We start from the raw sequence: 63,959 nt of genomic DNA, 5'->3' as shown, positions 1-63,959 counted from the left end.
AAACCCTTAGACAAGGAAAGATTTTGGACACTTAGGAGAGAATTAGGTTTGACCAACCTATCTTCACTTAGTGTTTAAAATAATTTTAGCACTTTTAATAAATCTTGAAAAATGCTTATAATAATATTTTTTGATTGCATTCTTGCTATTAGTTAGGGGGAGTTTGTGATTCTTAGTGAAAATTAATTTTATGTTCAAAAATCGATTAAAGATTAATTTAATTGTTTGAACATAATTAATTTTTGATATATGAGTTGCCAATACCACTAGAAAAGATTAATTTAGCATTTTGTACTTAAAAAATCGGATTTTAGCATTTTGGTGCAGAGGGAATCGATCCCCCCCTGAGGGAACCGATTCCCCCTTTGAAGGGGAACTGATTCCCCCCACAGGGGAATCGATACCCCCCTGGGGTTCTGTTAAAATCGACAGAACACACCCAAAATCCCAAACCCTCATTTTCCTCTCTCTTCCGCCGTTTTTCACCTCCTACACCCTCAAATCTCCATTTTTGTCTCAAATCGACGATATTAATCGGAATTTACTTCATATATCATCTTCTAAACCTGTTGAAATCATTAAAGTCGTGCAAACAACATCTAAATCCCCTCAATCTTCATCTTTCAAGGTAATTTTTCTAAACTCTTTATTTCATTATTTTTGAACATAGGATTAGTTTTAATTAGTTCTAGGTTGAAATAGTGATCGGGCATTGATTATTTAGTGATTAGAAACTAGATGTTACAACTAATTTCATCAAAAACACAAGAATTTTTCAAATTTTTTTAATTTTCGAAATAAAAAAAATTGTTATTTTTCAAATTATTGTGTTTTGATTAAATTATGTTGTTATTATGAAAACTATACATATATTGTTTCTCAAAACCATATTTTTCAAAAGTTTCTCAAAAACTTTGCCCATTAGGATTGATTTAGAGAACCTTGAAATATTGAGGACTCAATTGAGTTTTGGGATTAATTGAGTTGCATACATTTGTTTTAAAATTGCAGGTTATTCTATCTATTCCGATTTCCTTCACCATGTCAAATCCTAAACGTCCTAGGTCTTCATCTAGTCGTTCTAGTCGTCAACCAAATCCACCTCCAAATCCTCCTTCTATTCCAATTTCTAATCCCAATCCCACTGATCCTAACTTGACTATTCAAAATTCGTGTTTTAATCATCCTGGGTCTAGAAATCACCGATTTTGGTATTATCAATATTTCGATTCTTACAAAATCCGGGAAGAACGTATTCCTTCTCGTCAAGCTATGTTAGCTATCGATTTTAAATATCTTCCCATTTTACAAGAATGGAAATTTGATAAACTATTTGATCTTGAACCCATCGTTTACCATCAACTTGTTCGTATATTCTACTCTAATGCCGTATGTGTTAAAAACCAAGCTGAAACCGAAACCATAGGAATTCGTTCCTACCTCCTAGGACAATTCTTATATATTGACCCGGCATATATAGCCAATACATTTGGATTAGATAATGATGGTATTTCGAATGAAAAACAAATTTTAGGTTCTCGTTATAAAAGAAGAGATAGTGCGAGTGTCTTAGACCTACATGAGCGTTTTCTTCATCTAATGATTTCTTGGTGGTTTCGACCATCCGGAGGTCGTTATTCTACTCTTAGAGCTTTGGATCTTTGGTGGTTACATTGTTTCGAAAACCGTATTAAAATTAACCTACCTCAGATTATTTTTGCTGAAATTGTTGAAACCGTAAATCTTGTTCCTAACAAGAAACACTGTTCATCTCTAGTTTACGGTTGCTTTTTGAGTAATCTGTTTTCCAAAGCTGGGCTTAGAGTCGGTCTAGATGCCGTTTTTCCTCTTAAGAAACAAATAAATCTTCTTTCCTTAACGAGAGCGGGATGGGTAAAGGACAAAGAAACCGGTGAATGGGTTCGATCTTCTACTCCGGGAGCTAGTTCTTCACAAGCTCCACCCGAAGCTGACGAAGATCCCGAGCTTGAGCAATTAATGCAAGATATCGATGAAGCCGAAGATGAGCCTGATCAGCCCGAAGAACAGCCCGAGGAGCAAGCACAACAAACGCATCAAATGCCTCCATATTTTCAATCCTTTATGGAGACATTCGATTTCCGATACGCTACCATGGACTCGCGCTTTTCCTCTATAGAGTCTCATTTATCCACAATGGGAGCTCAACAATTAGAGATTCTTCGGGAGATGCGTGCAAACAATGAATCAACCAACGCTCGTATCAATGAACTCACACACGAGATGGCCGCTATGCGAGCCCGTTTTCCTCCTACCGATCCGGATGCTTGATTTTATGTTTATCTTTAAAACTTTGAACAAAATGAATATTGTTTCAACATTTTGAATTGTTTGATTTTGTGGATTGTTGGATTTTGGATTTATGAATGGTGTGAACTTATATGTTTGGTGTTTTATTCATTTTTGCATCATTTACATTATCATTAGCAATATGACCAATTTTGCCATATCACATTATTTATGAATATTGATTTATGAAACTAATGGCTAACCTCTCTTTTGATTGTGATCTTAGCAGCTTAAGCTTATAATCAATAAATCAATTGGCTAAATGATTTTCAAAACCTTGTTTTACAATGTCTTTTTGATTTAACAAAAAAGGGGAGAAGAATAGTGTTAAATGTTTTACATGATAAATTGTAGAAGTGTTAAAGTAAGGGGGAGTAATTTCAAAACTTGATTTCAAAAATCTTAAAATTACTAAAATGTTTTGTTATATCAAAAAGGGGGAGATTGTTGAAACATTTTAATATTTCGATATAACAAATTAAGTTAAATGGATTTTAAGATTTTCCAAATGATTTTCTAAGTATATTCGATATAACTATTCGAATATCAAAACATTACTCCAAATATTTCAAAAATCATTTTTGATCCTTACTTAAGTGTAAAATTAAGTTTTAATCATAAAACAATTTCAAAATAATTTTACAAAGTATTTCGAACCAATTCAAAGCCAAAAATTCCAGATTGCTCAGAGGGAACCGATTCCCCCCATAGGAGGAACCGATTCCCCCCTGAATGGTTTGACTCCGAGATTTCCAGAATGCTCGGAGGGAACCGATTCCCCCCAAGGGGGTACCGATTCCCCCTGTTCAACGGTCGAAATATTTGAATTTTACACTTAGGGAACCGATTCCCTATGAGAGGGAACCGATTCCCCCCACGCTCCAAGCTGTTTTATTAAATGTTTTCACACTAAAACGGCTATAATATCTTCTCTAATTATTCCCAACGTTTAGAAGTGATCCAAGGTGTATTTAAGCAAGCTTAGAAGCCATTGATCAATAACAAGAAACATCAAGCAACTAGAATCAAGAGAGAATCAAAGAGAAAGCATCAAACCTCAAGTTTGAGCATTTCAAGCCTATTTTCATTCAATATTCATTTTGCTTTCAAGAACACTTTTTGTGCTCAATTGTATTCATATTTGAGTGTTCTTTTCTTTGTTCTAGAATTGTGCAAACATCTTACCTTGTGAGGTTTTCTTGTAAGTTTGCAAATTTGTAATCTTCTCTTTGAGAAAAGAGTGTTCTCAAGAGTTGGGGTATACTCTTGAGGGAATTGTAAGGTTATCTCTTTGGCCTCAAAAGAAAGAACAAATTAGTGAATTTGTTGGAAAATCCTTAGTGTGGATAGCTAAGGTAGTGGACGTAGACTTTGTTTGAGAAAGTCGAACCACTGTAAATCGCTGTGCAATTACTTTCAATTTTCTGCAAAAGCTTCCACAAAATTTTTATTGCCAATTCACCCCCCTCTTGGCCAATTTCGTCATTCGATTAACTCAACATGCTCCCTAAATGGATAGGTCGTTCGATGAATTATTTGTACAATATTATTTATGCTCGTTTATTAAGTTAAATAAGTGATTGTTAATAAAAATTTTATGTTCAAGAATAAATAAAAGTATGTCTAGCTTGTTTATATTCACGAACAAATTCGTTTATGAGCATGTTTATCGACTTGTTCGTTTATGTTCACAAACAAACTCGTTTATTAATTTGTTCGTTTATGTTCACAAACAAGGTCGCTTATATTAGTGAACATAGGGGCTAAATTGAACACATGTTGAAATTTGGAGTTTAAACTATAATGCTTAAGAAGTTTTACACTAATTGCATAATTTTAACATTTTTCAGCTTGCAAATGAACATGAATTGCGTTAAATGAATATATTCGAGAATGCTAACCAATGAACATAAATGATACAACTAATATTCAAGACTTACAAATTAAAACATTAAAAAGAATCAAGGAAACTAAGAATGTTATGTTTCAGCTACAAATGAAAAAAAGAAGAAAGAAAGAAAAACCAACATAAAGAGCAAAAATTACTACTGATGATCTGATCAACCAGTCTGATTTGGTTTTAAGTTTCACGCCTCCTACGTCGAGGAGCAGCAGTTGTTTCATCTTCCTCTTCCTTTCGTTCACTGCTTGTTGCTTCATCATGTTTTGTCTCAACCACCACTGCTTTCTGATCTTCTTTTGGGCTTGTCTGCAGGCACCCCCACATGATTGCAATATACCTGTTTCACCGAATCTTTTCTTTCTAAATAAAAAAATGGGTTGAATTGAAAAAACTTACTTGATTCTTGCCACCAAAAATGAGCTTCAAGAGAATGGTGAGCATAATCACTGCAATGGAGACTAGGATACCCATGGCGAGATTAGGTTGTTTCTCAGCCTTCTCGATATGATCCTATATGAACAACACAATGTTCGAATGACAAATCCAACAATAAAAAGCAGTAAAGAGCAAACAACTTTAAACTTACTAGGATTTGAGTCCTGTAGTTGCTTAACAAAGGCATATCAGCAACCTCGTATAGGAAATCGAACACCTTCCTCTGCAGATTAACAAAATTACCAACTTCATGTTTTATATGTAATAAGATTGGACCGAAAAACAAATAAGCTTTCAAATGCTTGACCTTAATGGCAGCAAGGAAATCAGAACCAGAAGCGTCATCTTCAGCCTTTTGTCTTTCTTTCTCCACCTCAAACTTTGGTTTCCACTTGGTCTCCCTATATGACTTTGCAACTTTCTCGTTTTTGGCTATCAAGATGTTATCAAACAATATACCATCTTGCATTGTCCAAATCTCGATACCGATACCAGAAATAGGCTCAAAGTTAGGCTTTTCGAGTTCGAAGTAGTTCGGGTTCGGAATCTCCCTGGCCTTCCAAATACCCTTATAGTTGGGGTTATCAATCAGTGAGGGAGACCATTTGCCTTTGTAGGCAGGGTTATTCTTCATAGGCCTCTTCCACTCACCACAACCGGGAGCCGTTGCACATTTTGGGTTAAACGTCTTAGGGGGTTCCCACACACCGTCCTCATCATCATCCCAATCCTCTGGCTTGGTTGCCTCAGGGTCATCGATCTCCTCGGGCTCATCGTCTAACCATCCTTCGGGTTTTACCGCCTCCTCGTCCTCTATTTCCATCGGTGCATCCTGGTCCCAATCGTCGGGTTTCACCGCATTCGGATCGGGAATTCTTGCTCCATCGTCCCAGCCCTCGGGTTTCATATCATCCGGATCAGGGATTGTCTTGGGAGGGATAAGTGGAGGGTCGAAATCGTCGGTTGCTAAGAAATTCGCCTTCTTCTTCTCCTTTCCATCGATCATGATTCGAACCTCTTTGTCACGTTTCAATGTCACAGTGTACACATGAGTGAGCTTATCGGACGGGGCAGACGGTGCGTGTTTAAGATGGTGTTCGACATATTCACCGTTTTTAGGATTCTTATGCTTCAAGATGAAATGAACCTTGTTTGTCGTCCCGCATTTGTCAGGTCCGAACATGATGGAGTAAGGGGACTCATTGTCGAATTCCTTAGGCTTACATTGTGCCTCTTGAGGACCAAGGTATTTCAGATAAGCGCCGCCGCATTCGGGTCCGCTCTGGAACCGAGTCTCGAACTGAAGCGCCGTGGTTCCGTCTTTGAGACTCACCGGGGCATTGAGCTCCGTCACTATTGCATACTTCCTTGCCTTTTCGCTCACCAGAAGACCATAGTCATCATGCCCCTCGCTCTTCGAATGCTTCCATACACCTATATGAGTACGGACACATGATTTTATATCAAGAACGAACTTATAAAATTTTAATACAAAGACAAATAGATTTTCAATAATAACGACGCAAGATAAACTCAAAGAAAAGGATCCCATAAATGTTCGATTATGAACCTATGGGGTTCTATGCATATCCCATTGAAGATTTCCATGAATAGAAAGTGAAGGAAATAAATTAAAACTCTCACCTTTATAATCATCTTTATTAGAGACGATCCATCGATCCTCAAATGACTCGTCGAAAGATTCATAAAAAACCTAAGAACAAAACCCAGAAAAGAAATCATAATTTCAAATTTCCAATATCAAAACACTCTTTACCAATTCGAGACATTAAACAAATAAAAAAAAACAATTGAATCACCACATCATCGTTTTTGTCATTGTCATTATCACTGTCATTATCATCAGCCGCGAAGCAGAAGAACTGCAGTGAAGCGAAAGCTAAGAGAAGAAGAAGAGCAAAACGCCCCATCATAACCAAGAACCCTAATTCCAACGACGACAGAAAATTTCCTTTTTTTCAACAATCAAAATCAAAGCTTCAGCTGTTTATCGTTTCTTATAGATCTTAACGAATTATTTTTATGGGCTGCATGAAATCAAACAACCATTTTTAACCACGTAAGCATATCATGCAACTTCTTATGTTAATTTCTAATATATGATTTTACTTTTTTCTCTTCAATTTACTTTGGAAATGGAAACTTTTTTTTTCTATTATCATTTTTTCTTCGGAGTTGGATCCATTCTCAAGGAGGAAAAGGTTCGGGTCATGACCCATTTGGCGGGTTTTGATTGGAGCCGTTTGCAGATTCTTCGCCGGTTGGTAGGGAAGACCTGAAAATTCGGTTTTAGGGTTCTATAATCCACACCACAACTCCCTCCACTTTAGGAAGAATATAATCCATAAAGTAGTTTATATGTTTTAATTCAATTTGTAAAACCTCCCACTAATTTTGGATTTGTGCCAATTGACATAGATTCTCAGATCTCACCATTGTCCATTATGGGGTAAGACTTAAACTAATAAGTGGACGGTCCAAAGCAAAAGGGCATATCAATCTAAGATTCTTTCCCCCTTTAGACATATATATTCATTTCTTACTTTGCTTTAACTACCTTTCCATTTGTTTATGGTTTTGGAGAGAGAACCTTTTCTTTTAATTAATTTTTAAAATCATATTTAATGTTATGTTTTGATTCTATTTTAATCATCACTCGTTAAAAGAATAACGATAATACTGATATGTCATCGTAAGGTGATGTCACATCACCATTGATTTTTTAAGAATAGAGTATCAAAATAAGACCAAAATGTAATATTAGAGATAATTTAAAAAAAAATAGTTAAGTGATCAAAATAAAAACTATTAGACGGTGTCCAAATAGGTAGTTTACCGCCAAACTTAGTATGCTAGACAAGAAATATACTGTTTTCTGAATTTGTACTGAAAATATTAAACAAAGAAAAGTAAATATTCTTAGTGGAAGATAAGATGACCCGACGAAGGAATTATACGTCGGGGACCATTACAAGTTTGACACCTTGATTTGATCCGTTTCCTTCGTCGTTTTTCCTTAAAAAAGGGGGAAAAAAAGAAAAGAAAGAAAGAAAACCCTGAAAGTGTTTACATATATGCAGGGTTTTGCAGGGACAGAGACAATGCGATGTGATAATTTGTTCTTGTTTCATTTGTCAAGAGGTGTGAGCTATAGATTTTCAGACAAAGAGCATGTGGAGAAGGAAGAGGAAGAAGAAGAAGAAGAAGAAGAAGAAGACAGCAGCCATTGATAACTATACCTCTTCAGGTTGTTCCTCGTAGAGGGATTTGGAGGAGGTTAAAGGCAAGTCATTTGAGGCAAAGGGAAGGTTACGCCTTTCTTTCTGATTTTTCTTTTTATGTTTCATTTTCATTTCTGCATCTTTGTCTTGGATTCTGAGTTGAGGGATTCAGATCAAAATGCATCAACCAAGTCCAGATTTCTAGCTGTTTGATGAACAAAAATGGGGTATTGTAATCTTACCTTTCCGCTGTTTCAGATTATGAATAATTGTTATATTTTTGCACATACTTAATGTTCAACACAAAATCTCTACTTTCTTCCATCTCAAAAGAACAGATCTAGGTATCATACCTATCAATTTCAGAGTCCGACATAATTATGCCGTATAAATATGATTCTCAACGTTTCGTTTAGATAAGCCTGTTCTGAAAAAATGTTTACTACAAAACTATGCACCCCATTCGCTGAAGGGAGGATTACCACCTAACTAGAAATAATCAGCTTACTCGTTTATCATCTTATTACCGTTGTTTTCGTCGTCAACTCTAATTCCCGTTAGGCAATAAATAGAAGGCGACTAGGTCCGGCTGCAGAATTCAAGTTCTAGAGTTCTAGACTCTTTTTCATAGCCTCATAAACCAAATATGTAATGCTTGCAGCTGGGACAACCTTCAGAAGATTAGGAAAAAGTCCTTTGTAGAAACCTCTATAACCTTCATTCCGAAGGGTTTTCCAAAACACATCAGACATTCCATTATATGCAGCATCCGTGGTAGAATACTGAGCTTGCATTCTGGGTAAACAAGCAAAATAAATACGATGATACGGGTAAACCCGATTACCAGAAAAAGGATTTCTAAACATTATAATTGTACCTAGTTCGAATAACCTGTAAAGGATAAACACAGGTTGCTCCCAAAGCTCCAGAAATTGTTCCACAGCCTAATTGCACAATAGGACCGGGTTCTATAGAAACATGAAAGAGTCCTCAGAAAGCTTTTGAGTAACAAATTCAGAAGAAACTCCAAGGTTAATGAAAAATACGAAACCGAAATATATAACGAAAATATGTATAGATGAAAGCAGATAGAAAAGTACCACTATCTTGAAGAATATATGACCTTGAAATATCCTTCAAGGATTCATAGACGGTAAGGTCGATGCCAGCGTATGGGATGATCCCAAGAAGAGATGGCACGAGACCTTTATAGAATGCTCGAGGTCCCTCCTGAACCCATATATCCTTTGTTAATTTCGCCAACTTTGGTGGCTTTCCACCTTCAAAAGCACAAGTCTGTAATCGAGTTTTTACAAGATCCATTGGGTAGATAACACATTGTGCCACAGCACCGGCTAAACCACCAGCAAGAAGTCTCCCGCTGGTACCTACATCACCACTCTTATCTCCTGTACTGTCTCCTATTACATTCTTTAACATTTCATATGCATAGAACTTTATAGCACTTTCAGGAGCTACCTTGACAACATTTAACCCATTGCCTCGGAAAAACCCCAAAACACCGTCTTCCTTCAATATCTTATTTACAGCTGACAGAATATCAGCGTTTGTAGTTTGCACTTGTAAAACAACCTTGAGGCGATCGAGAGGAGCAGTTGCAGTGCGGGAAGCTGCTCCGGCTATTCCTCCTGCAATAAAATACTTGCTTCTCTTAACATGTGTACTGATGCCTTGAGGAATAACAGCTGTTTCTCCGATATCTACAAGGCAAACCTTTTCCCAATGATGATAGATGTTCTCCATGGTAGCTTCATGAGGATAGAGTAAAAGGAAATCCCTCCATTCTTCAAATATTATAATCCCATTATTGTCCTTATCAACATGCTCCACAAATCGTGAAAGCTCCTCATCATCGATATGAATCCCTGCAAATAAAAACTGCCAGGGCTTATAAGATGAAAACAACTGTTAAATTGCAAGCATGGAAACTACCATACACACAACATCCAGCAGAACAAACCGACACATAATCTTTATACTGACAAGAAATTGTCTCTTGATAGGGCATTATGAGTACATTAACGAGACACTGTCTCAGATATCAAGCCCGGCAAACCTTTCCTTCAATGGTGACAAACTCCCCTGAAACCTGACATAGATCCTTAGTTGCCAAACCGTAGGATTAGTTGAGACACCTCAACAGATGCGGATATGTTCATAAAAGAAATATAAAAAATCACATATTCTCGTTTCACGATGATTTTAGAGGAAAGAAACACTTGTAAGAAGCTCCTTAAAATAGAATGAACTTACAGTTCAGATTTCAGCTCAGCAAAACTTTGGTTTCGGAATATTTGTAACATCAAAATAAAAAAAAATCCCAATTCCCTTCTGTTGATTTAAGAACTAAAACACAAAGTTTAATATATCTGCACCACGGGACACGCATCTGGTGTGTGAAACTTTATACCCTCTCATTAACTCACATTGAGATTATTTCAAACAAAGGCTTTGCATAACAAAATGATAAAGGCAGCTTTCTAACACCTAACCATAACCTCTTCCGGATTCCGTTCAGAAATTAGAACAAGACAAGGCATTCCCACAACTCGCAATGCAATCTACTCTGAACAACATACACTGGCAGAATTCAAGTTGCCAACCAAAGGAATGCTTTCGGATTCAATACTTCTAATGCTATCTACTTTCCTTAATGTACCTACCATATGTTCCAATTATGAGCACATCAAAAGCGATTTTGCAATGTTACAAGTTTTCTGAGCCAAAAGGGTATTAAAAAGATGGAAAACAACATACAACCTCTCAATATATAAGCAAACAACCACAAATTGTTCAAACTTTATAATGATTTCACTATCGACCCGAATCAAAGCAACAACCTCACCGGACCAATCAAACATATCAAAGTTAAGAAAGTCCAACTATTATAAATAATACAAAAACAAAGAGCATAGCATACCGGCCTTAACAAGCGCATCCCAAAGCTCCTCAGGCAAAATGCAGCCATTGTGTTCCACGTCAATAGCTTGGAAAATCCTATAAAGTTCAAGCTCTTTATCATCCATATACCTTTTGAATTCCTGATAATCCACGCGCCCATCTCTGTTGGCATCACAAACTTTCAACAGATCGTTGGCGTACTTGTACTCGGCCGGAATCTGCAGCGCCGACAGACCCATTTCGATCTGAGCATAATCCAAGAATCCCACATTGGCCGCATCGAAAAAATTGAACAGACTCCGAATCCTCAAATCCCTTTCTTCCTTCGTCTCGCGTAATGCCAGGAGGACATGAGCCATAGTTACGGGTCCCGGTTTTTTGACCAGATTGCTACATTCGGGTTCGGGTTTCGCCTCCATTTTAAAACGACAACGTTTCTAATCACCTTAAGCCGAATTTCACCTATTTTTCAGCGAATGTCGTCTCTTGGGACTGTTCTTCTCCGCAATCATGAGGTTCGAGAAGAAAGAGATCTGCTCGGTAATCGATTAAGGAAAGGATCCAAAAAATTGAGTCGAATTAGTTGGGGGGGGGGAATGATAGAGACTTTTCTATTGGTAAAGGCGGTCAAAAAAAGAAGGGAAATTAGAGTGTCGAAATTCCAAAGGAACAACAACAGGTTTACAAAATCAAATGAAAATGGGATGAATTCCAACTATTTTTTTTCTTATTTTACAAAGATAAAAAATCAATCGAAGAAACAATAACAGAGCCGGATTGAATGAAGCAAATGTAAGGTGGGGGAGGGGGAGAGAGAGAGAGAGAATTTACAACAAAGAAATTGAGGAAAATACACGTGCAAGATTATTGAAGGTTGAAGAAAAAGTATTGTTCCAATCTCAAACTTCCAAACCCAAGATAACACGTATTGCCCCCCCCCCCCAAAACCCCCCAAAAAAGCTCTCTGAAGAATCAAATTTCCAAATTTATGGAGTTTGAGAGCCCATGTCAGAATCGTAAACTGAGACGCAATGGTAAATATCTGTCAGAATCGTAAACTGAGACGCAATGGTAAATATCTGTAAACCGATTACCCGAACTGAGTTATCCGATTTAAAACTCGATATTAACTTGAACATAATGATCAAATTTGATCTGAAATTCAAATCATATTCGATTTAAATTATACCCGATCTAAAATTTAGTTAACCTAATATGGACTCATATCTAATTTAACACGAATCTAAATTAATTTAAATCGAAAGCAACTTGATCTGAAATTAATCTGAACTTAAAACAATCCAAAGCAAAAATAACTAGAGTCGAAAGCAACCTGAATCGAATTTAACCCGAACCGAATTTAATTCGATCCGAGAGTAACCTAAACCAAAATTAATCCAAACCGAAAATTTATATATACTTAATTAGACTTATAATCAAATTAAGCTTGAATGATAAGATTAACAAACAATAATACATGTTTTTTTACAATAATATATCAATAATTTTATATATACTTGATTAGACTCATAACAAATTCAATCCGAATTGACTTAATTCAAAAATTAACCCAAATCGAAAAATCAACCGATCCGGTATTGACCCGATTTGAAAATCAACCAACCTAATATTGACCGACCCGAAATCTAACTGATTTGATATTAACCCTACCCAAAAGTCAACCGATCTGATATTGATCTAAACCAAAAAGCAATTGATCTGATAATCACCGACCCGAAAATAGACCCAATCGAAAATTGACCCGACCCGATTTATCATAAACCTGAACTAAATCCAAACCAGATCTTACCTTACTCGAATAAAATTAAACCAAATATAATCTAGACCCAAAATAACCTGACCTAAACCCTATCTGAATGACTCATTCCCCACCTCTACCTAAGAGCAACACTTTGTATGAAAATCAAATTATCACATTTATATATAGGAGCGTTAAAAAAAACTCGACTCGTCCCATCGACCCACTGACCTGAACCTAAAAAATCGGGTAATTCTCTAAAAAAAATTACCTAACCCGTGATTTTGTCAGGGTAGTTGGGCTAGGTCTGGGTCGAAATTTTTTTTATATTCGGGTACCGACCAGACATGATAATATTAATATATATATATATATATATATATATATAATTTAAATTATATTTTTATTTTAAGTTCCTTAATATGTTTACCTTAAAATTATATGAGTACGTATATAACTTAAGTGCGTTACAGGAAATGAGTATCATATCTAGGAGATGGATGACCTTACCCAAATTAATGGAATTCGGTCTTTCAATTCTTCAAAGGTATAATTACATAATCGGTCTTTCTTCGTGTACTTTTTAACTCAAACCCCTCTTTTTCATGATTATTTGGACCCAATTCATAATCAATTAGGCTCAAACTTGGTCTAACGATTCTAATTACGCCACCACATCAATTTATAGTCCTTTCGGATCTACATATTGTTGAAAATTGGCACACCAAATTGCATCAATTGTCAATATTATGGGTGTCAATTTGGTGGCATTAATGAGGTGGCAAAATTGGTCAAATTTGGCCACCAAATTGTTGAAAATTTTGGATGGTAAAACTATGCAATTAGTCATTGTAATTTAGGGTATTTACAAATTAGTCCTTAAAGCTTCAACTATAAATACCCTAGCTCATTTAGCTTCAAAACCATCCCAAAGCATTCTAGCTTTCTTCCAATACTAGAGAGATTTTAGAGAGTTTCTTGAGAGTTGTTTTCTCCTTTTTATCTAGAGAGAATTATCATTGTTTTCTCCTTGGTAGATCGAGAGAGGTTGTAATTCCTATTTTCTCATAGTGAAATTCTTCTACCGTTGCCCGTGGTTTTTACCCTATATTATTCAGGGGTTTTCCACGTAAATTTTGTGTCTCTTTTATCTTCATTTTTATTTTCTCAAATTATCAGTTGCGATTTTGCTCTATCCGATAGCCGTCTTCCGCAACAATTGGTATCCGAGCCAAATTTGAGTGTGTAATATCTGTTTATTGTCTTTGTGGTTGCCACCAAAAGGTGGATCCTTCAACATAAGAAAATAAGAAGGTATTACCCATTCTTTGAGGTTCTAGAGAACTATTCACGATAGTGAAATAGTGAGAGCTATCAATAATAGAAGCTATGGAAATAAAATTTGATATTGAAAAATTCAATGGGAGAAATTTCTCACTGTGAAAATTGAAGATGAAGGTCATCCTGAGGAAAGACGGGTGTCTAGCGGCTATCAATGAAAGGCTGATGGATTTCGCAGATGACAACAAATGGAACGAGATGGACAGAAATGCTATGGCAAACTTTCATCTAGCATTAGCAGATGAAGTATTGTCAAGCATCGAGGAGAAGAAGACAGCTAAGGAGATATGGGATCATCTCACCAAATTGTACGAGGCCACATCATTGCACAATAAAATTTTCCTTAAGAGGAAATTGTACACTCTTCGGATGTCAGAATCTACTTCAGTGACGGAACACTTAAACACACTGAACACTTTATTTTCTCAGCTTACATCCTTAAGCTGTAAAATAGTAGAACAAGAACGTGCTGAACTTCTACTTCAAAGTCTACCGGATTCGTATGATCAACTCATCATCAACTTGACAAACAATAATGTCACCATTCTAGTCTTCGATGACGTTGCAGCTGTTGTTCTATAAGAAGAAAATCGGTGCAAGAACAAGGAAGACAGACAAGTAAATCTGCAACAAGCAGAAGCGTTGACAACGACGAGAGGGAGATCAACAGAACGTGGCCAAAGCAGCAGTCACAAACATGGTAGATAAAAGTTGAGGAGAAAGAAGAATTTAAAGTGCTACAACTGTGGAAAGAAGGGTCACTTGAAGAAGGATTGTTGGATTCTAAATAAAAACTCCAATCCACAAGGCAATATCGCAAACACTTCAGATGATGGAGATGCACTATGCTGTGAAGCATCAACCACCGTGGAAGGAAGAAAAAGATTTGCAGATATATGGCTCATTGATTCAGGAGCAACATATCACATGACCTCAAGAAGAGAATGGTTCCATCAGTATGAACCTGTCTCAGGAGGATCTGTGTATAGTTGCAATGATCATGCCTTAAAGATCGTTGGCGTGGGAACCATCAAATTGAAGATGTATGATGGAACAATTAAAGTTGTTCGAGATGTGCGATACGTGAAAGGTCTGAAGAAAAATTTATTATTCTACGGATTGTTGGATAATAATGCTAGCAAGATTGAAACACGGAAAGGAATCATGAAGGTGTTCCGTGGAGCGCTTGTGGTGCTGAAAGGTGAAAAGATAGCTGCAAACTTGTACATGCTGAAGGGAGAGACATTGCTAGAAGCAGAAGCCTCTGTTGCCTCATGTAGTTCAGATTCTGCAATGTTATGGCATAAGAAACTTGGACACATGTCAGAACAAGGAATGAAAGTCCTTATGGAGCAAAAGCTACTTCTAGGCTTAATAAAGGTATCACTTACTTTATGTGAGCATTGTATAACAAGTAAGAAGCACCGGTTGAAATTCAACACATCAAATTCTAGAGGCAAAAGTGTTCTAGAACTGGTTCACTCTGACGTATGGCAAGCACCAGTTACATCCCTAGGCGGAGCAAAATATTTTGTCTCATTTATTGATGACTACTCCAGGAGATGTTGGGTGTACCCTATTAAGAAGAAGTCCGATGTGTTTTCAACTTTCAAAAACTTCAAAGCGCGGGTGGAACTTGATTCTGGAAATAAAATCAAGTGTTTCAGAACAAATAATGGAGGAGAATACACAAGTGAAGAATTTGATGACTTTTGCAGGAAATAATGCATCAAAAGACAGTTCACAGTGACGAACACTCCTCAACAAAATGGAGTGGAAGAGCGGATGAACAGAACCTTGTTAGAAAGAACAAGAGCAATGTTGAGGGATGCAGGCCTAGAAAAATCATTCTGGGCAGAAGCAGTCAATACCGATTGTTATTTGGTGAATCGAGCTCCATCAACTACAATAGAGCTAAAGACACCAATGGAGATGTGGACTGCTAAACCAGTTGATTATTCAAACCTCCATGTATTTGGAAGTATTGCGTACGTGATGTACAACGCCCAAGAAATTTCAAAGCTGGATCCAAAATCCAGGAAATACAAATTCTTGGGGTATGCTGATGGAGTAAAGGGGTATCGCTTGTGGGAACCTACTGCCCACAAAGTGATCATTAGCAGGGATGTTATCTTTGTAGAAGATAAGTTACAAAGAAAAGAAGATGATGATAGCGCTGAAAAGTCAGAGACTACACAGATACATATGGAAAATGAGGTTGAACAAGGAGATTCTTCTGAAGCAGAACCAGCACATGATGAATAAGAACCAGGGAGTTCTGAAGCTCCAACAACTCATCAATCAGATCGTGTGAGAAGACGTCCCAATTGGCACTCAGATTATTTTATAGAAGATAATATTGCATATTGCCTTTTAACAGAGGACGGTGAGCCATCAAAATACCAGGAGGCAATACACAGCTCAGATGTTTCACTGTGGATGATGGCGATGCAAGAAGAAATCGAAGCCCTTCATAAAAATAATACATGGGACCTTGTGCCACTACCACAAGGAAGGAAGCTAATTGGTAACAAATGGGTTTTCAAAATCAAGCGAAATGGTGACGATCAAGTGGAGAGGTATCATGCAAGACTGGTGGTCAAAGGATATGCTCAAAAAGAAGGTATTGATTTCAATGAAATATTTTCTCCTATGGTTCGACTAACAACAGTTCGAGTAGTTTTGGCAATGTGTGCTACATTGGACTTACATCTAGAGCAGCTAGATGTTAAAACAGCTTTTCTTCATGGAAATCTTGAAGAAGAAATTTATATGCTCCAGCCTGAAGGTTTTGAAGAAAAAGAAAAGAAGAACTTGGTTTGCAGGTTCAACAAATCTCTGTATGGTCTAAAGCAGGCGCCGAGGTGTTGGTATAAGAGATTTGATTCCTTCATTATGTGCCTTGGATACAACAGACTTAATGCAGACCCTTGTGCTTATTTCAAGAGGTCTGGTGATAACGATTTTGTTATATTGCTGTTATATGTGGATGACATGTTGGTTGCAGGACCCAACAAAGATCATATTGAAGAATTGAAGGCACAACTGGCTAGGAAATTTGAAATGAAGGACTTGGGATCAGCAAACAAGATTCTAGGGATGCAAATTCACCGAGACAGAAGTAATAGGAAGATTTGGCTTTCACAAAAGAATTACTTGAAGAAAATCTTGTCACGATTTAGCATGCAAGATTGTAAGCCAATTTCTACCCCTCTTCTTATTAACTTCAAATTATCCTCTAATATGAGGCCTAGCAGTGAAAAAGAGAGGATGGAGATGTCTCGAGTACCGTATGCATCAGCAGTGGGAAGTTTAATGTTCGCTATGATATGCACAAGCAGTGAGAGTGGTTAGTCGGTACATGGTGAATCCAAGCAAAAAGTATTGGAATATTGTAAAGAGGATCCTAAGATACATCAAAGGGACCTCAAATGTTGCATTATGTTACGGAGGATCAAACTTACTAATCAATGGGTATGTAGATTCTGACTATGCAGGGGATTTGGATAAAAGCAAATCTACTACAGGATATGTGTTCAAAGTTGCTGGTGGAGCTGTAAGCTGGGTTTCAAAATTGCAGTCAGTTGTGGCTATGTCCACAATAGAGGCAGAATATGTAGCAGCTACACAAGCCAGTAAAGAAGCAATTTGGTTGAAGATGCTATTGGAGGAGCTTGGGCACAATCAAGAGTATGTCTCTCTGTTTTGTGACAGTCAAAGCACCTTGCATCTAGAAAGGAATCCAATATTTCATTCAAGGACTAAGCACATACGAGTTCAGTACCATTTCATTCGTGAAAAGGTGGAAGAAGGAACGGTAGATATACAGAAGATCCATACCAAAGACAACATAGGAGATTTCATGACGAAGGCAATCAATGCTGATAAATTTACCTGGTGTCGATCCTCCTGTGGCCTGTCAGAAACGTAAGCAACATGAAAGGTACAAGGTAGAAAGAATGGTGTGAATATATGATTGTTCCAATCAAATCTTCAAGTGGGAGATTGTTGAAAATTGGCACACCAAATTGCATCAATTGTCAACGTTATGGGTGGCAATTTGGTGGCATTAATGGGGTGGCAAAATTGGTCAAATTTGGCCACCAAATTGTTGAAAATTTTGGATGGTAAAACTATGCAATTAGTCATTGTAATTTAGGGTATTTACAAATTAGTCCTTAAAGCTTCAACTATAAATACTCTAGCTCATTTAGCTTCAAAACCATCCTAAAGCATTCTAGCTTTCTTCCAATACTAGAGAGATTTTAGAGAGTTTCTTGAGAGTTGTTTTCTCCTTTTTATCTAGAGAGAATTATCATTGTTTTCTCCTTGGTAGATCGAGAGAGGTTGTAATTCCTATTTTCTCATAGTGAAATTCTTCTACCGTTGCCCGTGGTTTTTACCCTATATTATTTAGGGGTTTTCCACGTAAATTTTGTGTCTCTTTTATCTTCATTTTTATTTTCTCAAATTATCAGTTACGATTTTGCTCTATCCGATAGCCGTCTTCCGCAACACATATACGTTTCGACTCAGAAACTTTATGCATTACAGAACCTTAGTCTTCTTAACAATAAAGAAAAATTAACACAAACAAAATGATAATTTAATGTTCAAATCCAACACAAGCAATATGCCTAACCAATAAGGTTGAAATCTCAAATTTAACAAAAATAATAATAATTTATTTTATGGTAGTAATTTAGTATAAAATAAATATAAATTTTAGTAAAACCAATGCAGGCAACATGCCCAATCCAATGGCTAGGTGAGGACTAGGGTTTAATTCCCTCCGTCACCAACATCAGAAAATTTCTTTGATTTTATTTTCATGAAAAAGAAAATTACATGGAAATTAAAAATAATAATAAATATCGCATTAACATCATTATTATTTTATTAACGACGAATTATCAAAATAAAAATAAGATGTAACATTAACTATAATTTTAAAAAAATGACCAAAATAGAAACACGAAAATTTGTGAGTAGCCAAATATACAGTTTACCCTAATCATTAATAATTTTTTGAAATAATATATGTTCAGAATATTTCTTAATCATTGACAACTCGTACACCATAAAAACACAACTACTCGAACTCAAGACCTATAGAAAAAACAACATTTCCCTTAACCACTAAGGTCACTCAACGGATTCTTATTAATAGTAAGTTATCTTATGTATAACAAAATATAATTGAATACTGATAAAATAATAAAACCTTTTTTTTTATTTTATAAGAATAATTTTAAAAATTAACTCTAATAAAGTATTTAATGGACTAAATATGTCAATTTATATTTATTGAGATTTTAGTAAACACTTCCCAATCTATAGAGAATGCTAAGCAATGTTTTTAAAACTGGACCGGACCTTGAACCGGTGAAGATACTGGTTCACTGATTCAATCGGGTTCAACCGCGGTTCAACCGGATTTTATATAAAATAATATTTTTTTTAAATTTTACATAATATTCAAAGCAATATTAATATATATATAACATTTTTTAAGTTTACAATATTAAAAGGTATAAAAACATCACAAGTTATAACATAAAAAAGTTAAAAAATATAAAATCAAGTGAAACAAAATTATTCAAATAAACTACAACATAATATTTAAGGTAAAACATATTAAATAATAAATATAATTATATAACTATAATCAAAAAATAAATTTGGGGCTGAAAAAAACCATAACAAATGATGTCGTTTGGTTTAATTTTTTTTTAAAAAACAATCCCAAATGGCTAAGAAGCATATAAGAGTATCATAACTAACTTCTATAAATACTAGATGTAATTTGACATTCAAAATCATTGAGTATTTTGGTGAGCACAAAGCGAACTATTTGTTAAACGAGCTGAGTCGAACTCGAGTACTGCTGAGCTCGACTCGAACTCGAAAACTTTAAAAGTAAGCTCAACTCGACTCAAAAACTCACGAGCTAAAAATTATTAAGTTCAACTCGAACTCGAAATATAATATTGAAACTTGAATTCGAAAAGACTCGAACTCAAAAAAAAATTAGAAGCTCAAATTTCAGGCTTCAATTGAGCTTCTAATTTTTTTTTTGAGTTCAAGTCTTTTCGAATTCAAGTTTCAATATTATATTTCGAGTTCGAGTTGAACTTGATAATTTTTAGCTCGTGAGTTTTTGAGTTGAGTTGAGCTTACTTTTAAAGTTTTCGAGTTCGAGTCGAGCTCAGCAGTACTCAAGTTCGACTCAGCTCGTTTAACAAATGACGTCGTTTGGTTTAATTTTTTTTAAAGAAAAAAAGAGAACCGACGGTTCACACCGATTTTGCCGGTTTTCAGCCAGTTCTCCAGTTCTCTGCTCATCCGGTTTTGGAAGTTAACCGGACCGGACAAGCCACCGGTTCACGGTTCAACCGGTTGAACCGGCCGATCCAGTCCGATTTTAATAACATTGATGCTAAGGGTGCGTTTGGTTCACGGAATGTAAGATTACCTTTGGGAATAACATTATTGGAATGTAACATTACCTAAAATATTATTGGAATGTAACATTACCTAATACATTATTGGGAATGTTACATTACTGTGTTTGGTTTGTTTAACAGGAATGTAAGATTACAGTGTTTGGTTGATGGTATAAAAGATGTTTGGAACGTATATTTTACCAAATTATCCTTGTTCTATATGTTTTAACAAGTGAAATTCTATAAATATTTAAATGAAAATATTTATATAAAAAATCATCGAAAATATTTATATAAAAAATCATCGAAAATATATTACTTTATTATTTTAAATTTATATATTTTTTTAATAAAATTTATATATAATTTTTTATAATTTTAAAAGATAAATGAGTAGAATAAAAGAGTAAATATATCATGTATTATTTTAATTAAAAATAATATTATTTTTTACACTATTTATCTAAAAATATATTAAAATTTTACATCAATATTTCGGTATTTTGGGAGAAGTGGGTATTGGGGGATCCTATGAGATAATGATGGAAGATCCCTAAAAAATTCTCAAAATCAATTGGGTTGTTAGATCCTATATGTGTGTTGCTTCCTTGCATTTCTTGGTTTCCTTCAAATCAACATATTATAGAATCGGATAGTAATATGGTTGTTTCATGGATTAATTCACCTTCTTTTGTTCTTTCATGATTCAAGTTGGACATTCTTTTATGCCACCATCTTTGTACTAAGTTCTCGTGGAATATCCAAGCAATTCCTAGAGATGTTAATGGCGAAGCAGATGTTCTAGCCAAAAATGGAATAGGGTCGCTGATCAGTGGTCGTTTTTGGGTGTCCTAATGTTGTTACTTGTTATTCATGTTTCATCTGGTGGACATTACTATCTGGTACGATCTATGCTGGTTGTTGTAGGGGTAGCATATTTTAATCTTTTAGCTGGTTTGGTTGTCCGTGTGAATTCATCGCTAGTGGAGTGTTGCTGCTTTGTTTTTCCTATTCGTTGCTCCATGGTTTGTGTACCTGTTATGTTCAAGTAAGGTTGTCTGCTATTTGTTTTTGGGGTTTTTAATCGATTGTATTATGACCATGATCTGTGGCTTGCTCCTCTTTTATATTTACAAAATCTGTGGTATTCTTGATACCCAGTAAAATAAATTAGGATGCAACATTTATGATGAACACTGGGAATCAATAAATTTAGCCTTCAGATAGCAATCTCAAATGAGACAGACTGACAGAGAACACTAGTAGGCAACATGTTCAAGTAGAATGAAAAGTAAAAGTGAAAACTGAAAGATAAGAGAAAAGCTTACATTCTTTGTTTAGCTTACAGAACAAAACTAAGTATAACATTAACCATCAAAAGAAACAACAATGTTCAAACTTACAAAAGATAATAGCCATGCCACTCTAAACTTAAGCATATATGTTGGTTATATTATATACACAAAAAATTCTCCAAGTCAAAAGGTAGACATATACCTGGTGAAGCTAGACAAAAAAATTGGGACCATATTCTAAAGTCAAAATCAAAAAGAGATCGACATATTTCTAGAAGGACCAAAGTCAAAAGGATGGTCTAAAGTGATGGCATTCAAGTAATTGCTTAATCACAATATTTTTTGAATTCTTTTGGCAAATAAAAGAAGAAATCTACCTTGTGCTCATCTTTGCTAATATACTCTCTTGCATTAAGCATTTCATCATTGGAGAGGCCTTCAATTTTCATGATTTCTGTGAAAATTGACATTCTTCGATCATTTCCTTCTGTCTCCTTTTTGAATAATGCAGTAATATCCTTAATTTCTTGGGCAGTTTCTCGGTATGCAGCACCAAACTTACTTATCTCCTGTACAAGCTCGGATAACCCATCATCACTTCGAGACCTTTTCTTGCTAGCTACTTTTTTCATTGCAGGGGTAGAGGCAATATCATCAGATGTTTGGCAAGTTGAAGCACCTACATCCTCTCTTGATTCAGAATATAAAGTGGTCTTAAACTGGTCAAATATAAAGTGGAGGTCCTTATAAAACTTGAGGTTAAGTTTTATTGCTTGACATTTTTGGGAGTTGTATCATTTTTTCGTTCTTGTCTATAAGAAAATCTTCTAACACTACAATTTCATTAATTTCTATAAGAAAATAATTTCTCCCATTTTTCCTTTTCTTCTCTACAATCTCCATGTGCTCCTTTTGACCAGAGGCCAACCAACACCACTAGGTGGGGTCGATTATAGAACCTCGAATGCCTATGTCAGCAATTAGAGTCAATGCAACTCCTAGGATAGTTGGAACACAGGGAAGCCAATCAACCCTCTATCCCGATGGCTGGCCCATTTCAGTGCCACTCTGGCAATGAGGAAGTAAAATGATCCCCTCTGCCACCCAAAACGCTGAAATCCAAAAATCTAAAATCTCTCTCTATATGAAACACCTCTCAGGAAAATTCTTAAAATATAATTCTCAAAAAATAGTCCTAAATTCCAATTTATAATCCCAAAAGTAATCCCAAAATCAATCCAAAACTCATCACTATCCAACACATATTAGTAAATACCCTTCACATCCAAAGCAAAATTGGGTTTTCGTTTCAACCTAAGCATTGTTTTTATTCATGTCAACTTATAATTTGTCACCCATTGACAATTAACAATTTAGTTGACAAAACTCTGACAGAAAAACCTCTTAATTATAAGGATGGAAGTGAATATGTAACATTTTGAAACACTGAATCAACACTAAATGCAACCAAAACTTAGGGAACTGTAACTGCAGTCTGTTCTATTTTATGCATAATGTATACGAACTTTATTTGATTAGCAATTTGGTTCATATGAAAGTATAATTTCTGCATGAATCAAGTGTAGGATGAGATAAGATCATACACAATATCACAAGTTTAACATGCATAATGAGCAAACTTAGGTAATTGAAAATTCATGATCATGTAATTCAGTAAGGCTAAGTATAATGTAGGAGTTGGAAGGTTGTGAGATATTTAGTGCTTAATTGTCATCACTATGCAGAAGGCCATTCAATCTACTCTGCACCAATAGACAACCATAATATAAGATGAGAAAGCACAAAATGTATGTGTTTGTCTGTGAGTATGTATGTATACTGAAGCAATGTGGGTTTTTTGTCTAAGGCACTGCTAAAACAAGAACAAACTGAGTTGAGAATTTTACATATAATCACGTAAGCATAATCATAGATGAATTTATCTTAGACAATGTGTACATGGAAATGAAAATCCTAGCATGATGTATATAGTTGAGGCATCAGTAAATGAGAAGACTTGCAGTTATTGTGAACTGTACCAAAGACTCCTAGTCTACCCAAAAAAGTTCGCTCGTCATTTTCCTTATAAACTGAATGAAGGGTTGATTTCAGGAAACAAACAAATTTAACCTTAGTTCATATTTTAATGAGTAATCCAAACATAATTGTATCAAATTAAAAAAAACTTCAAAATTCATTTACTCGTTTTCTAACAAACTAGATCTATTCAACTTCTACCTTATTATCCTTTTCTATGATACAACAGCTGCGAGAACAATCTTCCGTTGTACTGAAGAGAATAACATAAACGAAGAAATTAAGGAGTATAGACATACCGCAGATATTGCTTCAGGGTATTGCTGTAGAAGATCGCTCAGAACAAACTCCAAAACCTTAAAAAACGGATGAAATTTTCACAGAGGAAAATAAAAAACAAACAAATAAATAAATAACGGATGGAATTTTCACAGAGAAAAAGATTCAAGAGGTTTTCGTTAACAGAAACAAAAGCACAAAATATAGAAACCAAGTAACATTACTAGGAAAATAAAAGAAAGGGAGTGGAGAAGAAATCTTACCAGGAGAAATCATATTGGGAAAAAAACTGATTTTTTTTGCTTGGACAAAAGAGAGGTCACGGGAAGAATAAGAGAAAGATTATTTTAGCCCAAACGACCGGGAATTAATAGAAACCTATGGAATATGTGGGAATGACATTCCCAGTAATGAAGTTAAAAAAATTACTGTTGACAATGAGATAATATCCTCAAGTGGGAATCTTTCCCATCCAAACGTGGGTATTACAATCTGGAAAAAAATATTCCTACCAGTAATCCTCTAATCCATGATCCAAACTTTCCCTTAAGATTTGTTATATACCCATATCCCATTGATTTCTACATCTTCTGAGGCTATTCTCCGAGTCTTTGTTAATAATAATAAATAAATCTACATTTAAATTAAATTATACAATTTTAAATTACAAAAAAATCCAGTTTTTTTATTTAAAAAAACGAGCTAAATAAATTATCAAAATAACTTGAACACAACCTACTTCAAACCGCTGCACTCTCCTACGATTCGCAAAATGGTCGTTATTCCGACATTATCCAAAACTTTATCATTGATCTACAAAATTGGCTTCCATATAATCCATAGCATACAAAGCTACTGGAGTTATTAGATGCAGTACGGATTCATATCCGAATTGCTTCATAGCCGTCGTCTCTCTTGCGCTTAGACCGATAGTTAATGGCGACGGCGATAGCAGCCACCAGACCGACCAAAGCTACCACGGCCCAAAGGATCGTTAACAGTGTTGTAGTATCATGCGCCTGCATCGGATGATTGTACCATTGAGAACATCATAGGTTTAATCGAAATTGTTGATGTTAAGAGGCCTCGTTGCGACATAGTCATGCAATAAGATGTCGATGAAATGTTTGCGTAACGTTTGTGAACGGTATATTTGAGAATAATGAATGACAAATTTGGTTAGAGTAATGGAATTTTTTGCTTCAACTTTTACCATTTGGGAGTTGGAAACTTACTCCAACAACACTGTGCCGGTTGTGCATCGGGTTGGGCAATTTGTCGACGACCATGACGTAGAACAGCCCCATGACTCCGCTATGGCGTGTGATACTACTGTAATTCGACTCGAAAATCAAGGTCTCCCCTTTAGATATCTCGATGGTTCCTGGTGGAAAATGACAGGTTGACATTTCAACAATGGAACCGGCTTCGTCTCCCGGTTCTTCTCCCTTCCCGTATCTCGGTATTGAAGAACACAAAAGTTGGCCATCCTGGAAATGCACACCGGCAGAGCTCATTACCATCAATTGGATACGTACATGTATATATATTGACATAAATACCTCTCTATAGAGAGCAGAACCAATGGCCCCTGGATGTTGGTGTGCCACAGCATATATGATATAACCACTAAATGGCTCAAGGCTTATCCTTTTGTTGTCGATGCATCCATCGTTAGCCAATCCGGTGGTATCGCAAGGTTCGATTTCATATTCCATCTGCATCAATGATAATGAAGTTATTTGAGAAGAATTTCCAGTTGATAAAAAGGGAATTGTGTTGCACTACGTCATAAACGGTTCATCTACCTTGCACTGATGATCAGCGTTAATCCCAGTTGAATTGTCTGTCCTTTTCCAAGTATCGGTAATATCGAGTAGATAAACTTTAACCGGCAAGATGGAGCTATCCATATCGACCCACTTTACCGTATATTGAAGGTAAAAAGCTCTTTTAGCATTCTGGAACCCCTGTCTCACCTTGCATCGCGTGCCATTGTAGCAACATGACACACCCCCTCTGTAGTCTGGCCTCAGAGGCTTTCCGTCTTCATCGACCGTAACATTATACAGATCGCAACGGCATTCGGCACATCCCAACTTATCTTCCACACCTCTTGTGTTGATAGCGTGAATGTTAAGCATCCATTGCTCCTCAAACCCAGAAGGGATCTCAGCAGGATTACCGATTGGTATTCCGTATGGATCGGGAATATGCACCACGGTGTGCCTCGATTCGGACCCGAGGCCAAAGTACTGGGGAAGCAGGGTACCCTGGCAAACCCCGCTGTTTCTCCCGGAAACATAATTGGACTTGTTAACTTCTGCACGGTCAGAAAACGCTGATATGTTAATGCCTTTGCGTACATGATACCTAACAACCACCCAATGGTGCAGATAAATATCGAGCAACGGAACACGGTTCCCGGCCTCATCGATCACATCGGCATTGAAATTTTTCAAGCCGACATGACCTTTCGGAAAGTCGATGTTATAATAGAATTTATTTTCGACCTCTCCCGGACCAAGCACGAACTTAGGCGACCGGAAAACAGCACTTTTTATCTTCATTTCGTTTCCCCGGAAGGCTTGTGAATATGGTAAACTTAGCGTCACCAAAATCACCACCAAAAGTAACCATCCTTGACCGTAACTCTCCATTTCCCTGTCATTTCAACATCTTGAATCAAAACAAAACCATATTATATATTCTAAACTAACTAATAATTTCATGGGGGGAAAATCAATCCAAACAAAAAAAAAACCATAGAGCTTGTAAGGAAAGAACAAACGTACGTAAAAGTTCTGAGATTAATGGCCGATCGCCTGTAATGCTACAATCTGTTGATTGGCAGAAGTTTCATACGGTTTTATAGTTGAGTTGAATATCTATGTATGTATTGCATGTTATGTCGGAGACAAAAAACCGAGAACGCATTAGGTTTTACCACGTGTGTTTTGATGATAATAATAGATTTTACTTCTTTGTGAATATCAATGGACGGGAAAGGAAATTTGACTGTGATTGTCAAAGATCGTTTGGTACCTAGCATGAAGAATCTCAAACACTATAACTGGAAGATGCAATATTAATATTAAACACGTTTAAGAGATCAATAATATTATTTCGTTTAAACAATTTAAAATAATTACAAGATAACATCTATTCATAATCTTTATAATTAATATACGAATCAAGTGACCTTTAAGGTTAATGAATTTATCGTTATTCCTTAAAGCCCCTAGTCTGATCATCCCATATGTAGGGTATAAATGTTTATTATTAAATAACTGAAAATCTTTAAACAAATACTACCTTGTACTAATCCCAAATTTATCGAAAAAAAGAAAGGTAATTTTTTTTAATCATTGACAACATACACACACTGTAGATACAGTTGCTCGAACTTAAGACCTAAAACAATACTTTTTTAACTACTGAGATCGTTCGATGGGTAGCTAATAAATATATTTTTTGATTTAAAGTGAAAAAGAATTTAAATATTTTTATATAAAATAAACAAAATAAGTTACATTTCGTTAATAATAAAAATATTTTTCATTAAAAAGTATTAAAATAACAAAATTCTTAGTAAAATATTTAATTAACTAAGCATATCCCTATAACTCTCAAAATCTTAGTAAGCACTTTTGTCCATACATATTAATATGTAATATATCAACACCAAGAAGCCGACACCATCAACATGGCCTCGTCAGTTCCGTTCCTTGTCTCCGTAAACGGAGTAGCTTGAAAGGGGCAACGCCAATTCGTTTATCTACACACTGGATTTTAACAATAAACACACAGTCTTTCACTTTGACGTCATTAATTTCACAACAATGTTTTGCTGGAATTCACGGATGCAATATAGACCAGGGATAGAGCTTATTACAGCACATTCACATCCATATTGCTTCATATCCATCCTCTTCGTCACGCTTAAATCGATAACGAACGGCGACAGCGGTAAGAGCTACCGTACCAATCATAGCTACCACCACGCAAAGGAATGTTAACGGAGTAATACTATCCTGCGTCTGCATTGGATGATTGTTTCATTAAAAACATCCTAAGTTTGCCTAACATTTGTAACAAAACGTTTCTGTGAATTATGATTCGAGAGTTGGAATCTTACCTGAATAACAGTGTGCAAGGTGTGCATTGGCTTAGGCAATTGGTCCACAACCAAAATGTAGAACAGCCCCATTACTCCCGTATGATGTCTGATACTACTGTAATTCGACTCCAAAATCAAGGTCTCCCCTTTAGATATCTCGGTCGCTCCTGGTTGAGGATAACAGGTGGTCATTCCTACAATGTAACCAGCATCGTTTCCCGGTTCTTCTCCATCCCCGTAAATCGGTAATGAAGAACACATAACTTGGCCATCCTGAATTCACCAAAATGCAAACATGCACAGGTCACCATATCGTCTTATTGCATACATACATACATTGACATAAATACCTCTCTGTAGAGAGCAGAACCATAGCCTCCTGAATGTTGGTGTGCAACACCATATATGAGATAACCACCAAATGGCATGTCAAGGCTTATCCTTCTGTTGTCAATGCATTCATCATCAGCCAATTCGGTTGCATGGCAAGATTCGATATCACATTCCACCTGCAGCGAAGATATTAAATGGTGATATTTCGGAAGAAATTCTGTTGCAGCACATAAACGATTCATATACCTTGCACCGGTGCTCCGAGATACTCCCAGATGAGTTAAGAGTTCTTTTCCAAGTATCGGTAATGTCGAATATATAACTTTTAACAGGCAAGACGGAGCTATCCATATCGACCCACTTCACAGTGTATCGTAGGTAAAGTGTTCTTCTAACATTCTCGAATCCTTGTTTCACCTTGCGTTGCGTGTGATAGTAGCAGCAAAATAATCCGCCTTTGTAGTCTGGCCTCAGAGGTCTTCCAAATGTATCGACTGTAACATTATATAGATCACAACAGCATTCGGTACACACCAACTTGTCTTCCACACCCCTTGTATCAATTGCATGAACATTAAGCAACCATTGCTCCTCAAACCCGGAAGGAATCTCATCAGGATTACCAAATTCTAGTCCATATGGATCGGGAATATGAGTTGCAGTTTTCCGTGTCTCAGACCCGAGACCAAAGAACTGGACAAGACTAGGACAAACCCCACTGTTCCTCCCAGGAATATATAATTCGTCCTGTTAAGTTTCGCACGGTCATCAAACTCTGATACCTCGGTGCCTTTACATAGTATCTAACAACAACCCCATGATGCAGATACGTCTCGTGCAATGGAACAGGATTCCCGGCCTCATCGATCACTTCTGAAATGAAACTTTTCACGGCAATATGGCCTTTTGGAAATTCGACATGGTAATAGAACCTATCTTCCACCGATCCGAGTCCGAGAACGAACTTAGGTGATAGGAAAACAGATGTTTGTATCTTATTTTGAGCTCCCCAAAAGGCTTGTGAACATGATAAACTTAGTGTCACTAAAAGCCCAATGAAAAGTAACCATCCTCGACCGTAACTCTTCATTTCCCTGTGATTTCAACATCTTGAATCAAACCAAATCCTATAATATCTTCTAAGCTAATTATAAACTTCATAGATTAGAACTCAAAAAGAATATAGAATAAGAAAACAGCCTAGTCTTATGGGGAAGTAATAAGTTATCATTAAGTAATAAGATTGTGCATAAAACAGCAAACTTTTGCCAGTGAGAAGTGATTTCTTATTGGCTACGCTGTTTTTTACTCTCTCTCTCTCTTTTCTCAAAATATCATTCATTGTTCAATACATTCCAAACATATATATATATATATATACGAGCTTCCAATTATCTTATTACTGGGTGCAGGGATGCTTGAAGATATAAATAACCATTCAATCTTGATTAGAAAAAAGAAACCCAAGATTGAATTGAACGCCCCAAACATAATACTGGAGATTTTAAGCCGGGATTTGGGCAAACAACGAGTAAGTGCAATCTGGGGAACAAATACAGAGTCTGGCAACAATCAAATCCATCGAGGAAAGCAATCCAACGGAAAAGAAAATTAACCAAAACAAAAATATAGAGTTTCTAATATTCAGGAAAGAAAAAGGAGGAACAAACAAGAAGAAAAAGAACCCAGAGCGTACCTAGTAAAGTTCGTTCTCTCTTCCAACTGCCTCTTAATTAGGACACATCTTGTCGATTCGATGACGAAAATGCAAGTTTATTTTATAATCGAGTGATCCAGGTGTACATTTAACGACTAAAATGTTTAAAGATATTGAGTGACTTTAACGGTGATTAAGAAGAATATTATTCTTTCTAAATCTTGAGTTTAAATAACTCATAAACAACAGTTGATTACTTTGCACGGTATCCATTGTTGTGCTTTTTATACGAACTATATGTTTTCATTCAAAATAATGTCAACAATTGCAGTTCCAAGTTTCATCTCTCGAGATCCAAGAAAGTATAACAAAAGTGGATTGAATTGAATTGAAAATATAACAAAAATCACAATATATGTTCCTGCAAATTGACAGAATTCCCCTCGCATGATTTCATTCAGCCGACAAAGGTATTGTTGAGATAAAAGTATAGACCGGCAAGTGCAGCAATTCCAATCACAATCGCAATAGGCAGTGCCTTCCTGCATCAGTTTCAACATGAAACCACAAAAAGGCGGCAAATCGACAAGCACAGGTGAAGGATTAACGAAAGGTGTTTGAAGGGTTTTACCCAACAGCTTTATCTCTTTTCATTTCTGCTTTTCGAGCCTTTCTAACATCTTTATCGTTAGCGTTTTTCGCCACAGCTGGCTGGTATGGCTTGAATCTCCTCTTTGGAGCACCACAGACTGCAAAATCCCATTCAAAAAACAATGGTATGAATTCATATAGAGCATGTTGATTTTCATTTGCTCGTCACCTTACCAGGACAAAAATAACTGTCGGGAACTTTCTCAAAGGGCGTCCTCTCGTTATATATATACCTGAAACAATCGTAATATGGATAAATTCAACAACACTTGATCTCAACTGTAAGAAAACAGGCAAATAGAATTTAAAAAAACAGCGAGGTATACGGTGTACCCGCAGTCACGGCAAATATAGGCTTGCTTGGAGGCCACACGCATGGAAAACTTCGGTGCAGTTGAAGCAGCGGGAAGACGAGAAGGGAGCAAGAGATGGAGCGATGGAGAAAAGAAAGGCGATTTCAGAGCAAAACGATGGGAGGGTTGCCGGAGGCCGGCATTGGGTGGAACAGTGAGTGGAGAAGTGGCTGGTTTAGAGGGTAGCGTGGGAGCCTGAAGCGCCATTTGCATATTCGCTCTACTTTTTTGTTTACCTGCTTTGGCTTGTGAAAGGAATGGAGAAGAAGAGGTGAGAAGATAAGAGAGATGAATTGGTGTAGGACTAGGTTGGAGAAAGTATGTGGAAGCGTGGCTTTCATGCTCCCCACACAAGCGCTCACTTCATGATTTTGTTTTGGGGTTAACTACTTGAATAGTCACTTGACTATGGGGATAGTTCTAATTTGGTTGTTGATTTATTAATTTTATCAATCATGTGACTTAGTTATTTAAATGAAATCAATTATGCCACATGTTGTTGATGATTAAGGTAGATACTTTATATAATTACACATTTTATTCTCATTACTTACATTTTTATCAATTAAGTTTTATTTTTAATTTAATTCAGTAAATTTAATCTTGAAATAAATGGTGAAATTATAAGTAATTGAATCGATATTATTTAAATGGTGAAGTGACTCAATTGATAAAATTAATAGATCAATGATTAAATCAGAACATCCTATAATTCAAATGACTATTCAAGTAATTTACCCTTTGGTTTATGGGGTTTTCTTTTTAATACATTTTTTTGTAAACTATACCTTAACCACCTAACTATCTATTTAATCATTTTACTTTTGTCATAGATCTTTTAATTTTGTCAAAATTAGTCATTTAATCAAATTTAATTTGTGTCTGGGCAGATTAGTCTTTTTATTTTTGTCACATCTATTTTATTCTTGTCAAAATTAGTCATTCAATCAAGATATGACGCGTTGATATAAAATTAATCATTCAATCAAGATCTGACATATGTCAACACATGATGGGAGAATGAAATTGCAAGGTTCATGAGTGATTTCTTGTTTGACAAAACTCACCCACACAAATACTATAATCAACCTATAATGATGCAGTTCATTGAATGAATCCTCAATTCTGAGATAACATACAAAGAACAATCTCATTGCATTGCTCAAGCTGCAAAAAAAAAAAAACACATCAATATTCTAATTCATTTCGATAGAATTATGTTCTACATTTTTTGTATCTCTGGCTCGGTTTCACAGATAAACACCGATAACATTCTGAGGTAGGTCGACTGAGCAGAATGCTGGGAACTGTTACCAAGGTTTCAGGTCACCGACAGGGCCAGCGGTCCAATTCAAGACCCTTTCACCGGGTTTCATGTACACGCTCCTGTCATGCGGCAACTTACGTGCAAGTCCATTCAAAACTTGATGGAAAGCATCTCCTGGTTGAGCGGGCTGGGGGAATAACATTGCCTGCTTCATTGAAGGGTTGGCAAGCAATCTCTGTTTTCTTAATATTACTTCAGGCGGGATCGATGTGAGTAACGTGTCCAAGTTGGGGACATCCTTCTCATCAACGAAAACACCGATTTCTTCCCATGGAATCGCATCGGCAAAGGGTAGAACAATGTCATCTGCTATAATAACAGGAATGCATCCAAATATCACTGCTTCAACCAATCTAGGGCTCCAAGGTGCCCACCCAAGCGGACACAAACAAAATACGGCTCGCTGCATATCCTCATAGTATGTAGTTGGGTGCTCGGTTGAAATGTCAAAGAGTGGGTTGTCCTTGAAGTTCTCCCATACTGCCGCTCTAGCTCCCCTGGAATATTTTTGAACAAGTTTAACTCTAGGATCACAATCTTAGGGCAAGCACCCATAATAACTCGAATAACATAAAAAAGGATTCATTTGATGATTCTAATTAGATATTTGGCAATTTCTGCATCATTCTGTAAACATTTCCAGCAACACGAAGGCAGGCCCTCAATTCCAATATCATAATTTCCATAACAAAACATCTCTGATTAAACCATCGCAATGATTTTTTTTCTATTTACACCTCATAAGAAAAATAAAGACCCTTTTTTGGTCAAAAATCTGTCAATTAACAAGTCAGCTTAGAGAGACATACCTTGCATAATAACCACCTTCCGGGTCATTTCCAACATCATAAAAGAGTCCGCGGAAGTAAACAAAATTGACCTAGGAGTTTTTTCAGGAATCAGGTGTGTTTGCATTTTCTGGGGTGGAGCATATGGTGGAATTGTAATTGATCCCTCTTTTAGGCAAACATGGTTCCGTTGTCCAAAAGTCTGAACCAGTGTGGCTCGTTGGAGTAAGGAAAGAATCCCTCTTTCAATAGCTTTCTCCTCCTGCGACAACATATGCACATAGGTAATGATCAATTCTAAATCAATGATTGGGGGTTCATTTTCCAGAAAACAAGAGCCAAATAACATTCAGATAAATGCTAAAGACTAAAATCAAGCCAAACAGTTGAAAAATGTGTTGATTGTCAAGGAGGGTAGTGCAGAAAAGGGAGAACAATGGGAATACTTGATAATGGAAGCATGCTCCAAAGTCATGTGGCGTGAGGAAGAAGTGATCAGCCCCTTCTGTCCGGTTCCAATAAGGCCAATTCGAAGAAATAAGCTGTATTGCGCTTCTCATCATTCGTGGTGACTTAAATGGCAAAGGGAGGCCATTTGGTGTTAGGTCACATGTAGTGTATACGGGAGTGTAAAACCAATCAGCTTCTTCAGGGTTGAGGGTCCGAACAGGGCTGGATAAAAGAAACCTATGCATGTAAATCTCAGCTGCAAACATGTGGTTGAGGCATCTTTGGTCCTTCTGCAATATCTTCTTGTTGTATTTGCTAGGAAGCTCATAAACAAAAACTTTCAACCTTCCAACTGGATCATCTTCCAAGACATCACCAGCACTGCCTGCAAACATGAAAACCACTCATCGAATTTGTAATTCCCCACTTCAAATTTATTGTATAACAACTTCTACCGTTATTGATGCACTAGAGAATCACCAGTGAACCGTAAAAAAGAATGTCATAGTGGCAAAGGTGCTCGACATCAATGCAAGTGAGCAAGGAGGAAACTTTTACTGCTCCTCAATCTCTTTTAAGTTCATTTCCCATTTCACTCTGAATCCAATTAATGAAATAAGGAAAATAACAAAGTTCGTACATCCTTCTAAAGGGAAGTATGTGATTGAATCTCCAAACTTCATACAATGTTGATATAATCAATATGTCCTAAATCAGTTTCCTTAGAAAGAATCCCTAAATAATTGCACCTAAAACAGCCCCATGTAATCCTCTAAATACAATCTTGATAATCCTATTTCAGATTATTTTTCTCGCGGGAATTATCGCACATATGCAAAACTAAATCTTAAACCTAAGCTCATAAAGCATCAGATATCAGACTACCTCAGTATTTTTTTGTTCTACTTATTGTAAGATTTTATTCAGCTCGGCGGTAAATTCACTCGAATAACATCGAAAACATAGTATAGGTATGCTAACAAAAGATTAATATCCCAAAAAAAGTTCACCAATACCATTTCTTTTGTTCTAACGTTACAAATAGGCAGTTCGGTTTATCGTTGAGACTAAATAATTTTTCGACCTTAGGAAATATATAACCTTACACGAAAATCGGAACTTTTTGTTGAGAAATGAGAACTAAAGTAGGTAATTGTTAAGCATAAAACATTGAAATTGAATGAATAAAAAAGAATAATCAATTTGAAGTCATAAACAATCTAGCAAATATCTAATCAGCGTCAACTTAAGCAGATCGAAATCAGTTCTTAAAGAGTAAAGAAACCCCAAAAAGGAATCATCAAAATTAATTCCTAAAACTCAGCTAAATGAACACAGATAAATATGGGGGGAAAGGGGTAAATCTTACCAGAGATTCTCTCGGTAGGTTGACTACGACCCAGCTTGAAAGGCTCAATCTTGACAACAAAATCGGCAAGAAAAAGAATTCCAATAAAAACCCATCTCCAAATCTCCATTTCAAAACAAACTTGTTGGAATCTAAGCAAAGAAAAGCAGCTCGGAAGAAGAAAACCCCCAAGATTCAGCTGCAAACTTCAGCCCCCCACACAAAGAGAAAATAAAAGGGAAAAGAAGAAGCAGCAGTTGTGAAGTCACAAAAACAAGTAGTTAAGAAAGAAATTTTCTTAATAATTTCCGGGTTTTTAAGGGTGGGTTGTCTTCTTTTTGACAAAGAAAGGCCAATATATAATGACAGAGAAGGACAAGCAGAAGTTTGATTCAATTTTCCTTTTTGTTTTGTTTAATTTTATATTTTTATATAAATAAGAGTTTACTATATGATTTGATGGGAAGTCCATCTCATTTGTACCAGAACCCTACCATTGTCATCAATCTTCAAAGTGCCTTCCTAATATATATATATATATATATATATATATATATATATATATATATATATAATAAAACTTTCGAGATAATGTTCTGGAAAAAATTAATTCACGAGATAAAATACTCTCAAGATTAATTGTTTAAATAAGGTGAAATCCACAGTGTTGGCCGTAGGTCGCCATGCCTTCCGGGCGACCTACTAGGTCGTCATGTCTTCCCTGCGAGCTACAAGAGATAGCATGTGCCATGCACGTCCCAACACGCTGGGCATCCGAGACCATCCGACCGAGGCTATCCGAGAGCATCAGATGCCATCCGAGAGCATCCGAGGCCATCCGAACGAGCTATGTCAGGGCATCCGAGGGCAGCCGAACGAGCTATGCGAGAGAATCCTAGGGCAGCTGAGCGAGGGTAGGTCGCCCGGAGTGCATGACGACCTATGTGTTGGGACGTGAGGGTAGGTCGCCCGGAGTGCATGGTGACCTACAAGGTCGCCCGGAGTGCATGGCGACCTACAAGGTCGCCCGGAAGGCATGACGACCTACGGCCAACATTGTGATTTCACTCTATTTGAGCAATTAATCTTGGGAGTGCATTAGCTCGTGAATTAATTTCTTTCAGAACATTATCTCGAAAATTTTGCTATGTATATATATATATATATATATATATATATGTGTGTGTGTGTGTGAATTTTCTTAGTTGTTTAATCAGTTTTTAAATGTTTTAGACAAATACAATGATATGCTGCCGACACAAATGATTCTACCAATATATTATCCATCTTCTATAGATTATACGTTTGTGTATACATATACATATATGTATACATATACGTATATATATACGTATATATATACGTATATATATACGTATACATATATAATCAAATGTAATTTCTTGGTATTTTAATGAAATAAATAAGAATAATAATCAAATAATCTCAATAATTAAAGAAATATTATTTTCTCTAAAATTTCTTAATTTATTGGAAAAATTATAAATATATATTATTTTATAATTATTTTGATAATTTAAAAATAAGAGAGAAAAAATCTTTGAGGGTATTTGGCAAACAACTGATAGTTGATATCTGGTAGCTGGTTCAGTAATTGGTTTGACAAACTGATTTGATTAGTTGATTTGAGAAATTAATTTGACTAATTGTTTATATAGAAATGTTTGGTAAAATTTAACTGATATAGGTAAAATGATAAATAAGAGTATGGTACATTTAGTTGTTATATATATATATATATATATACTTTAATCCTTATTGGGGTGAAATTATTCGGATAAAATACTTTCGATAAAGAATTAAAAATTCTTTAGAAAATTAGTGAATATTTTTTAAAATTTTGAATATATTTTTTAAATTTAATATTTATAAATATTCACCTTGTGAGATTAATACATACTATTAAATTTGTATAAAATATTAACACTAATTTTTTTACTTTTATGTTTTACTATATTTTATTAATTAAAATATTTTTGAGAATCTACCCCTAAAAAATAGAATAATAAAATAAAATTTCAGCTTAAATATATTAGGACGAATGTTATTTCATTATGTTAGGTTTTATGGTAAGAATGTAATTATGAAAAAATAAGGTCAAATATGTCATTTAATATCTTATTTTGCAATCAGTTCTTCCAAACTACTAAATTTTCCAACATTTTTATTTTCAGTTTATTTTGCACAATAAAATATTTCAAAAATATGTTTACCAAACATTAAAAATGAAGAGTTTAATTATCAATAAGTTATTTATGTTCAAATAAACTAAAAGCTCTTCAAAAAATTATTTGTCAAACACCACGTTTATCTTCTAGAAAAAAAATGGAAATGACGATCTTATTTATATTTTCAATGCAATTATTTATATTTTCAATGCAAGGAAAATGGAGGGTTTGGGTGTTGATAAATTATTTATGCATTTTTTATGTGTGATGTTTATAAGTAAAAGATACAAAAAGTTATTTTATTGCACCAACCAATTTACTTTAGTAATTAAAAGAATCGTTGTTGTTTTTAGAGGGTCACGATTTCGAACATTAGCCACTGTAGCAAGGTGATTTAGTGTTCATTATCAAATGGTTGGAAGTATTTAGAACATATACTACTTTGTAATCATCTTAACTTAATAAAAAAAGTTAGTTTATTATATCAATTACTAATTAATTTAAAGTATAAACATTTTACTAGATCTTAAGTTCTTAACATCATAAAGAAATAATTTAAGTTCAAATAGAATTTTGTAATATTTAATTTAAATTAATTTATCACAAATTAATTATTAATAGTTACATTAAAAAATAACTTATAATAATTTATTAATTTTTTAAGTTATTAATAATAAAATCTATAGACGTAAATGTTTGAATTCGAGACTTCTAAAAACGAATAACATTATATTAACTAGTGAGATTGATTAATGGTTTTTTTTTAAAAAAGTTTTAATACCAAAATAAGTGCCCAAACTATACTTAAATTCTCGAATAGGTGTTTAAACTATTTTTTGACTCATTTAGGTGTTTAAACTATTTTTTGACCCATTTAGGTGTCTAACATTACAAAAATTACCCATTTAAGTGTCCAGAACGTCAAGGACATTAATTTCCTAGTTAAGTGACACATGTTATAATCTAATGATTTTAAAAATTTTATTTAAAATTAAAAAAATTAAAATTATATATATGTTTAAAGAAAAACAAGCATTTTGAAATAACCCAAAAACTTTAAAACCTTCATTTTAACCCTTAAACCCACACCGACCATCACCCTTTGCCGTCAACGAAGCTCCACCCGAGCTCATCTCCCCCGGTGACCAAAACCCCAATGAAATAGTGATCGGTCAACACCGAATCGACGTTTTATACCCCACAAATCCTAGGATAAAAATCGTGATCTCGACGGGCAATCGAGGACAATTACGACGGCGTATAACTAGGAGGATGGCAAGGGCTACGTCGACAACGCGTTAAAGATAGGATTTGGGGATTTTAGGTATTTTGGGTTTTTTTTTTATAATTTAAGAGAAATTAAGTTCACTTAACGGGGGAAAATTAACATCGTTGACTACCCGTACACCTAAATGGATAACATTTACAACGTTACATACCTATTCGAGAATTTAAGTATAATTTGGGAACTTATTTTGATATTAAGCCTTAAAAAATTTTAGTTAGCGTGTACTTAGAAAGAATTTAAACAATCATTATTGTAATAAATTCAATCAATGGTTAAAAAATAATAATTTTAAAGAACTTCATTGTTTATTATTATTAACCTTGAAAATTATTGAAGGCATTTATTAGGGAGACCTTTACACATTGGCAGTTAATTTAATGTTATTAGTAAAATAAAATAAAGTATCTAAATTGATAAATATTTGTGATAATTAGTAATTCATGAGTCCCAGCTATATAAATTGGACATCCCAATAATTAACCATATCGGATATTAACTATAAGGTAACTAATTGAGTATTTATGGTAACTAATTTAGTAGCTATGTATATTTAAGTATTGATTTTTTTGTGTGATGGAATATTCATTAAGAAAATTTTAAATTACATTTTATATATTTATATTTAATGAAATATTAGGTTATAGATATATATAATGATAGTCAATTATAGTTAACAATGAATTGTGTGTTAAAACTTTTAAATAAAGTTTAACTTTTTTATTATTTTTATTTTTTTATATTTAATGGAACAGTAGTTCAAATTTTAATTAAATTTAAACACTATGAGTATTAGTACATAACTCTTGTTTTATTTTGATTGTACAGACCAATGTGTTATCGGTTGGTTGTGTATTGGTAGGTTCTAACTCAAGCCGATCGTGGGTATTTATTATTTTTTCTTTGTTTTATTATAGCGTGTTTTTATTTTTTATCTTAATTTTTATTTTTAATAATTTTGTCTTTATGATATGTTTTCTTATGTCTTTATTTGTGTTTTTCGGTCGTTTAGGTGTTATTTTCATTTATCTTTTTTTTAGGATTGGGTTTGATATCACCACAACTGATTAAGATGACATTTTATTTGTTATCATGTTAATTTTTCTTGCTTTAGACCCTCTGGTTGAATTTGGACACGTTATTTGTGTTCGTGGATAGTATTTTCACGTTACTGAATTTTGATTTGTGATTTGTCGGTGACCTTTCAATAGTTTCATCTTATTTAGTGGTTCGTTTGCCAATACAATTAGATATGTTCGTATCTACATTTTATCTGAGTTTATTTAATTATTGTTGAAAACATTTTGATGTTTCAATATAACAAATTAAGTTAAATGAATTTTAAGATTTTACAAAAGATTTTCTAAGTATATTCGATGTAATTATTCGAATATCAAAATATTACTCCAAGTCTTTCAAAGTTCATTTTAATCCTTACTAAAGTGTAAAATTGTGTTTTATACTTAAACTATTTTAAAACAATTTTACAAAGTATTTCGAGCCTTAATGAGCCAAAAATATTTTCTTTTTAAAGGGTTTCAAGAAAAAACAGATTGTCCAAGGGGTACAGATTCCCCCCAGGGGGAACAGATTCCCCCCCAGGGGGTATCGATTCCCCGGGAACAGATTCCCCCCAGGGGTATCGATTCCCCGGGTACAGATTCCCCCTGCATGGTTTGGCTCCGAGAAATAACAGATTACTCGGAGGGAATCGATTCCCCCTTGAGGGTATCGATTCCCTTACTGTTCATCAGCCCAACGTTCATAATATTTGAATATTATAAAGGGGTATCGATTCCCTATGAAGGGGTACCGATTCCCCCCATTCTGGGCAGCCTATTTTTGCAGAAAAATCATTCCCAAACGGCTCCAAAACATCCCCAACAGCTAGATATGACTTCAAACACATTCCAAGATATAAATACAAGCTAAGGACACTTGAAGAAGTAAGAGAACAACTATCCAAGCAATCAAACACAAGAAAGAGTTTTTCATTCTTATTTCATCTTTCTCTTGTAAATATTTTGTTCTTGTGAGCTCAATCTTATAAAAACCTACCTTAGAGAGGTTTTCTTGTTTACATCTTTTATCCTTTTGTAAAGGGGAAAGGTTCTAGCTAATCCCGTGTAAAAGCTAGGGAAAGGTTCTAGTTTAGCCCGGAAAAACTAGGGAATTTGTAAGGTTACTCTTTATCCTCAAAAGAAAGAACAAATTAGTGAATTTGTTGGAAAATCCTTGGTGAGGAGCTAAGGTAGTGGACGTAGACTTTGATTGAGAAAGTCGAACCACTATAAATCGCTGTGCAATTCTCTATCTTTCAATCTCCTTACTCCCTAAACATAAAACCGTTCCGACCCCTCTTTGCAAATCGTTCTGGTTGTCGTTTCGAGCTTCTAAAAATCCTAACAATTGGCATCAGAGCCTAACTCATTAAGAAGGTTTAACCACCTTGAGACGATCCTAGAAGAAGCTCTACCAATTCCCGACGCAACCGACAAAGAAATGACTTTTTCCTCCGGTGCTTATTATCTTGAAGAATATCCTATTATGGATTCACAACCAGTCAACAAGTCACCCTTCTTCAATGGAGCAAATTATGCACATTGGAAGAATAAGATGATGTACTTCATTCAATCATACAATCTAGGAGCTTGGTACTCAATCATGGACGGTTACTCCTTTCCACCCGGCAAGTACAACGATTGGAGTAGAGAAGAGCAGAAAAATTTTCAGCTTAATTCTAAGGCTATACATATTCTATTTTGTGCTTTAGGCCCAAATGAATATGAAAGAGTCTCATCTTTTTCCAGTGCCAAAGAGATTTGGGATAAGCTCCAAGTCACTCATGAAGGAACCGACAAAGTGAGGGAATCAAAGAAAAGTCTTCTCAACCATAGCTACGAGAACTTCAAGATGAAACCCGATGAAGACATCAAAGCTATGACGGATAGATTCTCTATGATTGTCAACGGTCTCAATGGATATGGAGAAGTAATCCCAAATGAGAAGCTTGTGAGGAAGATGATTTACTCTCTTCCAAAGGAGTGGCAATCAAAGAAGACGACCATTATCGAAGCAAGAAACCTAAAGTCTCTCACTCTCGACGAGCTAATTGGTTCCCTTCTCACTCATGAGATGATGGTGAAGGAAGATGAAAGGGAAGAGAAGAAAAACAAGAAGAAGAAGAAGAAGAATGAGGACGTAGGCATCAATGAAAGCTATCAAGATTCAAGTGATGACGTGGGTGAAGACGATGATAAACAAAAAGAAGAGATGGTCAAGCTCTTGAACGAACTCAAGAGATTCATGATTTCCAAGGAAGTGAAACATGAATCAACCAAGAAGAAGAGTCCCCCGGTATGTTTCGATTGTCAAAGAAAGGGGCATGTCATGTATGAATGTCCTCTTCTAAAGAAAAAGGGGAAGAAGGCATTTGTTGCATCTTGGAGTGATGAAGATGATTCCAATGATGAAGATGAAGTAGTCAACCTATGCCTTATGACCACTCAAGAAGAATTCGAGGTATCTTCTAACTCAAATGAATTTAATTCATTTACTTTTGATGAGTTACAAGATGCTTATAATAAGTTGTATTTGGGATTTAAGACCATGAATTCCAAATATACGAAAATAATTTCAAAACTCAAAATTGAAAATAAATCGATTTTGAAAGCTAGAGTTGATTTTGAAAATCAAAATGAAATTTTGAAAAATGATTTAGAACTTTTAAAAATCAAAATAAATGATTTAGAAAAGAAAAATTTTGAGTTAGAAGAAAGCTTAACAAAAGAAAAAGAATTAATTTCTAAAAACAATCTATTATGTTTAAAAATGGCAAAATGCTCACATTGCCATTATCATGTTCATATGGAACATACTTGTCCTTTGAAGAAAGGAAAACATTTTAAAATTAGGCAAGTATGGGTTCCAAAAGGAACAAGGGGCATTGTAACTAACGTTCAAGGATCCAAAGCAATTTGGATACCAAAATCTACTTAAATGTCTCTTGTAGTTGTGTGGAAGCAATTGTGATGAAAATGATGATATTCAAGATGCTCTAGCCACACATGAAAAAGGAATGGGTAACCTCTAAGCTTAATACTTTTAATTTTGGATTATTTGGTTGCTCATTTGATTTTAAGCATGCATGAGTTTTGGTTTTAAATGATTATGCATCATTGTTTTAATCTCATGTATGTTGAAAAGATGATTATGATGAACATTTTAAAATTGTAATGATTTTTCAGAATTTTTAGTTCATCATAATAAAATTTTGGTCAAAATTTGTTTTAATGCAAATGATATCTCTCTAACAATTGATATCAACTTTTCAAATACTTTGATTTTATAAATCTTAAAAAAAATTGACCTAAATTTAAATGTTTATGCATGTGGTTTAAATAAAAATGATATCCCTCTAATAATTGATATCAAAAATTTTCAAATGCATAACATTTTTAGAAAACTTTATGCATATGATCTTAAATTCAACAATTGGTATTGCATAAAGTATTTTAGTCTTGGATATATTGAATTTCATATGCTACTAACATGTTTGTTATTCTTTGTTGAAATTCAATTTTGTTTAAGCGTCAAGATCCTAAAAGAAAATTTTTATTTGGAATGCATTTATTGAGGGGGAGATTTGATTTTTTTAAAATGATTTTTAAAATGTCAAATTTACTACTTACTCTCCAAAGTTATTTTGAACTTCAAAGATTAGAGTCTTTTTGATTTAACAAAAAGGGGGAGAAGTGTGAAGGTGTTAAAGTGGAGAAGTGTTAAAGTAAGGGGGAGTAATTTCAAACTTGATTTCAAAATCTTAAAATTACTCAAATGTTTTGTTATATCAAAAAGGGGGAGATTGTTGAAAACATTTTGATGTTTCGATATAACAAATTAAGTTAAATGAATTTTAAGATTTTACAAAAGATTTTCTAAGTATATTCGATGTAATTATTCGAATATCAAAATATTACTCCAAGTCTTTCAAAGTTCATTTTAATCCTTACTAAAGTGTAAAATTGTGTTTTATACTTAAACTATTTTAAAACAATTTTACAAAGTATTTCGAGCCTTAATCGAGCCAAAAATATTTTCTTTTTAAAGGGTTTCAAGAAAAATCAGATTGTCCAGGGGGTACAGATTCCCCCCCAGGGGGAACAGATTCCCCCCAGGGGGTATCGATTCCCCGGGAACAGATTCCCTCCAGGGGTATTGATTCCCCGGGTACAGATTCCCCCTGTATGGTTTGGCTCCGAGAAATAACAGATTACTCGGAGGGAACCGATTCCCCCCCTTGAGGGTACCGATTCCCTCACTGTTCATCAGCCCAACGGTCATAATATTTGAATATTATTAAGGGGTATCGATTCCCTATGAAGGGGTACCGATTCCCCCCCATTCTGGGTAGCCTATTTTTGCAGAAAAATCATTCTCAAACGGCTCCAAAACATCCCCAACGGCTAGATATGACTTCAAACACATTCCAAGCTATAAATACAAGCTAAGGACACTTGAAGAAGTAAGAGAACAACTATCCAAGCAATCAAACACAAGAGAAGAGTTTTTCATTCTTATTTCATCTTTCTCTTGTAAATATTTTGTTCTTGTGAGCTCAATCTTGTAAACACTTACCTTAGAGAGGTTTTCTTGTTTACATCTTTTATCCTTTTGTAAAGGGGAAAGGTTCTAGCTAATCCCGTGTAAAAGCTAGGGAACGGTTCTAGTTTAACCCGGAAAAACTAGGGAATTTGTAAGGTTACTCTTTATCCTCAAAAGAAAGAACAAATTAGTGAATTTGTTGGAAAATCCTTGGTGAGGAGCTAAGGTAGTGGACGTAGACTTTGATTGAGAAAGTCGAACCACTATAAATCACTGTGCAATTCTCTATCTTTCAATCTCCTTACTCCCTAAACACAAAACCGTTCCGACCCCTCTTTGCAAATCGTTCCGGTTGTCGTTTCGAGCTTCCGAAAATCCTAACAATTATGTTTTTAACATTTTCCTTGTATGATCAATGTGATCTTAAGTAGCTCATTTTCTCGTGTTAAAAATATATATTTATTATATTTTAAATTTTTGATTTAATTATAAATCTTTATTGTAATTTAATTTTTTTATTTTCAATAAAATTATCATCTTCTATAAAAAAATAGTTTGAAAAGTCCCTTTTTTGTCATGAGACTTCAAAAGAGTATATAACAATTTTTTAAATGAGTAATCTTACGATAGCTTTTAAATAAAATAAAAGTAAAATTAAGCAAAATTTGATTTCATTTGAGAAAAAAGCCATCTCGAGTTTTGAGTTGAGATTTTGAATTTTAATTTGCAAGTTCGAATAATTAAAAATTAAACCAATAACATTTTGGTTTTTAACTTAGTAATTTGACTATTTTACAACTTGATCCTTGATTTTCTTAATTACTTTTTCAATCCACCGTAGATATGAAGCTTTAATTCATTTTTGACAACAAATTTACAATTTTTGCAATTTAATATCTCAAGTTTACATGTTTTTTTCTCATTTCTTCAATTTCTCATTCATTTTAAGAATAAATTATATTATTTTATTTAAAATTTAAGAGTGAAATTAAAAATTAATTATTTTATTAATATGTTACATCATCAATCTAACAAGAGTTACCGGTCCAATGATCAAAATATAATAAATTAATACTATGTTATCAAAACATTATTTTCCAAAATTGGATGATCAAAATAAGAAGAAAGCCAAACAAAACTGATACCCGTTATAGTTTACCCTTGTATAAAAATAGAATGTGGTTGATGCATTTCTTAATTACTTATAAAAAGCTCCTAATTTATACAGATTTGGTGGTGTAAGTTCACCATACACGGTTCTGAGTATAAATAATCGTCTTGTTTCCCATATGTTAGGATAAGCAGCTGAAACAAATGTTACACTAAAACCATGAAGAGTCTGTTGAGTAAAATTTAGAGTATACAACTCTAAATTTACTAATATTGGACCCAAACAAGTAAACAAATTACTTGTATTATACCCACAATAAAAGAAACTACAACACTTTCCAAAGACCACTCATAATTTGAAGAGAAATAAACACTCAATAGAAAGCTCACAACTTATACTCAAGACACTAATGTTTGCGTTTTGTGAGTACTATAAAATTATACGCAAATAATGTGCAAGTATACACAATCGCTCAAGTAATAAAGTGATGAGTGAGTATCGTCTCTACATGGATTGGGTGAAATTACAAAAGTCCAACCAAAGCAATGCAATATTCTATCTAAATATAGTTAGTCTTGATATATACAAATGTCACGGCAAATGAAAAGTGTATGAAGGTGGATGTAGATGAATGGTCTGATGTTGTAGCAAATGAAAATGCAGTGGCAAGAACAGATGTTTAGAGTTGAAAATGGCGCAATGTCAAGGCAATGAAAAAAGATAAAAACAGTAAATAAACATCAAATAAATGATGAGTAGATAATCCTCACACACAAGGTTCCACTTGAATGAATGGTAGGGATTGATTTAAGGATGCTAAACTTATCTCTCACGCAGATTTATGCTATCTAATCTTTACTTACTTGACAGGGTTTTTCGAAAGTGTTCCCGCTATCTCTAGTCAAAGGAACCTAACATAATAGGATGCCAAGGCATCTACTCTCACTTAACGATGTTGACAGCCCACACTATTGATAACAACACCCTTTTTAGTCGTTGAAATCCTATCTTAGTCTCTCTCGAGTACTAAGGGATTAGGATATAGTATTCCTAGGCCGGTTCAAAGCCCCTTGAAAACACTATAGCCCATTGCTTATGAGGATCTTGTCTTGTGTTTCTCTCGAATACTACAAGTATTTTTAGCTTAGGTTTCTCTCGAACACCTAACCTTCATCTAAGAAATGAACACTCTCATGCCTCTTACAAGCCTAGATGATGAAGTATTCAAAAGCAAAGCAAGCAAATAACCAAGATAAACATAAATCTACCATTAAAATAAAGTTTAAATATCCATTAAAACAACCACCACCAAATAAGTTAGTTCATAGTGGGGTTCGAAATATCCATAGAACAAGCCATAAAATATTCGTTCCAACAACCCAAAAATAAATAGAAAAATAGCATCAAAGGGAAGTGAGAAGAAGCCTTCGACGCGCGCCACCGGAGGTCTTCTCGGCCACCACAAACCACCTTAGCTCGTCCTAGCTCCTCTCGAACGCCTAGCTCGCCACTCCTTGAAGCTTTATAAATGGAGGAAAACCCAAGGAAGAAGAAGGGAAAAAAGTAAATAAAAATAGGATTTTTTTTCTCTACCTATGCCTTCCCCGTTTATCTCCCTTGTGAGGTGTCATTTATAATAAAAATATCTAGGGGTAATGATGAGGTTATTGGGTGTTGTTGGGTAAAAAAATACCCCTCATAACCCTAGAATCACACCATATGCATGAACATTATCCTTCAGGTGACAGTGGTCTTCTGGCAGGCGGTTATAACCATCATTTCACGTGCAGAGCCAGCTGTCCTCGTACAACTGTATCTTTTTGTCATTTTATGCGCCAAAAATGCCAAGACATTTCAATCTGCTTCAGCAACGTGTGATGCCACGACATTACTTCCCAAAGAATCCTTTTGCTTGCTATTCCATGCACACCACAAACAACTGCACATTTCTCTCATACATCACCATTAAGAAATAAAACAACAATACCACCACACATGCAACTACATGATCCTAAAATGACTAAAATGAGCTTTTAAACAAACAATAACTTAAGTGAAAAATGCCTTAAAAGTAGCCTTTTTAGGAAGTTAACACACCCCCAAACTTAAGCTATTGCTTGTTCTCAAGCAATGGATAACAATTACATAAGTAGAATGTCATAGAAAATTTCAACAACAGAACAGTAGGACAAAATTTAATTTCAACCCTTAGAAAAATAGGCTTTAACATGCTAGACATATCAAGAATTCAAGTACTTTTCCCTAGGTCAAGATTATTTGTGATAGTGTGTGTGCGTGATTGCATCCAATCTATACTTAGCAAATTTAGAAAATTTCTAATCAAGTCCCCTAGTTTTTGTCAAGGCATTTACTTATTCATTAAGCACATTTTTATTCCCTTTTTTTAAACATAAATATTGCTACGAAGATAGTCAGCTCATCACACCTACTCTTCCACACTCTAGGTGAAAGGGAGCATACTTTCCACCCCCGAGCTAGTTAAGTAGAGTCATCTCGTGACTACTTTCATTCACTCATATGTGCGAGGCTGCCATTTATTAAAGAGAGTTCCAGGCAATGCCACGACATAGAGGAGTGTCCCTCTATAGCTATGCCTAAGCATTTATTCATAGTTTCATATATAAGAGAGTTATTTTTTATTTTTCTTTTAAGCACTGTAACATCCCAAACTACGGGTTAGTGACTAAATTGTAAAACTTCAGAATGGGGTGATTAAAGTAGGATATTGGAATAGTTCAATGATTTATTCGAAAGTATTTCCTAAAAATTATTAGTAATTATCAAAGGAATTAAAGGGTAAAATGGTAATTTAACAGGAAAGATTTTTATTTCCTTACAATATAAGGAAACCACGTGTAATGGATGAAAACAAAGCCAGCGTTATCTTCTTCTTCTTTGTTCTTCCATACGAGAAAGCCACATCAAAGGTGAGTTTTCTATTTTGTTGAATTAAAGGTTGAGTTTTGATCATTAGATGATAACTAAGCTTAAAGAAAGCTTAAGTTGTCTTATAATCAAAAGATAAAGAAGTTATAAGAGATTAAAGAAAATGGGTTTTTATATGAAATTATGGAAAAGAGTTGATAAGTTGAATTTGAAGTTAAATTTGACTTGTCATCAACCTAATTAAAGAATATGAAGTATTAGAATTTGATTTAGAACATATTGAAATTTGAGTATGATTTTTGAATTCTAGGAAGAGAAGTGGATTTTGAAGTTAAGGATGTATTGAATGAGTATTAATGAGTTTAAGTATGAGTAGATGAGTTAAGTATATGTAAAGGAGTGAAATAGGAAGTGTTTGAGCAGAAATGAGGTGATTTTCATGCTCAAAATATAATTTCTGGTCATAGGGTATCGATACCATATGAAGGGGTATCAATACCTCATCTTGAACGAAAAAATACATAATGTCAGTATGGTTTCGATACCATATAGGGGGTATCGATACCCCTCTGAAGATAAAAATTTCCAGAATGTAGGCAGGGTATCTATACCATAGGCAGGGTATCTACACCATAGGAAGGGTATCTATACCATAGACAAGGTATATATATCTCAGTTAGGGATGTATCGATACCTATTTTATACAAGAAATGAAATTGGTCTTTCCTTTAGTGTAAAAATTGGAAGATTAAAGTATACAATTGGATTATTGATATGTATAAATGTATTACTATGTAGATATAGAACATAATTTCTTTCCGGAATAAACGAAATATTAGGATCAAGTCAAGCAAGCAAGGCTAAGGTGAGTGCATTTTATAGTTAAAGTGTATAGAGATAAGACTTGTGATAAGTCTATCTCTGATAGTTGAATTCATGTTTCCATTTTCTTGTACATGCATATATATATTATTGTTATAGTGATTTCATGCATAATTCATTATGCTTTAATATGATATTAAGTGAACGAATGCTATTACCAGAGAAACAATCCATGTATGTGAATAATGAAAATGATTATACGTGTTACATGAAAAGTAATGAAAAGATATGAAATGAGAAATGTATTCGTGTTTAAGCCATGTTATATGATATGAGAACTATAGGTATAATTGGCATGTCAAGAGTCGAGAGTTTATAGTGGTCCTTCGGGACATATCCAGTGGTCTTTTGGGACGTATCCAGTGGTCCTTCGGGACATAATGGTCCTTCAGGAAAAATATTTACTGCCCCTAGTGGGAATTTATCGAGCTGTGGTGACATCATTAGTGCACAACCTCAATGTACTCACATACCTCTATTCTCAATAATATACATGGGCAATTGAAAGATAAATTAAAGTGAAAGTGACACAAGAAGGTAAGTTTCATATGTGCATGATATGATTATATATGTCATAGTGAAATATATATATGCATATTGAAATGTCATGATCAAATGGTAAGAATACATATTCATGAATCTATTGTTACATGTTTATCTATTGTCTCACTAAGTCTAAGACTTAGCGTGTAAGTGATTTACACGTAGGAACCAAGAAACAAGAAGAGCAGTAATAGAAGTGGTAAGGACAACATCACTACTAAAAGATCAGATCAGAAGTAATTGACAAATTAGGTATTTTGGTTGTGTATATAGTGTTGGCATGTAATAAGTTGTTAATTAAGAATGCTCTGATCGATTTTGTATTTTATGGTCTCTTTTATGTAAATTAATGTATTTTGTTTTAATGAAAGTTTAAAATTTCCCTGTTTTTCTTTAAGTGTCAAAGTTTAAAAAGTTAATGTGATACATCAGACTCATATTCGGGTCGGATACGGGTATCAGAGCTAAAGTTTTGTCGATTCTCGACATAAAGCGGAGTCTAGAGTGTCGTATAATGTATACATGCCAACAAAATAGTGAAAACTTCTGATATTATAGAATATTAAGTATGTTGTTTTGCTAATAGAACTATATGGTTGTATTTTGTTAGATGTCCAGACATGATAGCTCTAGAAGTGAAGTAGGAGATGATAGGCCCGCTGAAAATAGTAATTCACCTGCCCTGGCCAGGCAGAGTGAAGAACATGCACCCTCGGGAGTGCCTGTAGCTGATCAAGATGTGTTCTTTAGAACGTTAAATGTGGTATTGACGTGTTTCCAACCTTCTGCTACTTCAACTCCAAAAATGAATGTTGCAAAGGAGTTGAAGGGATTAGGAGCACCAGAATTTTAAAGGTGAAGTAGAAGAAGGTCCTTTTACTGTGGACCTTTGGCTTAATGATTTGAAAATCATGCTTTAGGGACTTCATTGTTCCGATGCTGACAAGCTGGATGAGTTGTCTCATTGCTTCGAGGGCAAGCGAGAATTTGGTGGACCAACGTTACATTGAGAATGTCTAGTGATCAAATAACTTGGTCCTTGTTTTTAGAAGAGTTCAACCATAAATACATCGGAGATAAGTTCATTCGACAAATGAAGCAAGAGTTCATGAATCTAAAGAAATGGAACCATACAGTGTATGAGTACGAATGTGAATTCAACAAGTTAAATCGCTTCGCTACTGAGTTAATTCATACAGATAAGGATGCTTGCGAATGGTTTGTAGAAGGATTGCGTCCTCGGATGAAAAAGATGTTAATTGTGTTGAATTTATCTTCATTTCAAGAAGTGGTGAATCGTGCTAAAGCTCTTGAAAGAGCTCAGAATAAGAGGTTCGGAAATTCTCGAGCTCAGACATTGAAAAGATCGGGTGCATCATCGAGTGTTGCACCATCAAAAAGGGGTAGAGATGTTAGTTCTCGACCCCAAGCGCGGTCAGAATTAGTGGCATCCTCTGCTAGAGGATTAAATCTGATGAGGGTCAGACAAACTCAGTCAATGGGATCTGGAGCTGGGAGATCTAACCAAAGCCAAGTCTGACAATGCCCACATTGTGGAAAGAATAATTTCGAGAAATGTAGAATGATTTCTGGAGCTTGCTTTAGATGTGGGGACACCATACATTTTGTTCGGGATTGTCCTAGGGTAGTCGGTGAATTTGTACAGCCAGAGAGGTCTATTTCTATAGGCCAAAGGAGAAGAGGCAGAGGCAGAGGAAGAAGTTAGTCAGAGTCCTCTCCTCAACAAGAGATACGTTCCACTGCTCGAGTGTATAATCTCAGGACCAATGAGGATCGGGATGATCTGGAGATTATAACAGGTACCTTTCTGCTGTTTGATAAACATGTTATGGTATTTATTGATACGGGGTCTATATATTCATACATTACTAGTAAGTTAGTTAGAGAATTGAACATTCAGTTAGAAGCTACTAACAATGAGGTGATAGTGACGAATCCGTTAGGGTACAGTGATCGGGTACATATGGTGAGTCGAGGGTATCCCATATGAATTCAGGGAATTGAATTCCCTGCTAATTTGATGGAATTACCTTTCGAAGAATTTGAAGTGATGTTGGGAATGGATTGGTTATATCATTATTACACTAATGTTGATTGTAGACTGAAAAGAGTAATGTTGAGAAGTCTGGAAGAGGTAGAAGTCGTGGTGTTTAGTGAAGGGTGGAATCCATTGGCAAATGTAATCCCAGTGATGACGACAAAGAAGTTAATGTTACAAGGATGTCAATGGTTCATTGCTAATGTGCTGGATGTAAGAACCAAAGATAAAGAGATTGAAGAAATTCCTATAGTGAGAGAGTTCTCTGATGTATTTCCTGCAGAGTTGCCAGGTTAACCTCCAAACAGGGAGGTAGAATTCCAGATTGAGATAATGTCGGGAACAACACCCATTGCCATTGCTCCATACAGAATGACTCCAAAAGAATTGCAAAAGTTAAAGATACAGTTACAAGAGTTACTGAACAAAGGGTTTATTAGACCAAGTGTATCACCTTGGGGAGCTCCATTTCTATTTGTTAAGAAGAAAGATGGATCAATGCATCTTTGTATCAACTACCGACAACTCAATAAAGTGACCATCAAGAACAAGTATCCACTCCCCCGAATTGACGATTTATTTGATCAATTGAAGGGAACTTCAGTGTTCTCGAATATTGATTTATGTTCGGGTTGTCATTAATTAAAGATTCAAGATAAAGATATTCCAAAGACAACGTTTAGAACAAGATATGGTCACTATGAGTTTATCGTGATGCTGTTTGGAGTTACGAATGCACCAGCTACTTTCATGGATCTAATGAACAAAATATTCCAATCCTATTTGGATCAATTTGTGGTGGTGTTTATTGATGATATTTTAGTGTATTCAAAGTTAGAAGAAGAGCATAGTTCGCACTTGAAGATCGTTTTACAGATTTTACGAGATAAGAAGTTGTATACTAAATTATCAAAATGTGAATTCTGATTGAATGAAGTGGCATTCCTTGGACATGCAATTTCTGCAGAAGGAATTCGAGTGGATCCTCAAAAGATTAAAGCTATTCTGGAGTGGGAAGTTCCAAAGAATGTATCAGAAGTTCGAAGTTTTTTGGGGTTAGCTGGTTATTATCAAAGGTTCTTTAAAAACTTTTCGATAATAGCTTTACCTCTAACTAAGTTATTGAGAAAAGAAGTAAAATTTGCTTGGACTTAGGAATGCCAAGAGAGTTTAGAAAAGTTAAAGAAGATTTTGACAGAAGCTCCAGTGTTAGTCCAACCCGAGTCTGGCAAGAACTTTGCAGTGTATAGTGATGCGTCCCATAATGGATTGGGATACGTGTTAATGCAAGAAGACAAGGTGGTGGCCTATGCTTCGAGGTAATTAAAACCGCATGAGAAGAATTATCCGACACACGATCTGGAGATGGCTGCAGTAGTATTCGCTTTAAAGATCTGGCGTCACTATTTGTATGGTGAAAAGTGCTACTTGTATACGGATCACAAGAGTTTAAAGTACTTGATGACTCAGAAAGAGTTTAATTTAAGACAGAGAAGATGGGTGGAATTTCTCAAGGATTATGATATTGTGGTTGATTTCCATCCCCGCAAAGGCAAATATGCTAGCGGATGCTTTGAGTCGAAAGATGTTTGCAGCTTTGCGAGCTCTTGATGCCAAACTATTATTAGGCAGATATGGTGCAATTTGTACAGAATTGACTATCAAGCTATCATGGCTAGATCGAATTAAAGAATTGCAAGCTAAAAATGAAAAGTGTTCAAAGAAGTTACAGCAAATAAAGAATGAAGAGTGTACGAATTATGAGATAAAAACTAATGGGAACCTATATTATCAAGGGAGGCTAGTGATTCCATATGATAATGAATTAAAGAATGATTTATTAACGGAAACTCACTGTAGTCCATTGACGATGCATCCTAGAGGAAACAAAATGTATATAGACCTCAAGAGTCAATATTGGTGGCCTGGAATGAAGAAAGACATTACAGAATTCGTATCTAAGTGTTTGACTTGTCAGCAAGTCAAGGCTGAGCATCACGTTCCGTCAGGATTATTGCAACCAATGTCTATTCCTCAGTGGAAATGGGAGAACGTAACGATGAATTTTATAACAGGGTTGCCTTTAACTCCGAACAAAAGAGATTCAATATGGGTGATTGTAGACAGGTTGACTAAGTCAACTCATTTCATTCCGATACGAGCTGATTTCTCTATGCATAAGTATGCTGAGTTGTATATCAGAGAGATTATACGGTTACATGGTGTACCTGTTTCCATAGTTTTAGATCGGGATCCTAGATTCACATCACGATTTTGGAAGTTTTTACATGGAGCATTGGTCACACGACTGAAATTTAGCACAACGTTTCATCCTTAGACCGATGGATAATCCGAACGAACCATCCAAATTCTAGAGGATATGCTAAGAGCTTGTGTAATTGAATTCAAAGGATCGTGGGAAAGGTATTTGCCACTTGCTGAATTTGCGTACAACAATAGTTACCAGACAAGCATCAAAATGGCTCCCTATGAAGCTCTATATGGGAGAAGATTTCGTACGCCCTTGAACTGGTATGAACTTAAGGATCGAGAAGTTATTGGTCCTAAGTTGATTCAAGAAACAGAAGAGAAAGTTCAAGTAATTCAGAATAATCTGAAAGCTGCAGCTGATAGACAGAAATCATATGCTGATTTAAAAAGGAAAGAAATTGAGTTTCAAGTCAGAGATAAAGTGTTCTTGAAAGTGTCTCCGTGGAAGAAAGTATTGAGATTTGGACGTAAAGGAAAGCTTAGTCCTTGGTTCATTGGACCATATGAGATCGTTAAAAGAGTGGGACCAGTGGCATATCAATTAGCTTTGCCACTTGAAATGGAGAAAATTCACAATGTCTTTCATGTTTCAATGCTTCAGAAATAAAGATCTGATCCCTCTCATATCGTGTCACCAGAAGAAATAGAAGTGCGAACGGATTTGACGTATGAGGAAGAACCGATCCAAATTTTAGCTCATGAAGTTAAACAATTAAGTAACAAGATTATTCCATTAGCCAAAGTATTGTGGAGAAATCACAAGGTGGAAGAAGCAACGTGGGAACATGAAGAGGACATGAAGATTCAGTACCCCCATCTATTTGTACAATGAAAATTTGAGGACGAATTTTCTTAAGGGGGAGAGATTTGTAACATCCCAAACTATAGGTTAGTGACTAAATTGTAAAACTTCAGAATGTGGTGATTAAAGTAGGATATTTGAATAGTTCAATGATTTATTCGGAAGTATTTCCTAAAAATTATTAGTAATTATCAAAGGAATTAAATGGTAAAATGGTAATTTAATAGGAAAGATTTTTATTTTCGAAACCACGTGTAAGGGGTGGAAGAGTTATCTTCTTCTTATTTGTTCTTCCATACGAGAGAGCCACAACAAAGGTGAGTTTTCTTTTTTTTTTATTTGTTGAATTAAAGGTTGAGTTTTGATCATTAGATGATAACTAAGCTTAAGGAAAGCTTAAGTTGTCTTATAATGAAAAGATGAAGAAGTTATAAGAGATTAAAGAAAATGGGTTTTTATATCAAATTATGAAAAATAGTTGATAAGTTGAATTTGAAGTTAAATTTGACTTGTCATCAACCTAATTAAAGAATATGAAGTATTAGAATTTTATGTAGAACATATTGAAATTTGAGTATGATTTTTGAATTCTAGGAAGAGAAGTGGATTTTGAAGTTAAGGATGTATTGAATGAGTATTAATGAGTTTAAGTATGAGTAGATGAGTTAAGTATATGTAAAGGAGTGAAATAGGAAGTGTTTGAGCAGAAATGAGGTGATTTCTGTGCTCAAAATATAATTTCTGGTCATAGGGTATCGATACTATATGAAGGGGTATCGATACCTACTCTTGAACGAAAAATTACATAATGTCAGTATGGTATCGATACCATATAGGGGGTATCGATACCCCCTGAAGATGAAAATTTCCAGAATGTAGGCAGGGTATCTATATCTCAGTTAGGGATGTATCGATACCTACTTTATACAAGAAATGAAATTGGTCTTTCCTTTAGTGTAAAAATTGGAAGATTAAAGTATACAATTGGATTATTGATATATATAAATGTATTACTATGTAGATATAGAACGTAATTTCGTTCCGGAATAAACGAAGGATTAGGATCGAGTCAAGCAAGACAGGCTAAGGTGAGTGCATTTTATAGTTAAAGTGTATAGAGATAAGACTTGTGATAAGTCTATTTCTGATAGTTGAATTCATGTTTCCATTTTCATGTACATGTATATATATATTATTGTTATAGTGATTTCATGCATAATTCATTATGCTTTAATATGATATTAAGTAAACGAATGCCATTACCAGAGAAACAATCCAGGTATGTGAATAATGGAAATGATTATATGTGTTACATGAAAAGTGATGAAAAGATATGAAATGAGAAATGTATTCATTTTTAAGCCCATGTTATATGATATGAGAGCTATAAGTATAGGGTGCATGCCAAGAGTCGAGGGTTTTTAGTGATCCTTCGGGACATATCCAATGGTCATTCGGAACGTATCCAGTGGTCCTTCGGGATGTATCCAGTGGTCATTCGGGACGTAATGGTCCTTCAGGACAAATATTTTCTACCCCTGATGGGAATTTATCGAGTTGTGGTGACAACATTAGTGCACAACCTCAATGTACTCACGTACCTCTGTTCTCAATAATATACATGGGCAATTGAAAGATAAAATAAAGTGAAAGTGACACAAGAAGTTAAGTTTTATATGTGTATGACATGATTATATATGTCATAGTGAAATATATACATCCATATTGAAATGTCATGATCAAATGGTAAGAATGCATATTCATGAATCTATTGTTACATGTTTATCTATTGCCTCACTAAGTCTATGACTTAGCGTGTAAGTGATTTACACGTAGGTACCAAGAAACAAGAAGAGCATTAATAGAAGTGGCAAGGGCAGCATCACTACTAAAAGATAAGATCATAAGTAATTGACAAAGTAGATATTTTGGTTGTGTATATAGTGTTGGCATGTAATAAGTTGTTAATTAAGAATGCTCTGATCGATTTTGTATTTTGTGGTCTCTTTTATGTAAATTAACGTATTTTGTTTTAATGAAAGTTTAAAATTTCCCTGTTTTTTTTAAGTGTCAAAGTTTGAAAAGTTAATGTGATACCTCGGACTCATATTCGGGTCGGACGGGTTAGGGGCGTTACAAGAACAATACTATATTTCAATTCCAAAACTAACTAGTGTTCATTCATAAAAATTTTCTAACTATAGAGAATATACAAATCGTGTAATTTTTTTTCACAAAACATCAAGCCCTAGAGTGAGTTCTATCATTCCCAATAGTAATTTACATTCAAATTCTAGCCTAACAAATTCATCATCATCGGGTATCCTCAAAACATTCTATCTAACTATCCTACCATTTACTGATGTCATGGCATAATACTATGCTAATGCTATCATGCATATTCTCTACTGAGAACACTACCTCCCCTAAACTTAAGGGAAGCATTGTCCTCAATGCTTAAAGAGAACTAAACTAAATAAAAACTAAATGCCATGCAATGAAATGCAAACTAAATGAAAATGAATACAAGTGAGGTGCCTCAGGGTTTGCGTGGTGGTGTTGCTTTGGAGTTACTGGAAGCTCCTCGTATGGTGCGCTTGCGTAGTGGTTTTGGATTGGACTCTGAAGAACTGGAGTCAAGACGCGCAATATTGATGCATCCAGCCGTAGTTTTGGTGCATCGACCACTACGTGGTACATGAAAAGAATCGGACGCATGAACAAGACTGGGTGTTTCTTCAACAGGTACAGTAGGTGGATATTTAGGGGTCTTGGAACGGTGCAAATCAGGAGTCGGTTTAGCTAATGGAGGATCGACTTCATCTTGCTCTGGCTTGGAAGATGCCTTGGCATTAAATGTAATACCCCAAAAATTTAGATAATGACCAAAATGCAAATTTTGGAAGTTTGATGGTTAAAGTAGAAAATTGGGAAAAAAATTAGAGAATTAAGTGATAATTTCCTAAAAAGAATTTTATTCCATAAAAAGATGGTTTACTCTAGAGAGTAGAGTTTTGTAGAAATCATATTTTTGGATTTCGAATTTTAGTAAAGAAAAACTAGAAAGGGCTAAAGCCGGTAAGGAAATCGGTAATTCCAATCAAATTGGAATGTTAAAAAAATTTGAAGGATGTTATAAAATGGTTGGAAATATTATTATAATATGTTAGATCAGAGAAAGTTGGTTTGGAAATGTGCAATTTTTTCAGATTTAACCGAAACAGTGGAATTTAGTGACTAAACCACAAGATTTGAAAATTCAGGGGCAATTTCGGATATAAAAGTGAAAATATTTATATTTGACTTTGTAATAGGTTAATAATCAGATGGCTTGGTTTGATGGTGAATAAAAAGATTCATTATGGGTGTTTTGGTCTTATCATAATTAAATGAATAATATATTCATTTAAAGTGGAATGAAATGTAAATTAAGATGTCATTTCAACCAAATGTGTTCATCTTCTCCTCCAAAAGCTGTGTGGGTTTCTTCAAAGGTAAGAGACCTTCAACTCATTTTTAAAGCAATTTCTTTATGATTATGAGTATGATGAAAATAGAAAATGGTTATTTGCAAAAAAACACTATCATTTGGTACCAATATTTCATGATAATATAGCTTGATTTCAAATATCCCCAAATCTGGAAATTTGGGTTTATACTATGGTTGTTGAAATTTATGATGATTATTGATGATTTTGAGGTTGTAAGAATTGATGAAGAACCTAAGGATGAAGTTAAAGAAAACAGTTTGGATTTTGATTCTAGCAGTAGGTTCGAAAATTCACCAGAAAATATATAAAAATAATTTGGAGGTTTTTTATATATTGTGTTCATATATGGATCTAGTTTTGTTTAAAACAAATGGGTATCAATTTCAAGTTGTATACAAATATATATGAATTTTTAACTGAGGAAAGGTCAGAAAAGTCGGACAGCAGAATTCTGTACAAAACAGATTCTGTTGGTGAACTTTGAAAATTCACCATAAATTGTACAGAATGAATTAGATGGAGTTATTTATATGGATAGATTCTTATTCGAACGGAAGAAACGGAATTAAATTCCAGTGTCTATATCAATACATAATAATGATTCTTTAAGGGTAGTGCGAGTTGTCTGAATTCTGGAAAATTAATGGGTTGTTGTGTAAGTGTTGTATAATTGATGTACTATACTGAAAATTGTTGTTTCAGAATTGAAATGAGTGTTAGATGTGAAATTGATTATTTTGGGAAGATTAAAATGATTGGTGATTTAAGTACAACAATTGCATAGTTGGGGTACTTAAATGTATTTATGCTTTTGTAAAAGCATTTGAATGAAAATAATTTCAATGTTGGAATTATTGGTATTAAGAATTTACGTGGTAAAATGGTGAAGACCATTTTGGGTAAATTGGAAAAGTTGGTTCCAATGTTATAAAGATTTATTAAGAGTTGAATATTTTGATAGATGATGAATTTCAAATATAGTATGGAGATATGGTGGAATGTATTTATGTTAGTAAAATACTAACATATGTATTGTTATAAATTTGTGATTTATACAGATCATGGTTGATTTGCAATTGAAGCAAGTCAAGTATAAAAAGGGTTTATTGTGGACAATAGTGAGGCACAAATATTTTTGAAAGATATAAAGTGTCAAGGTGAGTGCAATACATGCATGAAATTATACATGGATGTTTTATACATCATATGGAAGACTTGCGATAAGTCGACCTTGTTTATATCGGTATGATTTTATATCATTTTTATAAATTGACATTGATATGTCAGAGTATGGAATTAAAATGCATTGATCATGAAAAAATGTGATATTTTACCATGAATGTTTTCGGGTATGAACTGCCCAATGTTAAATTTGATAATATACTTTGCCATGAATGGATCGAATAAAGTAGACTATATGCCCAAATAAGTCATTGAGGGACAGGGTATAGTTGGCATGCCATAGAGTATAGCAGCTGCAGGTTTATAATACACTTCGGTGTATATGGTGGGCACAACCTTATGTGTAATACACTTCGGTGTATATGGTGGGCACGACCTTATGTGTAATACACTTCGGTGTATATGGTGGGCACGACCTTATGTGTAGCACTATGGTGCAAATATTACTCGAATACCCAGGGTCCTCAAGGTTTAATATTGGGCTATTGGCTATGGATTATGTTTTATTGGCTAATAAATGGTAACCATGCAAATAAGCTTATGAGCTTACGGAATAATGGCAAGTATATTGAAAAAAATAAGCTTACGAGCTTATGGAATTTAATGGTAAGTATTTTGGTAAAAATAAGCTTATGAGCTTATGGGATAAAAGGTAAGAAATTTTATATTATTTTGATCATTGTAAAATATTGAAGATGTTATTAGCATGGTTTTATGGTATTGGATTTGAAATCTAAATTCATGCATGAATTGTATTGCATTGTGTAATGTTTTAATTGCCTCACTAAGTTTATACTTAGCGTGTGATGATTTTTACGCGTAGGTAAAAAGCTTGTAATGGAATAAAGAGTTCAAAGTGACATCGAGCATCGGGGAGTATATTTCAATATCAGTAAGACATCCTATTGTGAAATTTTGAAATAGATAGTGGCATGTAATTAATAATATTCAATTTATTTTGTTGAATATAGTTGGAAACAAAAATAGAATTTTTATAGTGAGGAAATGTTAAGTTTTTATAAGTTAATATGTAATTTTCGGAAATTACTGTAGCAGTTACTGTAGTATAAACAGTAACCACGTTTTTAAACAAAATTTCTAGATTATTAAAGGGGTACTGATTCCCCTGCTACAGGGAATCGATTCCCCCACTGTTAATTGTTTGGGTCCTATTCACTATTCATAAATAAAAATATTTTGAATGAAATTGTTATAACGAAACGTAATATTATATGATATTATATTTTTATAATATCATTTACTATTTTAAGAAAATAAATTTTAAATCGCTTTTGAATCGTAAAATGTTTTTGGAATTTCGGATAACATCTATAATCTGTATAGGTATAATTATACGGGTGATGGGTGTTACATTAAATGCCGGTAGAATTTCATCCGGAAAGCCAGGGAAATTCTGTTGAATGTGGGGAAGAATTTATTAAAACATCGCTTCCACCACAGCATCTCTATGTTTCACATATCCAAAGAAATTACGGATGTCACCATGTAAAGCATGTATGTGAGTATGAGTCTACATCACAACTTCTTCGAGAGCAAGTAATCTTGCCTCAGCATTTGATTGTTCAGTACCTACAGACTGCTCATGAGCATGGTCCTTAGATTTTTTATTTTCAATCCCCATTAACAGTGGTAATCTAGCCCTAGTAATGCCCGATATTCCAGGTAAAATCTCATTAAAAGCATTCTAATAACCTTTTTCTTACGACACAAAGTAGTGATTAAATTAGGGAACACTAAAGCACTTGCCTTTTTACCCAAACACTCATGAACTTGATGAACGATGATTTGACTAACAACAATAGGACGGGATACCATGATCGAGTGTAAAAACATTAAACGAGAAAGTGATACCGTCGTTTTGTGAGATATAGGCATGAGCTTGTGTTTGAAGAAATGGTTCCATAACTTGGCGTGCGGTTGAAGACGCTTACGGTTGATCGAATATCGATTGGTTTGGCGATCATTCCACTCGGTGTTTGCGAAGCACAAGTCCTCCAAAATCTCATCGTAGGTGGTGTTATCGGCATCATTTTCGAACTGTTGCAAAGTGGAAGCCTCGAGTGCAGTTGGTCTTGTACGCACCATTTTCAGCGTTTGTGAAGCAAGAAAAATGAAAAAGGAAGAAACTTTGAGAGCTTTGAAAGCTTGAAGGATTTTCGGCTATTGGGGGAATGAAGGAAGAATATGAAGAAATGAGAGAGAAAAAGTAAAAGTTAAAAAATGAAAGAGAAAAAATTAATAATGAAAGAGAAAAGAAAAAGTTAAAAAATTTGAGAGGGAAATGGGTGATAGGATGGTTAAAAGAAATGAGTGGGTGGGGGGTTAATGCGTGTATGGGGAAGGAAAAATAGCCTGCCAAAAGTAATGATGATGATGGGACAAAACTGTGAAGAGAGAAAAGTAAAAATCAGAAATTAAATAAATTAAAAAGAAACAAATTAAAAGAATATCTTTCCCGTTTAATGCGTTGTCCTTTCCTCCCTTTGGTAACCACTCCCTGCACGGTTTGCAGTACTATGGTCCTTACAAATCAAATCAAAAAATATTTACAAAATAAATAAGAAAAAAATTAAAATAAAAGGAAAATATTAAATATTAAATTTTTATTTCTTTACAGTAACAAATTCAATGTCGTGGCATCAAAATTTGGTTTTCCTCTGGGCACTCTTCAACATCGTGTAGATGCAAAACTACCTTGTTGTGCAGTGGTGGAACTCCATTATAGGCTTTCAGGCACTGGCCATTGACTTTGAAGATCGCCCCATCTGTATTTTTAATGTCAACCTCTCTATGGGGATAGACATAATACACCTCAAATGGCCCTGACCATCGAGATTTGAGCTTCCCAGGAAAACGTATAAGTCTGTAGTTATAGAACAAGACTTGTTGGCCCATATGAAAATATCTTGGCATTAGTTTCTGGTCATGCCACTTCTTAGTTTTCTCATTGAAAATCCGAGCATTCTCATATGCTTGTGCTCTAAACTCTTCCATTTCATTATGTTCTAGTAATCTCTGCTCCCCAGCTAGTTGAGCATCAAAATTCAATTGCTTGATGGCCCAGTACGCTTTATGTTCAAGTTCAACCGGGAGATAACAAGCTTTCCCATACACTAGCTTGAATGGTGACATTCCCAAAGAAATTTTTAAACGTTGTTCTGTATGCCCAAAGTGCTTCATCCAACTTCGACGACCAATCCTTACGCCTTGGGTTCACCACTTTCTCTAAAATCTACTTGATCTCTCTATTGGATATCTCTGCTTGGCCATTCGTCTGCGGATGATATGTCGTGGCAATCTTATGTCGAACTTCATATCTCCTCAATGCCTTGGCAATCAATTTGTTATCAAAGTGGGTTTCTTCATCACTTATGATAGCACGAGGTACTCCAAACCGAGTGAAAATATACTTGTGTAAAAACTTTAGTACGGTCTTAGATTCATTCCTTAATGCTTCTATTGCTTCCACCCTCTTTGATACATTGTCCACAACAAGCAAGATATATAGATTTCCTTCAGAAGATGAAAATGATCCCATGAAATCGATGCCCCAAACATCAAACAACTCTATCTTCAAAATTTTTTACAATGGCATTTCATGTCGTCTAGAGATGTTTCTAGTCCGTTGGCATCGATCACAAGCTTTGTAAAATTCTTGGGCATCTCTAAACAGAGTTGGCCAGTAAAAGCCTGATTGCAGGACCTTAACAGCAGTCCTTGCTCCACCAAAATGGCCTACACATGGGGTTGAATGACAATGGTAAAGAATGTCGTGTTGTTCCTCTTCGGGTACACATCGTCTAATGAGCTGATAAGCACAATGCTTGAACAATTATGGCTCATCCCAAAAATAGTGCCTTACATCGTGCTTGAACTTCATTTTAGCCTGGTTGTCTAAATCAAAAGACAATATTCCACTAAGAAGAAAATTAACAAGGTCAGCGTACCACGGGATTGCCGTGTCATATAAAATTTTCTCATCAGGAAATTCCTCTTGAATATCTATAGTGTCATGGCATTCAGAATTGTTCTCTAGCCTAGATAAGTGATCAACAACTTGATTTTCAGTTCATTTTCTATCTATCACCTCTAAGTCAAATTCTTACAAAAGTAAGATCCACCTAATAAGTCTAGGCTTTGCATCCTTTTTGTTCACTAAGTATTTTATAGTCGAATGATCAGTGTGATTAATAACTTTAGTGCCTATTAGGTATGGCCTAAATTTATCAAAAGCAAATACCACAACAAGTAATTATTTCTCAGTAGTGATATAGTTAAATTGTGCTTCATTCAAAGTGTGGCTAGAGTAATAAATAACATGAAAAAGTTTACCTCGGTGTTGTCCCAAAATAGCTCCTATGGCATAATCGCTTGCATTCACACCAGCTCAAATGGTGATGTCCAATAGGGAAAAACTATAATGGGTGCCGAGATCAATCATCGTTTCAGCTCAATGATGTGTCGAGGCATAATTCGTCAAACACAAAGGGTTGGCTTTGCTGAAGCAATGTGCACAAGGGCTTAGATATCTTGGAGAATTCTTTGATAAATATTCTATAAAATCCAACATGTCCAAGAAAACTTCTTATGCCCTTGAC

General features: G+C 34.9%; 4 protein-coding genes and 2 pseudogenes across 5 annotated transcripts; all 6 read right to left on the bottom strand.

Moving 5' to 3' along the window:
- Nucleotides 1-4,576: 4,576 nt before the first annotated feature.
- Nucleotides 4,577-6,689, bottom strand: LOC120174245 (calnexin homolog). The gene is made up of 5 exons (XM_039181161.1): nucleotides 6,487-6,689; nucleotides 6,311-6,380; nucleotides 4,974-6,100; nucleotides 4,818-4,889; nucleotides 4,577-4,741 (listed from the first exon to the last, which is right to left on the bottom strand). Exons 1-5 carry the CDS (start codon nucleotides 6,598-6,600, stop codon nucleotides 4,592-4,594), a joined length of 1,533 nt encoding a protein of 510 aa, XP_039037092.1. The 5' UTR covers nucleotides 6,601-6,689; the 3' UTR covers nucleotides 4,577-4,591.
- Nucleotides 6,690-8,212: 1,523 nt separating this feature from the next.
- Nucleotides 8,213-19,954, bottom strand: LOC120174246 (calcium-dependent mitochondrial ATP-magnesium/phosphate carrier protein 3-like). 2 transcript variants are annotated; one of them, XM_039181162.1, is made up of 6 exons: nucleotides 19,944-19,954; nucleotides 19,715-19,725; nucleotides 10,850-11,366; nucleotides 9,009-9,794; nucleotides 8,786-8,876; nucleotides 8,213-8,703 (listed from the first exon to the last, which is right to left on the bottom strand). In XM_039181162.1, exons 3-6 carry the CDS (start codon nucleotides 11,247-11,249, stop codon nucleotides 8,514-8,516), a joined length of 1,467 nt encoding a protein of 488 aa, XP_039037093.1. In that variant the 5' UTR covers nucleotides 11,250-11,366; nucleotides 19,715-19,725; nucleotides 19,944-19,954; the 3' UTR covers nucleotides 8,213-8,513. The 2 variants fall into 2 exon arrangements, with proteins under 2 accessions (XP_039037093.1, XP_039037094.1); XM_039181163.1 differs by having other exon boundaries at nucleotides 8,562-8,703; nucleotides 9,032-9,794.
- Nucleotides 19,955-24,868: 4,914 nt separating this feature from the next.
- On the bottom strand, nucleotides 24,869-26,557 carry LOC120174258. The gene is made up of 4 exons (XM_039181167.1): nucleotides 25,796-26,557; nucleotides 25,550-25,705; nucleotides 25,223-25,477; nucleotides 24,869-25,006 (listed from the first exon to the last, which is right to left on the bottom strand). Exons 1-4 carry the CDS (start codon nucleotides 26,555-26,557, stop codon nucleotides 24,869-24,871), a joined length of 1,311 nt encoding a protein of 436 aa, XP_039037098.1.
- Nucleotides 26,558-27,874: 1,317 nt separating this feature from the next.
- On the bottom strand, nucleotides 27,875-29,659 carry LOC120174243 (annotated as a pseudogene).
- Nucleotides 29,660-30,275: 616 nt separating this feature from the next.
- On the bottom strand, nucleotides 30,276-31,418 carry LOC120174281. The gene is made up of 4 exons (XM_039181182.1): nucleotides 31,082-31,418; nucleotides 30,923-30,981; nucleotides 30,729-30,846; nucleotides 30,276-30,639 (listed from the first exon to the last, which is right to left on the bottom strand). The coding sequence occupies exons 1-4, from the start codon at nucleotides 31,312-31,314 to the stop codon at nucleotides 30,555-30,557; spliced, it is 495 nt and encodes a 164-aa protein (XP_039037113.1). The 5' UTR covers nucleotides 31,315-31,418; the 3' UTR covers nucleotides 30,276-30,554.
- A 759-nt stretch (nucleotides 31,419-32,177) lies between these two features.
- Nucleotides 32,178-35,357, bottom strand: LOC120174247 (annotated as a pseudogene).
- Between the last annotated feature and the right edge of the window lie 28,602 nt (nucleotides 35,358-63,959).

This window comes from Hibiscus syriacus, unplaced genomic scaffold (assembly GCF_006381635.1).
Source record: "Hibiscus syriacus cultivar Baekdansim isolate YM2019G1 unplaced genomic scaffold, ASM638163v2 tig00112044_pilon, whole genome shotgun sequence".
Taxonomy (NCBI): domain Eukaryota; kingdom Viridiplantae; phylum Streptophyta; class Magnoliopsida; order Malvales; family Malvaceae; genus Hibiscus; species Hibiscus syriacus.
Note: the sequence above shows the minus strand (reverse complement) of the source record. Positions and strands in the feature narration are given on the sequence as shown.

What these genes read in the sequence shown, in the direction of transcription:
- LOC120174258 (XM_039181167.1), bottom strand. Translation starts at nt 26,557, where the DNA reads ATGAAGATAAAAAGTGCTGTTTTCCGGTCGCCTAAGTTCGTGCTTGGT. An exon ending in ACGCTGATCATCAGTGCAAG is followed by an intron (nt 25,706 to 25,795) that starts GTAGATGAACCG and finishes TCATTGATGCAG; the next exon opens with ATGGAATATGAAATCGAACC. An exon ending in GTTCTGCTCTCTATAGAGAG is followed by an intron (nt 25,478 to 25,549) that starts GTATTTATGTCA and finishes GTGCATTTCCAG; the next exon opens with GATGGCCAACTTTTGTGTTC.
- LOC120174281 (XM_039181182.1), bottom strand. Translation starts at nt 31,314, where the DNA reads ATGCAAATGGCGCTTCAGGCTCCCACGCTACCCTCTAAACCAGCCACT. An exon ending in TATATTTGCCGTGACTGCGG is followed by an intron (nt 30,982 to 31,081) that starts GTACACCGTATA and finishes CGATTGTTTCAG; the next exon opens with GTATATATATAACGAGAGGA. An exon ending in AAAAGAGATAAAGCTGTTGG is followed by an intron (nt 30,640 to 30,728) that starts GTAAAACCCTTC and finishes AAACTGATGCAG; the next exon opens with GAAGGCACTGCCTATTGCGA.
- LOC120174246 (XM_039181162.1), bottom strand. Translation starts at nt 11,249, where the DNA reads ATGGAGGCGAAACCCGAACCCGAATGTAGCAATCTGGTCAAAAAACCG. An exon ending in ATATATTCTTCAAGATAGTG is followed by an intron (nt 8,877 to 9,008) that starts GTACTTTTCTAT and finishes ATGTTTCTATAG; the next exon opens with AACCCGGTCCTATTGTGCAA. An exon ending in TTACAGGTTATTCGAACTAG is followed by an intron (nt 8,704 to 8,785) that starts GTACAATTATAA and finishes TTGTTTACCCAG; the next exon opens with AATGCAAGCTCAGTATTCTA.
- LOC120174245 (XM_039181161.1), bottom strand. Translation starts at nt 6,600, where the DNA reads ATGATGGGGCGTTTTGCTCTTCTTCTTCTCTTAGCTTTCGCTTCACTG. An exon ending in TAATAAAGATGATTATAAAG is followed by an intron (nt 6,101 to 6,310) that starts GTGAGAGTTTTA and finishes GTACTCATATAG; the next exon opens with GTGTATGGAAGCATTCGAAG. An exon ending in ACTACAGGACTCAAATCCTA is followed by an intron (nt 4,742 to 4,817) that starts GTAAGTTTAAAG and finishes TTGTTCATATAG; the next exon opens with GATCATATCGAGAAGGCTGA.